The sequence below is a fragment of the Gymnodraco acuticeps genome, unplaced genomic scaffold, assembly GCF_902827175.1.
Source record: "Gymnodraco acuticeps unplaced genomic scaffold, fGymAcu1.1, whole genome shotgun sequence".
Taxonomy (NCBI): Eukaryota; Metazoa; Chordata; class Actinopteri; order Perciformes; family Bathydraconidae; genus Gymnodraco; species Gymnodraco acuticeps.
The window spans coordinates 574,757-646,845 of NW_022992247.1; the positions used below are offsets into that span (position 1 = coordinate 574,757).

The 72,089-nt window shown below is 43.5% G+C and overlaps 2 protein-coding genes and 1 pseudogene across 3 annotated transcripts; 2 read left to right on the forward strand and 1 right to left on the reverse strand.

Moving 5' to 3' along the window:
- Positions 1-21,773: 21,773 nt before the first annotated feature.
- cnpy1 (canopy FGF signaling regulator 1) lies at positions 21,774-50,346 on the forward strand. 2 transcript variants are annotated; one of them, XR_004568098.1, is made up of 7 exons: positions 21,774-21,927; positions 25,424-25,526; positions 27,430-27,545; positions 38,662-38,874; positions 38,943-39,016; positions 39,294-39,390; positions 50,174-50,346. XR_004568098.1 is itself a non-coding variant. In XM_034206374.1 (6 exons), exons 2-6 carry the CDS (start codon positions 25,433-25,435, stop codon positions 50,212-50,214), a joined length of 561 nt encoding a protein of 186 aa, XP_034062265.1. In that variant the 5' UTR covers positions 21,776-21,927; positions 25,424-25,432; the 3' UTR covers positions 50,215-50,346. The 2 variants fall into 2 exon arrangements, 1 of the variants encoding a protein (XP_034062265.1); XM_034206374.1 differs by lacking the exon at positions 38,943-39,016 and having other exon boundaries at positions 21,776-21,927.
- On the forward strand, positions 28,323-38,645 carry LOC117539992 (treacle protein-like). Its single transcript, XM_034206373.1, has 2 exons — positions 28,323-31,754; positions 32,019-38,645. Exons 1-2 carry the CDS (start codon positions 30,227-30,229, stop codon positions 33,803-33,805), a joined length of 3,315 nt encoding a protein of 1,104 aa, XP_034062264.1. The 5' UTR covers positions 28,323-30,226; the 3' UTR covers positions 33,806-38,645.
- A 13,022-nt stretch (positions 50,347-63,368) lies between the features above and the next one.
- LOC117539991 lies at positions 63,369-68,016 on the reverse strand (annotated as a pseudogene).
- Positions 68,017-72,089: the final 4,073 nt, after the last annotated feature.

Below are 72,089 nucleotides of genomic sequence, written 5' to 3' on the forward strand. Positions count from 1 at the left end.
ATGGTAGAAGGAAACCCTGGAGTGTGTGAAGTACAAAGCTGGCACCGGATCAAACCTGACAGGCAATCTTTAACGCTGTGAAGCCTAAATTACAGCCCTGCTACTGAACGTCAAGGTTAATTCCCTCAGCAAGTGTAATGAGATGATTCCACATGACATCTCAGATTGGTTCTTTGGAGCCCTGCCCACTGAGAAGCCCCCTCCTACACAGGCTTTAAAACAGACACGAAAAGGAAACTGGCAGGGCGACATTAAGCAGGAAAATTACTTTTTTTTGTAAAAATCCTTGCTGCTCTGTGTTCTTGTGCTATTAATTATTATGATGGTGATTAAAAATAGACATTGACAAAATGTAAGTACAAAAAGCTCCTTTACATACACAGCAAGCCAACTGTCGTGTATCTGTGGCAGCCAATCTGCCTTCCCTGCCTCCCCCCCCTCATCAGTTGAAGTGCCCCCCTTACACCTAACCATCCCCCTAAAACCATCTAAATACCCCCCCCCCCCCCCCCCCCCCCCATCACCCTGTGTCTTTTGTGTTCCATGCCATCAGCAGATAACATCACAGGCAGTCGGCTCCTGATTACAGTGATCAAATCATACCAAAGATATTTCTCTTATTCTCTTTATTTTGGTGCTTTTCAAAATGCAGGTGGAGTTACACTGAAATATGTGTTAGACTGTGTTCATTTTACCCCTCTAGATCAAATATAAACAATCTTATCTAATCTAATTTGTTTAGTAAAGCATTGAAATACCTGAAAGGAGTATATTTTTTCACGCCCCAATGCTGGACTTCCAGTTGAGCAAAGTACAGATGCCCCACATGGATTTATTCCTCCGTTATACGTCATGGCTTAACCTTGGGTGCTTATGTAACGGAGTTAAAAATGTGTAGACATAATTATTAGTTATAAATGACGATGTATAATAGGTTGTGAATTTTATATTTATGAGATTGTTTCCTTTTGATGTTATATTTCTGGTGGGAACACTTTCCCGTTGCACATCTTTTTCCATTTCCTGTATGTCATTTCCGCTTTCCCCTCACATTGAAGTGAGTGCTGCGGAGGGTAAACTGTGCTGGAAGAGGTGTTACAAATCATTGCGGTTTTGTGTGATGGACCGGCTGTTTGGGTTGATGGAAGTGATGTGTGTTATTTTGGGTACATTGTTGACCCGTTTTTGTTGGGTTTCCACCGTAGGAAATTGTATTTTTTTAGTGATATCTGTGGTGTGGTTTTGGCGGGAATTAGACGCGATCTGCGTCATGTTAACCCTTCCTTTCTTTGCTTTTGTAAAGATGTGCAGCGTGGATTCAAGGAGAATATTGTTTTTGTTCTCAGGTATGTTTGTGTTTGTATTTTTGTGTGATTACTTAATAAGCTTTTCTTGTTCATTTAAGAATTTCTTAATCTATAAATAAGGTAGTATGTATGAATAGATACTAAAGTGACATTGAAGTGAGTGCTGCAGAGGATGTGCAGCGTGGATTCAAGGAGAATATTGTTTTTGTTCTCAGTCCTCAGAATAAATGCCAGAAAACACCCCAGATGCTTCGCTGTCAACAGGTCGCTTACAGTTGTGACCCGTTACACTTACAACAAGGAATATCTGTCACAGTCTGCTCCCTCACTTACCTATTTTCTGCATTAGCATTTCTCAGCCACCTTAGTCACCTGGTAGTCACACCCTGTTTCTCTCTCACTCTGTTGCACCCTTCAGCTCCACAAGTATATAGGGCCCCCTTCATTCTCACCTCAGTGCCAGATCGTACTTCGCAGTATGCTAGTCTTTCCCGCATTACCTCCCTGATTGCTGTCCCGATTCCGACCTTGCCTGTCCTTGACCAGCCTGCTTCGCCTGTTTTCTGACCCTGCCTGTCCCTGGTTTATTCTGCCACGCCTGCTCCCTGACCCTGCCTGTACCTGCGTCTCCCGTCTTGCCTATTCCTGAAACCCTCGCTTGTCCCCGATCAGCCCTTTGCCTATGTCTGCCGGTTTATCTCATACCAGAACTTTTCAAGTGAAACAATTTATAATAAAGCTGCTTACCGACTTTCCATGGTTTCCCGTGTGTTGCATTTGGGTTCTCAGCTCATTCGTGACAGAACGATCTGGCCAGAAATGGACCAAGCAAACACCGGGTCTCCACGTTTTTTGACAGACCTTGACAGAGGCAGTCGCAATTTTTACAGGCTCCCACTACCTGTTAGCATCTGTTAGCATATGTATCTAGCTCTCCTGCTTACCAACATTTAGCCATCCCTGCTTATTCAACATCTTGACGCAGTTTGGCATTGGTGCATGGGACAGTAATTGCCCTAAACCTTTCACACTCAAGAATGCCATCAAAACACCCTGAGTATGATGCGCTACTTCAAAGAGCTAATAAACAGATAACAGACCTTAAGGAGGATATCCGACAGCTTTCTGACAAGCTGAAAGAAAATGAGTCTCTCGTGTCCGGTCTCATGGAGGGAGCATCGGTGCAGTCTAAACATCTTGCCTCGTTCAGTGCAACTATCCATGACACAGTTCTGTGGGATCCCTCCACCTGTCCGCGGCCTTCCGACTGCTCGACACCTGGCCATCAGCAGTCGTGGTCTGAAGTGGTGCGCAAGAACTTTTTGAATGGCGTAACTTCACCGCCTCGCCTGGGCCTTCGGAACCGCTTCGCGGCCCTGTCCGACAATCCGGTCCATCCAGTTGATGCCCCCACGGCACTGACCCGCCCAGATGATCCGGCCCGTCCAGCTGGTGCTCCCGCGACGCTGGCCCGTCCAGACGATCTGGCCCGTCCAGCTGATGCTCCTGTGGCACCGACCCGTCCAGATGATCCGGCCCGTCCAGCTGATGCTCCCGTGGCACCGGCCCGTCCAGCTGATGCTCCCGTGGCACCGACCCGTCCAGATCTGCACCCTGCCGCTTCTGCAACTTCTGCGCCGGCAGCCGACAGCATTTGTGCTGCTTCCCAGGCCACTGTGGAGTCAACTCGGCGTCCCTGATTCCGTCCGGCGACCACCTCTTCACGTCGTAGACTCCTCAAAGAGGCCGTGCTGAGACACTCGGGAAGTTTTTCGGGGCCCTGAGCCGGCAAGAAAATCCTCTCCGAGCCCAGCTGTTTTCTGCTTGGTCACCACATCCTCAATCACCGGCATCTTCCTCACCCCCTTTTCGCCCCAACCACATTAATAATCGGGGATTCCATAATCAGAAACATCTGATTTTTCAACGCGGCCACGCGCTGCCTCCCTGAAGCCACCGCCCCGGTTATCCTGGAGAAACTCCTGGGGCTGCTGCACTCACTCCCATCCTCTGTCATCGTCTAATCATCCATGTGGGGTCTAACGATACAGCCCGCCAGCAGTCGGAGCTGACAAAAAAGGATTTTAAGAAACTTTTTATTCTTTTACGGAGCTGTGAAAAGTCGGTTTTTATCTCAGGTACGATCCCAACGCTAGGCCGTGGAGCAGGGCGTTTCACTAGGATCCTCAGCCTCCACACCTGGCTCCAATCCGCCTGCAGAGCTGACAATTTTGGTTTTATTGACAATTTCAATCTATTTTGGGACAGACCCGCCCTCTTCGGCACTGATGGAATCCACCCGAGCAGGCTTGGTAGCCGCATGCTAGCGGCTAACATGCATCACGCTGTTCAGACGTCTCCCTGACTTTTCCAGCGCCACGTTGACACACCCCCCTCTCCGGCGGTGTCATCCAAGGCCACTGTTTCCACGCCTGCCGTATCGCTCTCTGGCGCCACCCAACGACCAGAGGCTTCTATACCAGTGCAGCGTCCTATTAGTGTTGTGGCCTGCTTACACAGGCTGGCGACTCGGACTGAGAACAGAGGATCCAAGGGCATCCGTCTGAATGTATGTAATGTATCACATTTTGTAGTGATTCCACGTGCTCCACGTTCTGTCGTTAACATTCAGAGTGGTGGTATATCAAACACACTCAAACTGGCTTTATTAAATGTCAGGTCTTTAGCAGGTAAATCATTTTTAATCAACGATTTTATCACCAAGCACAACCTGGATTTTATGTTTTTAACTGAAACTTGGTTAGACCAAAACAACAGCACAGCTGTTCTTATAGAATCAACCCCTCCCAACTTTAATTCTATGAGTCAGGCAAGACTACATAAGAAAGGGGGTGGAGTAGCTATTTTGTTTAATGATTTATTTCAATGCAAGCAGACTATGTATGGAAACTTTGCTTCTTTTGAATATGTGGCCCTTCAGTTGAAATGCTCCTCTCGAGCTCTTTTCCTAAACATCTACAGACCACCCAAATACTGTGCAAGCTTTTTTGATGATTTTACCAATTTGTTGTCTATAGTGTGTATTGACTTTGACCGTTTAATAATTGTTGGCATCATTTTAATATCCATGTTGATAACCCTGAGGACAGAGGGGCTAAAGAACTGTTTTGTGTTATCGACAATTTTGGACTGACTCAGCATGTCAAGGGTCCGACGCACAATAAGGGGCACACCCTGGACTTAATTGTATCAAAGGGTCTGAACATCGCTAAGCTTGTGGTGACTGATGTAACGCTCTCCGACCATTCCTGCGTTTTCTTTGAGAGCTCTATTACCGTCCATACAACTGTTTAGAAAGAGGTAACCATTAGACGTCACTTAACTGAAAATGCAGAGGAAATGTTTGCCCAGATTTTTACTCCCTCAATTGCCCATGCTAACTTCTCAGTAAATGAGCTAGTTGATCATTTTAATTCTAAAATAACAAATGTCATGGATGCCATTGCTCCCATTAAAACAAAGGAAGTATCTAGCAAGAAAAAATCTCCATGGAGAAAAGCCATGACTGTGAGAACAGCAAAAACTGAGTGCAGAAAAGCTGAACGCAGGTGGAGAAAAACAAATCTCCAAGTTTACTTCGAAATATATAAAGAGAAACTCTGCGTCTATAATCAGGAAATAAAAAAGAAACGACAGTCTTTCTTTTCTGACATCATTACCAAAAATAAAAACAACTCACGTGCTTTATTTGCTACCGTCGACAGATTAACAAACCCCCCAGTGTCAGTAGCTTCAGAATTTTTATCCACCAGGGGCCTGCAATGATTTTGCCTCCTTCTTCACTGACAAAATCATGCAATTAGACAGACAGTCAGTGCCTCTGCATCAGGTACAGCCAATGTTTTGTCCCTGTGTCCAACTAAAGCCAATTCAGACATCATGTCACAATTCCGTCTGATAAATGCTAAAGACCTGGAAGACATTATTCAACATCTGAAATCCTCCTCCTGTAGACTCGATATTATTCCGACAGGATTTTTCAAAACAGTTTTTCCCTGTATGGCCTTTGATATACTACACATAGTAAACAACTCTCTTCAATCAGGTGTATTTCCACAGGCCCTGAAAACTGCAGTAATTAAACCGCTCCTAAAAAAGCATAACTTGGACACAACCATAATGAATAATTACAGGCCAATATCAAAGCTTCCTTTTTTAAGCAAATTGATTGAAAAAGTTGTTTTTCAACAGTTGAGTAATTTCATGTTTTTAAATTACGGTTTTGATGTGTTTCAGTCAGGCTTTAGACCTAACCACAGCACTGAAACTGCTCTTGTTAAGGTCTTAAATGACATTCATTTAAACACAGACAGTGGCAGAATATCAGTTTTAGTATTATTAGATCTCAGCGCTGCCTTTGACACTGTTGACCACAACATATTGCTAGACCGTCTAGAAAACTGGGTGGGAGTTTCAGGAACAGCTCTAAATTGGTTTAGTACCTACTTAAAGGACAGAAAAAACTTTGTCTCAATAGGCAACTACACATCAACTTTGACAAATATGTTATGCGGGGTTCCTCAAGGCTCCATCTTAGGACCTTTGCTTTTTAATATTTATATGCTAACTCTGGCTGAAATTATTAAAAAGAGCGATCTAAGTTATCACATCTATGCAGACGACACCCAGATTTATTTTAAAATCACACCAGGAGACTGTTCTCCGATTAGAACACTGAGCAAGTGCATTGAGCACATCACTGACTGGATGACTCAGAACTTTCTCCAACTGAACAAACAAAAAACTGAGATCATTGGAGCAAAGAAGGACTGATTAAAAGTAATCGCAGAGCTTCAGTCAGCAGACTACAAAACCACTAATAAAGCCAGAAATCTAGGTGTAGTGATGGACTCAGACCTGCATTTCAACAGCCACATTACAACAGTCATTAGGTCTGCTTATTATCACCTGAAGAATATATCGAGGATTAAAAAACTAATGTCACAACAGGACTTATGAAGCCTTCTGTAAAAGCCTTCATAATATTGATAGGAATATAACTGGAAGGTTTGGTGTATCTACGTGCTACTGAAGTTGACATTTCGGACTCAGAGTAGGAGAAAAAACTCATTTTGAGAAAACGACCTTTAAAGATTGCAGGAGTGGGAGTCAGCCGGGCCCTCCCGAATCCACCGTTACATCTGGGACCCAGGAGATGGCACCATTGGAGGAGACAACCTACCGCGCCGGCAGTGGACCACTCTGAACCATCTACGAACTGGGGTCGGTCGCTTTAAAACATTGATGAAGACGTGGGGCTTGGCGGACAGTGCGGCATGCGAGTGCGGTGACCCTGAGCAGACCGCTGTCCATATAATCACCATCTGCCCCTTATATAGACCACCCTCGGAAGCCGGCCTCTTCGACCTAGGACCAGAGATGCGGGCATGGCTACACGACACCGAGTTGGACCTCTAACGTTACACGAAAGAAGAAAGATTGCAGTGAGGCGCAAGCTAAACCCTCCTGTTCTTTGGATGATAGCTTGCGTATCGACGCACTCCGTGAAGGTATTTCATGTTCGGGGTCATTTATTTTTTGTATAACCTTGGTTCGTGCAAGTGACAATTGTTGTCGTCTTCTCTGTGAACGTTTTTTTCGCCGTTCTTTTGCCATTTTGCCATTTCAATTTCTAGCGGAAAGCTAACCAGAAAGTGTTTTAGCACACCACGTGACGCATCTGAACAAATCACGTTGTCAGAAATTGACACCAGCCAATGAGATTTCGTTTCTTGGTTTAAGACCCCTTTGTGCTTTCACGATTGGTTACTGATACAAAGGAAATGACCATATTTGGATCCGATGAGATTGTGCAGGAGAGACACAGCTTTCCAACGATATCTCTGTTGACATGGTGCACACAGCGGTCGCGGTACTTTATGTTACGTTAGAATGCTAACTTTTGGTGAATTTAGGAGAAATCTACAGACGCAAATTACATTACATTACATTACATTGCATTTAGCTGACGCTTTTATCCAAAGCGACTTACAATAAGTGCGTTCGACCAACAAAATACAACTTGAAGAAAACAGAATCATATAAGTACATCAGGCTTCATAGAGCAAAAACATTTCAAGTGCTACTCAACTGGCTTTAGATAAGCCAGTCCTTTATTAGTATAAAAGTGCTTCGTTAATAGTTATATCGCTCGAAGTGGAGTCGAAAGAGATGAGTTTTTAGTTTGCGCCGGAAGATATGCAAGCTATCTGCCGTCCTGATGTCAATGGGGAGCTCATTCCACCATCCTGGAGCCAGGACAGCAAACCCACGTGTTTTCGCCGATGGGAACTTGGGTCCCCCTCGCAGCGAGGGCGCAGCGAGTCGTTGGCTGATGCAGAGCGTAGTGCACGCGCTGGGGTGTACGGTTTAAACCATGTCCTGGATGTACGAAGGGCCAGATCCATTCGCAGCATGGTAAGCAAGTACCAGTGTCTTGAAGTGGATTCTAGCAGTTACCGGAAGCCAGTGAAGGGAGCGGAGGAGCGGAGTAGTGTGGGAAAATTTAGGAAGGTTGAAGACCAGACGAGCCGCTGCATTCTGGATGAGCTGCAGAGGTCGGATGGCACATGCAGGTAGACCAGCCAGGAGGGAGTTGCAGTAGTCTAGGCGTGAGATGACGAGAGCCTGGACCAGAACCTGAGTCGCTTTCTGTGTCAGCTGGGGACATATCTTCCTGATGTTGTAAAGCGTGTATCTGCAGCAACGGGTTGTAGCAGCGATGTTTGCAGTGAAGGACAGGTTGTTATCTAGGGTCACACCCAGATTCCTTGCAGTCTGAGTCGGGGAAACAACTGAGGTGCCGATGTTGATTGTTAGGTCAAGAGTGGGACAATCTTTTCCAGGAAGGAAGAGCAGCTCAGTCTTGTCAAGGTTGAGCTTGAGGTGATGAGCAGACATCCACTGAGAGATGTCAGCTAGACAAGCAGAGATGCGTGCGACGACCTGGGTCTCTGAGCGGGGAAAGGACAGAATTAATTGGGTGTCGTCAGCGTAGCAGTGGTATGAAAAACCATGCGGGATAATGACTGATCCGAGCGAGTTTGTGTACAGGGAGAAGAGGAGGGGACCAAGAACAGAGCCCTGAGGGACCCCTGTAGTTAATTGACAAGGGTCGGACTCAGACCCTCTCCAAGTCACCCTGTAGGTACGGTCTTTCAGGTATGAGGTGAGGAGGGAAAGTGCAGAGCCTGAAACTCCAAGTTTTTGGAGAGTGCGAAGGAGGATCTGATGATTCACCGTGTCGAATGCAGCATACAGGTCCAACAGGATGATGACAGAGGAGACGGATGCAGTTTTGGCAGTGTGCACTTCCGTGACAGCAATGAGAGCAGTTTCTGTGGAGTGACCTGCTTTGAAACCAGACTGGTGCGGATCCAGAAGGTTGTTCTGATTGAGATAACAGGAGAGTTGTTTAAAGACAGCGCGTTCAAGTGATTTAGACAGGAACGGGAGGAGAGAGACAGGCCTGTAGTTTATAACATCAGACGGGTTGAGAGTGGGTTTCTTTAGGAGAGGGTTTACTCTTGCCTCCTTGAGACTGTTTGGAAAGTGACCAGAAGTTAGAGAAGTGTTGATGAAGTGGGTGAGAAACGGTAGAATATCAGGAGCGATAGTCTGAAGGAGGTTTGAAGGGATAGGGTCCAGAGGACAGGTGGTAGGGCGGGCAGAGGTAATGAGGGTAAGAACCTTGTCAAATAGACAAACTATAGTAAAATAAACACTTAAATGTGTATTTTGTACGTTTTCCTTCCAAAAGCCTGAAAGAAAACATGTTATAGAATCAAAATAGCACAAAATCTCAAAATTGACCAGTACTTGAAAAACGATGTTTTTGCCTGCCGTGTCACGCCTTAATACGACCTATAATTACGTTTTAAAGTATTCGGCCTCTAGTGCTCCCGTTGAATGCAAACGTTACAGAGGAACATTTATTCACAAATAACCCTCTCTGTAAAATCATAAATTGTAGGATAGTTTGGCCATTAAAATGCTTTTTGATTAGATTTCTAGCGAGAAGTGTATATTGTACTTTTAGAATCCACGTCCAGTCGATATGTAGGATCTATAGTTTGATAGATATTACAAAGATTATTTGAGGTTCAAACTACACATAATCCTGGATGTTTTAGCCGCAATGCATGTTGGGATATGGTATTTATGTGATATGAAATCGGAAAACTTTTTTTTTTTTAAATAAAAATACTTTATTCCGAGTGTTCTTGCTTTTCTCACATAACGCAGTGGTTCTCAAACTTTTTCTGTCATTCCCCACTTTGAACAAGTGGGCCTTTTCAAGCCCCACCTGTTCCTCATCGCTCCAATAAAATGGTAGGCCAAGCTTAAAATTGTCAAATGTATCGTTCTATAACAGGGGTCTCCAACCTTTTTTAGGATGAGGGCTACTTTCAAAAAATAAAACAAGTCGTGAGCTACTTTTACTCCTCTTTTTGTTTTTTTGCAGTGCATATATTTAGCACATTTTAACATTATTATATGCTACCTTTAACCTTTGAGTGCTGTTTGGGTCTGTGGGACCCGTTTTCAGTGTTTACTAAAATAAAATGTATGCAATTTAATTATTTTAATCTGCTATATTTGGTGGTGGACGTCACATCCTCTAGGGTCCGGGGGCATGCACCCCAAGGAAGATTTTTTTTAAATGTTGAAGTTAAATGCATCAATCTGGTGCACTTTGAGCTAGGGCTGCTCAATTTATCGTATTTTAATCGCAATTACGATTTTGGCTTGCAACGATTATGAAAACAACATAATCGAAATAAAACTATTTTATTTTATTTTTTTAAATAGGTTTTTCAGTTGAATTATACTTAAAGTTCAGGGTAATCAGCTGTTAAAAAAATACTTTAAAAATTATTTTCTTCAATAAATTGATGTTTTTCAAAGTAAATGGTTGATCGTTTTTAATAATCGTGATATCAATTATTGACCCAAATAATCGAGATTATGATTTTTGCCATAATCGAGCAGCCCTACTTTGAGCCCAACATGAATTTATGGATACAGCTCTCAACACTCAGATGAAAGGGAGCTGTATACTTTTCAATAATCCAAACATCTTTAGAATATGATCACAACAAATCATTTAAACTTGTTTATTCTTATCTTATGTTACCTAGTTAGCATTCTTTCTTTTTATTTATGCATATTTGACTAATCCCTCCCATTTTAAACGTTTTACTGTCCTATAGTACATATTGGAATGATTTCTTACTTTATTTTGTACAACTTTATTAAATAGATAAGGTGTGCTCTCTCTTTTTCTCTCTCTCTCCTCTCTCTCTCTCCGCTCTCTCTCCTCCCACTCTCTCTCTCTCTCATCTCTCTCTCCTCGTCTCTCTCTCTCGTCTCCTCTCTCGCTCCTCACTCCCTGGTCGGCCTCATCTCTCTCTCCTCGTCACTCTCTCTCTCTTCAAGGGTCCTCTCTTCGCTCTCTCTATCGGTCGCGGCTCTCGATCTCCTCTCCCTCGAGTCTCGGGCCTCTCTGTCGGGCTTCGAGTCGGCTCTTCTCATCTCTCCTCTCTCTGCTACTCGTCTCCAGACTTCTCTCTGACCTCGTTCTCGTCTCCTACAGTCTCTTCTGTTCTCTCTCTCTCTCTCTCTTCCCGACTGCAACGCTGTTATGTGTGTCTGTGAGAGCATTTAACGTGTGTATGAGAGATTTTTTACCAGTGGCGAGCCTGTCTCTGAGGGCCTAAGATATTCTACAAAATAATATTTAAAAACATTAAAACAAATTATATTTTTCTTTATATATTTTTTTAAAATATGTTTTTAGTAATATTTGTCATTAGTTTTACCAAAAATAACTTGATTAAATTGTATTTAAAATAACATTTCCAAATAAATCCTTTGAATCTGCCTATTCAGTTTCTGTTGGAATGTGAAGGGTTAAATGAAAGAAGCTCGTCTCTGCGAGGTGAAGACAGGAGCTGATTGGACGTCCAGCTGTGAATTCACAGAGAGCCAGCTATAGTAACTGAACGAGAGAGTAATGTCAAATGACAGTACAATTGACCAATCATATCTTCCCTCTAAATGGGTGGGCTTTATTATCGCGGACTTTATGACAAGTTCTGCCCGCTGTGAAACGTTTCTTGTTTCCATAGCAACAACAACTGTCAACAGCGTAAACTCGCCTTCAAAATAAAAGCATGCCAAATTACACTTAAGACATACAACTGCAACGAAAGTAACAAACACAATGCAATATCCTTTTCAATTTCAAAGAACACAAATTGGGTTATTTACAGGTGTTGTTTTGTGTGGTAGAGGGTCGCTGTCATTGATGCGTTTTACACCCCGGGCCGTTGTTTTGATATTCCACCAGTATGAAAAAAATAAAAATAAAAATAATTTAAATTTTCTTTTTTTTTGTTGAAATTTTGTATTTCGTGACCCACCTATCACATCTCTGCACCCCACCAGTGGGGCGCGCCCCACACTTTGAGAAACGCTGACATAACGGCATTGTAATACACGGTTCGGCTGCATTAAATATTACACATCTGCCGTAGTTCTTTATTTATGGAGCCCTGATGAGAAGACTTCTGGACAAACTGGAAGAAATGCCGCCAAAACTAGTAATTAAACAACATCTTTTCACATTTATTTTCACACAATACGTCTCCTTGCAGTATCAACACTAATTTGGCTGACTTTTATATATTTGATCCAATTGGTAGGTTATATTTACACCATAACGGTGCACAGCTGATAGAAAGGGACTTCCATCCATCCATCTTCTCCCGCTTATCCGTGGTCGGGTCGCGGGGGTAGCAGTTCCAGCAGAGAGCCCCAAACTTTATTTTCCCTGGCCACATCAACCAGCTCTGACTGGGGGATCCCAAGGCGCTCCCAGGCCAGCGAAGAGATATAATCCCTCCACCTGGTCCTAGGTCTACCCCTTGGTCTCTTCCCCAGCTGGACGTACCTGGAACACCTCCCTAGGGAGGCGCCCAGGTGGCATCCTAACTAGGTGCCCGAACCACCTCAACTGGCTCCTTTCGACGCGAAGGAGGAGCGGTTCAACTCCGAGTCCCTCCCGGATGACCGAACTTCTCACCTTATCCCTAAGGGAGACAGCAGCCACCCTGCGGAGAAAACCCATCTCGGCCGCTTGTATCCGAAATCTCGTTCTTTCGGTCATGACCGATCCTTCATGACCATAAGTGAGGGTAGGAACGAAAATGGCCCGGAAGACAGAGAGCTTTGCCTTCTGGCTCAGCTCCCTTTTCGTCACAACGGTGCGGTAAAGCGACTGCAGTACCGCTCCGATTCTCCGGCCCATCTCACGCTCCATTGTTCCCTCACTCGAGAACAAGACCCCGAGATACTTGAACTCCTTCACTTGGGGTAAGGACTCATTCCCTACTTGGAGTGGACAGTCCATCGGTTTCCTGCTGAGAACCATGGCCTCAGATTTGGAGGTGCTGATCCTCATCCCAGCCGCTTCACACTCGGTTGTGAACCGATCCAGTGAGTGCTGAAGGTCGCAGACCGATGAAGCCATTAGAACCACATCATCTGCAAAAAGCAGTGGTGCAATCCTTAGTCCACCGAACTGCAGACCCCCTCCCCCACGACTACGCCTCGAAATCCGATCCATGTATATTACAAACAGGATTGGTGACAAAGCGCAGCCCTGGCTGAGGCCAACTCTCACCGGAAATGGGTCCGACTTACTGCCGAGGACCCGGACACAGCTCTCGCTTTGGGAGTACAAAGATTGGATTGCCCTGAGTATAGACCCCCTCACCACATACTCCTGCAGCACCTCCCACAGTAACTCCCTGGGAATTCGGTCATACGCCTTCTCCAAGTCTACAAAACACATGTAGACCGGATAAGCGTACTCCCAGGCCCCCTCCAGGATCCTTGCGAGAGTAAAAAGCTGATCCGTCGTTCCACGACCAGGACGGAATCCGCATTGTTCCTCCTCAATCTGAGGTTCGACAATCTGCCTGACCCTCCTTTCGAGTACCTTAGAGTAAACTTTCCCGGGGAGGCTGAGTAGTGTGATGCCTCTGTAATTGGCACACACCCTCTGATCTCCCTTTTTGAAAAGGCGAACCACCACCCCGGTCTGCCACTCCTTCGGTACTGTTTCCGACTTCCACGCAACGTTGATGAGACGTGTAAACCATGACAGTCCCTCAACACCCAGAGCCTTCAGCATTTCTGGGCGGATCTCATCCACCCCCGGGGCTTTGCCACTGTTTAGTTGTTTGACGACCTCCGTGACCTCCCCCCGGGAGATTGGTGTTGATCCCCCGTCGTACTCCAGCTCTGCCTCTAACATAGTGGGCGGTGTTGTCAGGTTCAGGAGTTCCTCAAAGTGTTCCTTCCAACGCCCTAACACTCCATCAGTTGAGGTCAACAACGTCCCATCCTTACTGTACACAGCTTGGATGGTTCCCTGCTTCCCTCTCCTGAGGTGTCGGACAGTTTTCCAGAACAACTTTGGTGCCACCCGAAAGTCCTTTTCCATGTCTTCTCCGAACTTCTCCCACACCCGCTGCTTTGCCTCGGCCACGGCTGAGGCTGCTGCCCTTCTGGCCTGTCAGTACCTTGCAACTGCCTTGGGAGTCCCCCGGGATAACAAATCCCTGAAGAAAGGGACTTGTAGTTTTTAAAGATATTACTGTTTTTCTGAACTACCTTTCCAACTCCTCATGCAGTTGACTGTTACAGGTCTATACAGGTTCATGGTACAATGCATAAGCTTCACATCGAGAGACTGAAACTGTATGTTCCTTTACTGTTCTGTTTTAATTTCACAATAAAGTTAATAGTAATATTATGTTTTATATTATTATGTTTATTAACTAGACCAGAGGTTCCCAACCTTTTTTCCAAAGAGCCCACCCAAATGACCCCGTGTGTGTGTGTGTGTGTGGGGGGGGGGGGGGCAACACTGGTAATTCAAGTTTAAAAGGCTACAACTACTGTCACAAACTGGATGAATCTGAAGTATTTTGTTAAAGGAGGATGAAAGCGTAATTAAGGAGCACTATTGGAGTGACTTTGATGGTTATTGGACTCAGGATGAATTCATTTGGATTCCTGCTGTATGAAGAAATGAAAGGACGGCGCAAGTGGAAACAATTCACAAAGGGATTACTGTTTAAAACACATGCTCAAAGTAAGCCGGATTTTGCCGATGTGTTTATGTGGATTCAAAAGTCGTGAATAATCTACACAATGGAGGAGACCGATCTGATCGGAGCAACTGTGACAAATAATCCAACTGAAACCGGCATGGACAATGACTATGTTTAAAAAATGCGCTTATGCAGACAACGCATAAGCGCATTTTTGCGACAAGCCTGGTTTGGACACTTTACGCGCAGAAGAAACATTTCTATTAAAGAAAAAATTATACATTTCTGTCTTTTTATAGCTACTAACTTGAATTTTTATTAAAATTAATTAATCAATTATTTTGTATATTTTATTGTAATGTAGAGACAAGGTTTTTAGCGACAATCATGCATTGCGTTACAATTATATGTAAAAAATAAATAAATAAAAACAAGTCTAAATGTGATATTTGGCCTCAAATCATCTGAGGTCTGGCACACCCCCTGCGATCTTTGCCGACCCCCCCAAGGGGGGCGCGCCCCCCAGGTTGGGAACCAGTGAACTACACCACTGGTTTTTTAACCCGCACCGCCTAGTGGTTAAAGCACTTTATTGAATTTAGTTGTTGAATAAGTTATATTTGATGAAAACATTTAAATATTAAGAGTAGCCTACATACTAAATAGGGGTCAATGATAGAAATATAGAATAGAAAATATCAAGAAGATACTGTAGTGATCTCTACAATAAAACAGTTTAGTGCAGGACGTCCAAAGATATTAACAGGAGGATGTGCAAAACAGACAAACTAATAAGGCTGAATTTTACTCAGGTGTAACTCAAGTCTGAGTTAAGGGTTGTTTATATTTCACATCATTAATCAGAATCTGCAAAGTAACAACAATAAATGTAGTGGAGTACAAATACCAGGTTAACCTCTGAATTGTAGTGGAGTAGAACAAAGTAGTACATGCTGCTGTAACAAAAACATTTCCCAACTTGGGATCAATAAAGTATCTTATCTTATCTTATCTTAAAATGATCGATACTGCCATATTTGCAAAATGTGCCTCTGAACCTTGACAAGTGCATGTTTCAGGCTTATCAATTAACAACAGGAGGGGTCACAGACATAAGACCAGCTGTTAAATAAAACTCTTCTGACCTGAACTGTCATGTGGTTATATATTAATGCTGCCCATTATGGACACCAATGTGTTTCGTATCCCCTAAACCTCCAGGGATGTATACAGTTTAATACTGGCAACTTCTAATTGTGGGAAACATGTTGCGAAACACACAATAGCCAGCATGTGTAGTTCTGGGGGGGGGGGTCTGGGCTGGACTCATCCAAGTCCAGTTTTGGATAGTCTGCCGTGGTTACATTCCATTTCAAAGAGCTGTTGACGCTCGGCATAACCTTGTCGCACTGCCACTCCAACATCCAATCACAGGGCTTGATGACTAATACACAATTTAAACCAATCACTATTGTGTAATTAGGATAAACTGATGTTTTTTAGTGGATGAGTAATGCAGATATCACTGTGTAATTATTTGACAGTGAGGGGAATACTTCTGGTTTTATTATGAAAATGTCGAGACCGGAAAAACTGTATATACAGTATACAGTACACGTTCTCCTGGCGAGACCTCAAATCATCTTCGTAATATCTATATAGATCCTACACATCCACTGGACGTAGATTATAAAAGTACAATATACACTTCTCGCTAGAAATCTAATAAAAAAGCATTTTAATGGCCAAACTATTCCACAATTTAGGATTTACCAGAGAGGGTTATTTGTGAATAAACGACCCTCCGGAGCGTTTGCAATCAACGGGAGCATGTTGTTTCTTACATGACTACTAGAGGTGCTACACTTTAAAACGTGACTCTGGGTCGTATTTAGCTGCTGAACAATCGACCTATATGGTCGTTTTTTGTAGGAGGACAGGCTGCCACAACACCCTCATCAGTTCCGCCACTGGCCTTTCCCCTTTCCAGTGTGCTTACGGTTTTCAGCCCCCATTGTTCTCTGCTTTAGAGAAAGAGGTCACCTGTCCGTCTGTCCAGGCCTTCATCAGGCGCTGTCGGAGGACCTGGAAGCAGGCCCGATCGACCCTGCTTCAGTCTGCTAACTGGTACGCCACGTCAGCAAACCATCGACGCACCAAGGCACCTGTGTACCAGGTAGGCCAGAAGGTGTGGCTTTCCACTCAGAACATTCCCCTTCGGGTGGAGTCCAAGAAATTAGCGCCCAGGTTTATTGGACCCTTCGAGATTCTCAGGGTTATTAATCCTCCAGCGGTCCAACTGAGTTTGCCCTGGAACATGAAGATCCATCCCACCTTCCACGTCTCTAGGATTAAACCTGTCCGAAAGAGTCCTATGATTTGATATATGATATTTCTTAGATGTCAGGAGTGGAGTGCACCAGCTGGGCGTAAAAAAGTAGGTCCTAACTCTCAGTGTCCTTTCTTCAACAAACAAACAAAGGGGAAGACACAATTATCTTGTCACAGAGGCACCTGATTACACACCTGTGAGCAGTGCTTGAATTGGAATAAAAAAGGTGCCCGTAGAGTTTTAAAGGAGTCTCACCTTGATTCTGGCGCATTGCTTATCGTTTTATAGATCTATTCTCATCCACCATCTTTGTTTGTGACGTAAAGAGTGTAAGAGTCACGTTTCTGACTGTTGCCTGTCAGTTACGTTGCCCATGGGCGCGGGAAGGGGGGTGCTGAGGGCGCTGCAGCACCCCCTAGCGGCGGGCAGGGGGTGCGGAGCTCCCCTGTCTGAATTATTATTTGACGGTTATTGCTGCTCCCGCTGTGCATAATCTGTGTAATATGTAGCCAATAAATTCCACATTGTTGGCTACAATTCTGTAGCCCCGGACAATTCTACCTCAATAATATAATACATTAACCTCATCATGAGGTTAATGTATTATATTATTGAGCTAAAGGACTCTCTGAGTGTTTAGATAGTTGACTTTAGTCTAAGTTATCTCAGTGGGTCTCAAACGGTTTGGTCACAAATTATTCAAAAGATTATTTCCGCGGCACACCTTCACTTCACCTACACCTTCATATGATCATTATCGTTATAAAAAAAATAAGAGAATAAAGGAAAAACAGGTATGAAATACTATATGGCAGTAAAACAAGAATACAGTTTAAAAGGGAGTGTTTTGTAAAATATCCATAAAGAAAAAGTAAATCTGTTTACAGTTCTGTTTCATCTGGGTGTTGAGAGATGTATCCATAGATCTCTTACTGTTGCTCTCAAAGTGCACCAGATTGATGCTTTTGACTTCAATATTTAAAAAAAATCTTCCCGGGGTAGCATCCCCCCGGACCCCCCTAGAGGAGGTGAGGTCCCTCCTAGAGGAGGTGAGGTCCGCGCCCCATTCGTAAAAAATAGCACTTTACCCCTGCCTATATGCCGTGAGCTGATTATCGAGCCTTCATTGTAACAGTCGCGGGTGTACTGTGTGTTTGCGTGTGGGGAGTGCTTTTGTGCGTGCTCTATAGTGCCCGTAATAGTGTTCACTGGAGTCCAGCACCTCAGCACCCCCACTCAAAATACCTTCCCGCGCCTCTGCCGTTGTCTGTCAGTTCCGTTGCTATGGTTCCGTTGTTATGTGTACTGAAACGAGAGCCGGTTTAATTCCACGCGCGAAAATAAAAATTGGAATACATTATTTTAGTGTCTTAAAAGTAGACTGAGGTATGAAGGGTTAACGTTACATCTTAGAATAATTTGTAGTCATGTTCTGTATACATTCTAACATATAAGGGTATACTTAGTGTGGTTACTCCATGTTTACTAGCTATAACATTAACGTTACATCACTCTTTTTCACTTCTTACTCAGTCAGCCAGAGTGCAGATATCACCATTAGATTCACAAACCTGAAACATCCATTTCTTCACTGCTGGTGATGACATTGTTGTCAGCTGCTGATACTGCTGCAGCTTGTGGCGCCTGCTTCGATGACAATAACTTTCTAATATCCATAACTGTATAGGCTATTAGCTTAAAACTTGTCAGGCACTAGGAAGGATCACTTCTTCTTCAGGGCAGGGAAGGTTATGCAGTACGCAGGCTAATGTCCCGCAGCGGCTACCTCTCTGGTGGACTGCACATTACTCCCGAGACATTAGAAGTTTTTCAATACTCAAATTTCCCCTCCTCGACTCCTATCCTCGACTCCTATCCTCGAGACTTGGTCCTGCCCACAGGAGATGTGAGCGGAGGAGCCAAGGAGGGGAACCGAGGAGAGAGGAGGGGAAGCAGCAGGCGGTTAGAGAAATGAGAACTGCTCTCCTCTGAGCGGTCATTTTAAAGAGACGTTCATTAATGATGACAGGAGGCACAGCAGCCCTCTGTCTGATGGACAGATGTGTTCATGATGACTTATATATTTACTTTGATTCATTCACAGTGCGGTATAATGAGACAATAACAGGCTACAGATGCGGACACACAGACACATATATTTATATAAATATATACAATTTCAGAATCAAACAAGTATGAGAGCACTCTCATAATAACGTAACACAATCAGAGACTGGATATATCCCCCCCCCCCCCCCCTCTCTCTGGTTGCTGAAATGGGGAATTGAAATTACGGGCCAAAAGTTGTATTTACAAGTATTAAAAGTAAGCAGAGGACACTAAACCAACTGAGACCTGTCTGTCCGCCGAATCTACGCACTGTACAACACACACTCCTACACACTGTACCACACACACACACCTACACACTGTACAACACACACACCTACTGCTCCTAAAGCATAATCAGGCTACAGCCGTTGTGTATTTTATTATGTGAAGCACTAAATGGTCTTAGAAAAATATCGACTCTTTGTTTGTAGATATCTACTAAACTACAGCATACAAATACAGAGAGTAATGTTGAGTGATATATATTTTACACACTGCTCTGCTTTCTGGACGGAGCTCACAGCTGTTCTCACTGTAAACATCGCGTCGCGATGAAAGCCGTTACGGCCCCTACACACGGCGGCGTGCGTTGCCGCTTCAACGCTTCTGCCCATTCACTTTGAATGGGGTGATGTCACGATTCGCCGAACTGCATTCTGGGAGCAAAGCGTAGCTTCTCTCGCGGTGCTCGCTGCAAAAGTAGAGCAATGTTCTACTTTTGACGTCTCGACGGACGCGTCAGCCAACCGAATCATATGCCAGTACAAGCTTGTGTGCTTGTGTGTCTGGGGCGGGAGATTCATGTGATTGGTTGTTGGTCGAGTTTCAGCCCCCCCCCCCCGCCGGCAAGCGACAACGCACGCCGCCGTGTGTAGGGGCCGTTACTAAAATAATATCCAGGGGATGCATGCAGAGCTGTCATTGGCTGAGATAAGTCCGGCCGTGCGTAACGCCTCCACTGTTCCCGGAAATGCATCCGCGGAGGAGCCGTGGAGGAACCATCAGTGTCTCCTCGGTTAGAGCTCCTCCAGAGAGCCTCCTCGATGCTCGGTCCTCGAAGTGCATTTAGAGAAATGAGATGTCCTTCAACATGGCACGCTGAAATTCATTTCCGGGTCACTACCTGACTGAGGAGTCGAGGAGTCGAGGAGGGGAAATTAGAGTATTGAGAAACCTCTATTGAGTGTGTGTGTGTGAGGAAGTCCGCGGATTGGTCAATTTGGACCAATCCACGGACTTAACGTAACGGCTCCGCAGACGTAACATAACGGCTCCACGGATTGTCCATTTGGATATGGGCACGACACTGTACCCAGGAAGAAAAAAAGAAATGTCCAACGAGGCGTTCTGGGGCAGCATATACAGGTCTTCTCTGTGTTAGAGTTGTACTCCCTACAGGGTGTACTTTGAGGGTTTTGACTCTGCAGACCGTTTATATGCATAAAGACCTTCATAACACAAGGGGATGGGTGATAACCGGAAAAGCATGACATGGGACCTTTAAGACTTGATCCTATTTCACATCATTCATCCAGATCTGTAAAGTAACTACAGATAAATACATGTAGGGGAGTAAAAGTACACCATGTACCTCTGAATTGTAGTGGAGTATAAGTAAGGATAACATGGAAATACTCAAGTAAATTACAAGTATCTCAAGATTATACTTAAATACAGTTTGTGATTCAATGTACTTACTTCCCACCTCTGCAGCTTAGATTTGTCTGGCTTCACACGGCTACTTCTCTCACCACTACTACAAGTCACGCTGAACTGAGGACATTTTCATCTACCTGTGCTATGGAGACCTTGATGTTATAGAGGACATGAGGAAAATCAGGTCAGAGCCCCTGTGAAGAGACCACCTGCTTCCCCACTCAGGTAGGAGGAGACAGTGTGTTGCCTCAGCAGAGACGGGAGCTCCTGATTGGAAGTTGCCTACTACTTGATAGTTAACCCTACTTCATTTCAGCATTCAATTATTAAGTGTAAACTATTACACTTGTCATTGCATATTTTGTTTGTCTGACCATATCAGGTAAAAAGGTTGGTGTTTGAGACATATGGTATTTCCATTTCCATTGGTGGAAGAAGTATTTAGATTCTTTACTTGAGTACATTGTTTTTCAAAATACTTCATTATAAGTCCTGCATTCAAAATCTAACTTAATTAAAGTACAAAAGTATTATCAGCAACATGTATTTAAAGTAGAAAAAGTAAAAGTACTCATTTGGCAGAAAAATTGCCTTTATGTGTGTATATAATTATATTTATATATCTGACATTTCTAGACAAAATTGTTGCATTATGTAGCATGTTATTGTTCTCGATAAACAAAGTTCTGGTTTCTCTTATTTTTAGAGATGCATTTTGTTAAAAGTAGCTTCAGCTTTTAAATATATGCAATTACATTATTATACATTATTATTATTATTACATTATTATATGATTGTATTGTACTTAAGTACAGTACTTGAGTAATTTACTTCGTTACTTCCCACCACTTCCTTTAGCTGTAACCTGTTTTCTTGTATTTGTGGCCGCAGCTGTGATTGGTCTGTGCTCTTCGAGTCTTGAATATGATTGGTTCAGCAGACGGTTGACGGGTGAACGTGGCTCAACCACAGGCCAGCACGTGAAGCTTCACCGTCATGCGTCAAGTCAGTAGGAACCAGGCGGAGCGAGTGAGGAATTCAGCGAACTGCGCTTTCAAAATAAAAGCAGGAAAGGGCTTGAATGAAGTAGACACAGTAGTGAAAGATGCCATTTTAGAAACATAAATGTTATTCACTGTGTATTACTTCCTACATGTTAATTGTTTACTCAATCCCCGTGTTTTACGCAGATATAGTAAAGTGTTGTTCAACGAGAATTTTACTTTGAAAGTTTTGACCGGAGATGTACAACTTGTAGTGTATTTGAATGTAAACTGCGATTGCTGATCATAGATGAAATATTAACATGTACAGGGTAAAGTAGTGACAGCTCGGCGGTCATCAGTCAGAGAGCCCGCTGTGGAGCTCCTGTCAGGTAAGACATGTCGCTGCCGTCCGATGAACTATATATACTATGAACTATATTGTTAAATGTCGCTATGCAGTGTGCACAGCGACATTTAACAATATAGTTCATGTTTGCTCATCTGTGATTTAATAACGCAATGCTCAGAACTGCACTTAAAATTGCAAATGCAAGTAATATGTCGGTAATGTCCCAGTCGATCCGTAATGAATTCCTAAACAACACAATAAAGAAGAACATGACGCAGGTGCTCACAGGTGGGCAGCAGGCTGATCACCTGTCTGTCGCTGTTTGGTATTTAGGCTGCCTCTGTTAGGTAAGGGAAGGGGAGAGCCTAAAGATGGCTTCCTTAATGTAGTGGAGTAAATTATAAAGTGAAAATACTCAGGTAAAGTACAAGTACCTCAAAATGTACTTGTACTTGAGTACAGTAGGCTACTTAACTAAATGTACTTAGTTACTATCCCTTGCAGCCTATGCCTAGTATATGGCAGACTGAGACAATAATTCAGGCAGGGAGTTTGAATCCATCCCAGTGAAACCAGTTTGCACGGCACAAAGCACCAGACTAGCTGATGTAACGGGTAGGCCTACCAGTCTGGTTAATGATTTGTTCATCTGGTAGGAAAGTTATCCAGATTACAAAGTATTGGGATGTGTGTCTGACCAACAACTATACTCATTCTGAAAACTGAGGTTTTCAAGGTATGTGTGAACTCTTAAAAACTAACTAGTAATATCATTATAATAGCACTTACAAAACTTACACAAACCAGCTAGCCTAGAGACACAAAGTTCAAACAAGTATATTTTATTCAAGCATCAAACAAGTGTCAGAAGCTGCACACAGATAGCTATAGGACATCAGTGGCTGTTCATGATGCCCAGGCCTTGTATCAGTATCTTTTTAATACTCACATAAAACCGTTTTGCCTCTGACAAATATTACAATATGTGTTATATTACAATATAAACATAACTTTTCAAATATCCAAACCTTTCAATGACTCAGTGTCATTTTCAATTTCCATTCCGATGTGATCTTGCTGTAGAACCCTGAAAAACAGCTACACCTGCACTGTCACGTTTTTAGTTTTTGTCTGTCTAGTCCAAGCGGCAAACTCTGGGGAAGAGCCGGGACGCCAATACGGAAGTGCCACACACTGCAGTTCATCTAGTGGCCAGTAGGAGCAGGCTGCAGAAGGGAGCAATTTCCATAGACCCCCATGTTAAAATGCCCAACTTTACAGCAGAAATAAACATGTTTACATCGTGGTTCAAAAAAACATATTCTCTGTATAGTTAGATTCCCCCTTCATGACTACTGTGTGGGGGGTGAATGTTTTCTCAACTCATCTGTTTAATTAATATTAAGCCTTAAATCTTTTGCATAAATTAGGGCGTGGTCACTTTGATGGACATGTACATGCCTCACTGTCAGCTAACAGCAACTTGTCCACTCTGCTAGGCTACAACCATAGAGGCTACAACGTTAGTTAGTTGTAGTTACTGTACTTGACCCTTTAGCCGTGTTCGTGGTGATTGTGCCTTTTAGGGAATATTGTTACAAATACCAGACAATTAAAATGTTGTGCTGTGCGCTTGAATGTACTAACAGAACTTCCAAGTAGTCTAAAATTATAATATTATACATGTTAACCCCGTTCCTATAGGTGTTTGTGTGCTTGGTAGCATAGCTTGCTACTTATTAGCCAGCTAAGGATGTAACCCTTTATACATACATAGACATTTTAGTTTATGATTCAGCCTTGGGTAAGAATGTTATAGTCTATGGCTATGACGTCCATAATGCTAAACGGGAGCAAATGTTAATAGGGGACCCGATTATCCCAGTGGTGGCCGCCGGAGCTAACGGAGCCGCAGGGGGCTAGCTCCAGCCGACGTCCCGGAGCTAGCCCACTGCGGCTCCGTTAGGTCCGGGCGGTGGAGTCCGTCTTTTCTCAACGTGTGAATGACAAGCATTAAGAATAACAAAATATAGCTAATTCTCTTGCAGATTGTCTCATTTGATTATGAATGTAACGTTTATATAGGGGAACTACACTGTTAGCAGTAACTTGGTACGCATGTATTTCATGTTAGCTTAGCTTCTTAGCCTGAGCTAGCTCTGTTTACTTCCAGTTCGGAGGCAGCAGGTCCCGCCTCGGCTCCGTCTCTTTGCCCTTATTTGGAGCAGGCGGGATTAGACTCTGACGTTACAGTCGAGCCGTCAGTGGCCGACTCCGCCTACTAAGGGCTTCTCGGCAACTCTGCAGAATCCTATGGGTGACGTCACGGACACTACGTCCATTTATATATACAGTCTATGGTCTAGTCATGATTTTATTTTGAAATTCTGTTCTCCCTGTCTCTTGTCTTCCTTCCGGTGTTTGCCCTCCTGTGTCTGATTGTCTGATTGTGTTCACCAGTTGCCCTTGTGTTTCTGCCTCCCCTGCCCTTTCCTGTTTCCATGTTTACCACTGTCGGTTCTTGTCTGGATGCTCATGCTATGGATTTATGGATGTTAGGTTTTTTCTTGTTTGTGTATCGTCTACAGCTTTTTTGGTAAATAAAGCTCGCCTTTGGTTATTTGACCTTTTTGTCTTTTAAAAACTGCATCTGGGTCCTGCCTTACCTCAAATCCTGACATGCACTCACTAAACACACATTATGCTGCACGATTATGGCCAAAATAATCACAATTATTTTGAACAAAATTGATATCATGATTACGTTTTGTTTTTTTAAATAAACAGAGCTCTGCTTGTGTTATGCTGCAATTCTGCCAATGTAACATTTATGGCTACAACTTATTAGGAAAAACTAACAATGCAATAATACATTTTCTGCAATATCTGCTGGAATATGCAAAATCACTTGACTAATTACAGAAATCAACCTAAGTTTTTCAATTTAAAGTTAAAGGATCAAATCTGGTGCACTTTGAGACCAACATTAAGAGGGTATAGAATCATGTGCTCTTGTGAACAATTTAACATAACCCTGATTATTTGTAATTCTTAAATATATAACATTGCATGCCAAAACCATGTTAAAATGTATAAATGTATCAAAAATGTATAAACTTTATAAAAACGCTTAGAACACTGTTGTAATTGTTTGTAAAACTGTTTTGTAATAATTAAACGGGGAAGGTTTCATGCAGATCTGAAGCATGAAGTGATCTAACTGTGACTTGCATAACATGTCTCTTGGAAAAGGGCCCAACATGGCCCCTCTGTTAATGAGTGGGTGCATCGTTCCCAAAAAATAACTAGCACTCTTTTGTCAAAGTAGTAAGATTAATAAGAAGTATAGAAACAAATATAGGCTAATGAATGAATGCCCAGCACTTTATGAGTTGATAATTCAGTTGAATGGAAAATGCAATTGTATCACTTGTTTGGTTTATTAAATGACCTTGATACGTATGTATGTTACCTTGGTTTCCTGATGATGTGCTCCTGTCTAATCACACTGCTAATATAACTGTCTGTCCTGCTAGGTTTGTAATATGGCCTCATGGATTATTCATGTGACTATGATGGTGCTCTCTGTGTTCATCAGTAGCAGCCAGGGGAAGAGGGACCAGCAGCTCTACTGCTCCGGTGAGTCACTCATCCCTAAAGTACTGAAGATGCTGCTGTTGGTCAAAAACATTTGAATTCAATCCCGTGATTTGAAGGGTAACAGAAGTGTCTGTCCCTCCGCATTTACTGCCTTCTGCTGTTACTTAGTATTAATAAAGGAGGTTAACTTGTCAAATAAAAACAATTGGGAAGTAAGGAGAATAAGTGTACGGCTGGACCAGGGCTGCTGGACCTCAGGTCTCTTCTTCATCATTTCCTCGCTCCTCAGTCCTCTCTCTCTCAACGGAAGCAGATTTGTGTGCGCCATCTTAAGGAGCGTCCCATGGCGCTTATTTGTGCCAGAGGAGCAAAGAGCGATAACGAAGGAACCACCAGACCATTCTTCAGGGAAATCTTCAGGCACTCGCCCCGCCCCCTTTCTGTGTATCGCTCACTGATTGGAGGCTGCAGTGCATCACTGATCAGATGCTTCTTAACAGCAGAGTGAAGATAATACATTAAACTCAGTGGAATCACTCCTCAATTTATAGTGTTTTGTTTCATTAATATATCATCTAGTTAAAAATATGTGATATATCTGAACAACAAATTGGACAAAAAACATTTTATTCATTTATTGGAAAAATGTGTCATGATGTCCAATTAATTTCTATTATGAACACAATAAAATAAAAAGAGAGATTGAATGTCTGTCAGCAGGAACAGCTTTTTTTATTTACTGTCATTTCCATTCAGTCACAGCTGAGACATGAATGACGGGATTTTGCTCAGTTTAAAAGCTAAGTGCCATTACTTAATGTTGATTGTTATGCCTACAACCATAGCGTTACGATAATGCAACATCTGTTCACATTTATTAAACCCACAATATTTATGCAGAGCTGGCTGCTGTCAGACGATCGGCTGTGCAGCGTCATCACAAACGGACGTCGCTTCACGTGACGCTCCGAGGAAAGGACGACCCATTGCTCTTAAAACTAATTTCCTTGCTTCTTCTCACTTCTCGTGGTTTCCTTGCGTCTTAGTCCCTCCCACCATGGATGCATGGAGAGTCGCAAGAGGAAAATAAGAGTGAGGGAAGCAGGGATGCAGGTTAAGAGAAGTGAGACGCAGCTCAGATTGTAGTGATACACCAGCCAGTGATACATCCAGCCTGCTGCAGTCGCTCCTGTTGATTCGTACTATTTTCACCTTTAAGCTTTCTTATTTGAGCTTACTTGTTATTTAGTAACTTATTAAGCTGTTCCCTCTAAAAGTCATTGTGAAGAGAGATCTGTTTGGGGTTAATATTACGCTAAAGCTGGCTAGCCGTACGTTAAATAAAACTGGGTGTGGTTGGCATTGGGATATATATTTTTAAAATCCTCTGGAGCAGAGAGAGGAGCTGTGGATTATTGTTATTGATTAATGCATCTGTTTCTTAGGGTCAAAAACACTAAACTCACAACTTAAAATGAAAACGTTTATGTAATAAAAGAGCACATGTTCAATGTGAAAAGTGACAGTAGATATAGATTAGTTGCAATTTGGTGCTATAAATATGAATTTAAAAAAAATGTATATCATAAATAATAATAAAAAATGTGAACACCTTGAATTTCAGGGGGGGCATGGGGCTCAGTTGGTGGGGCGCCACGCCCCTCCAAGACAATGGTAGGGGAAACACTGCACTTTACTTGTTGTCAGAAACTCATGAGATGTATGAGTGCTTTGGACACACATAGGGTTGCAGTGTCAGACGTCTTTGTCCTAAACAGCTTAAACATGTTAGTCAGTATCATTTATTAACAGTAACATTTAGAACCCTTCAGTCAACACAAATGACCCTTGAACTTTCTATTTAAAGAACCTACTAAACAAAATTCAATTCATGACAATAAGCAGTTTGTTGCCATCACTGAGGTTTACCTTTGTTTCCCAGCATGCAAGGCCATTGCTGACGAACTGAACTACTCGATCAGCCAGATTGACCCAAAGAAAACCATCAACGTTGGCGGCTTTAGACTCAACCCTGACGGAACCATGAAAGACAAAAAGGTAAAGTAAACTGATGTGTCCCCCCCTGTCCTACAGCTCTCGGTACATACACAGTGGAGAGCCGCCAGGGCCCTCTAGCCCCTCTCTGAGGGCCTAAGATATTCTACAAAATAATATTTAAAAACATTAAAAAAATATATATTTATTTTAATATTTTTTTAAAATATTTAAAAATATATATTTTTCATTAGTTTTACCAAACATAACTTGATTTAATTGTATTTAAAATAACATTTCCAAAGAAATAAATCCTTCGAATCTGCCCATTCAGTTTCTGTTTGAATGTGAAGGGTTAAATGAAAGAAGCCCCTTTAGCCGTCTCTGCGAGTTACTGTGAAGACAGGAGCTGATTGGTGGTCCTGCTGTAAATTCACAGAGGGCCAGCTATAGTAACTGAACGAGAGTAATGTCAAATGACAGTACAATTGACCTATCATATCTTCCCTCTAAATGGGTGGCTTTTATTATCGCGGACTTTGACAAGTTCCGCCCGCTGTGAAGCTTTTCTTGTTTCCATAGCAACAACAACTTCCTGTCAACAGCGTAAATTCGCCTTCAAAATAAAAGCATGCCAAATTACACTTAAGACATACAACTGCAACGAAAGTAACAAACACAATGCAACATCCTTTTCAATTTCAAAGAACACAAATTGGGTTATTTACAGGTGTTGTTTTGTGGTAGAGGGTTGCTTTCATTGATGCGTTTTGCACCCCGGGCCGTTGTTTTGATATTCCGCTGAAGTATACGCTGTGACGTAATAACTCTTTTTTTTTTTTTTTTTTTTTCTCTCGAGGGAAGGGGTGGGGGTCAGAGGGCCTATGTATAAAAGTCATGGCTCGCCACTGCATACACATGATGTCAGAAGGATCAGCTGTTAGTATTTGATTATTTTGTTATTCTTGACATCAGTTATTCAATAAGGTAATATCAAAGAGTATCCTCTATCTCCAGTATTTGGTTATTATAATTATCCATACTTTCACAATAGTTATACAATGTTTTGGTCAAATACTCAATTCTTATTGGTCTGTTGCCTGTTCTTAATTAATAAACGTACTACCTAGTGTTAGCCTTATACTCTGAATATGTCATTGACAACACACAGTTCAGTCCTTTTCGCCATATCTTCAGAACGGATGGCGACTTTCCCAAAAGGTTTGTGAGTTACACTGCCTCTCTGAACGTTGTATTATAATAATAGATTTATTTTGTTAGCGCTTTTACAGGTGCTCAAAGACGCTTTACACATATAGTGAAAAGAAAAGTAAAGAACAAATAAAGTATGAGTGTGTACCATTCACCTCACATCCTGTACAACAGGCTGACACCGACCGGCCGGCCGGTCAGTTGTTATTACAAATCTTGAGTTGGGCACAATGACTGTACAACAGGTTAGTATTGTTACTATAAAGTGCTATAGGGCTGGGCGACATATCGAATAAACTCGATGCATTGCGGCTTATTCTACATACGATGTATGAAATTACTATATGACGTCTGGTGTTTTTTTAAGCTGCCGACATGAATCAGACCTCTCGGTCTCTGCCATAGTTCTCTCTCCCTCTCACAAACACAAAAATTACAAAAATGTTTTGTATTGAGTTCTACATGAAAGCTCACACCTTGCTGGTCAGTGGTGTCAGTGCTTTAAATGCTACCTATTTGTCAGTGTGTTGGCATCATTTCTTTTTTCCAACAAGGGTTATGTAGGCATTTTATTAGTAGTAAAGGCAGCTTGTTTCTCGCTTGGATCTACTCTTAGGATTCCAAGGCTTTATTGTCATTTGCAAAGTAGTTACAGTTTAGATAAGTCAACAATGCAACATCAATATACGTATATAAGACACAAAACAATACAATTAATTTGAAGAACCATTAAATAGTGCAAGAAGTAATACAGACCAAAGTTATTGCTTGTCACTGGCATACAATTATAAATGAATAATCAAGTATAAAGGTGACACTAGAGTTGATTTCACCTCAGAGTTCATTGCTCTCTGGTGTGGCTGTGTGTGTGATGCTTTGTGAACACAGTGAGATTATGGATCCTATTGTTCCTGGGATAATGAGGTCATATCCCACTAGACCCTGGACGTCCTCCTCTGCCCAGGGACCAGGCTATCTTGAGGTGTCCAGCTCTCATATTGATTTGGTGGATTTGAATCACTGACAGCTGCACTGATCGAGTGTGCAGATAATGCTGAGAGGAAAACATCTGTAGGTCGAGTCCTTCCATGATACAGCGTGTCTTCATGTTGTTTTCTGTGAAATGAATCGGTTCACACATTATATTTTATTTAAAGAGACCTCAATACAGAGTATAATATTTATGTATGCACCACGACACCAAGTCAAATTCCTTGTACGTGTAAACTGGTAATAAACCGGTTTCTGATTTTGAATATGCTGTAGTTGAAGGAGCATTCCAATGGAGGACCAGTATTTATGTTCAATGATCTTTAAACCTCAAACTATCTTAATTTTAAGGCCCTTTATGAAAGTCAACACTCTTTTATAAAAAACAACCTAGATTTTAACGTGCATGTTAGCTTCTATAAAGCTAATGTCACTGAGGCAAAGAGAATACACTGCCACACCACCAGCCTCATCTATACTGTATCAGTCCACTCAGCAGTCCACCCATTTCTTCCATTATTATCATTATTAGTGGTGTAATAATGATAATAATAATATATCTTATTTATAGAGTGCTTTTTAGGGAATTCAGAGGCAGTGCAGCAGGCCCTAAGTTAGACAGTGCAGCAGGCCCTAAGTTAGACAGAGCAACAGGCCCTAAGTTAGACAGTGCAGCAGGCCCTAAGTTAGACAGTGCAGCAGGCCCTAAGTTAGACAGTGCAGCAGGCCCCAAGTTAGACAGTGCAGCAGGCCCCAAGTTAGACAGTGCAGCAGGCCCTAAGTTAGGCAGAGCAACAGGCCCTAAGTTAGGCAGAGCAACAGGCCCTAAGTTAGGCAGAGCAACAGGCCCTAAGTTAGGCAGAGCAACATGCCCTAAGTTAGACAGTGCAGCAGGCCCTAAGTTAGACAGTGCAGCAGGCCCTAAGTTAGGCAGAGCAACAGGCCCCAAGTTAGACAGTGCAGCAGGCCCTAAGTTAGGCAGAGCAACAGGCCCTAAGTTAGGCAGAGCAACAGGCCCTAAGTTAGACAGTGCAGCAGGCCCTAAGTTAGGCAGAGCAACAGGCCCTAAGTTAGACAGTGCAACAGGCCCTAAGTTAGGCAGTGCAGCAGGCCCTAAGTTAGACAGTGCAACAGGCCCTAAGTTAGACATTGCAGCAGGCCCTAAGTTAGACAGTACAGCAGGCCCTAAGTTAGGCAGTGCAGCAGGCCCTAAGTTAGGCAGTGCAGCAGGCCCTAAGTTAGGCAGTGCAGCAGGCCCTAAGTTAGACAGTGCAGCAGGCCCTAAGTTAGACAGTGCAGCAAGCCCTAAGTTAGACAGTGCAGCAGGCCCTAAGTTAGGCAGTGCAGCAGGCCCTAAGTTAGGCAGTGCAGCAGGCCCTAAGTTAGAAAGTGCAGCAGGCCCTAAGTTAGGCAGAGCAACAGGCCCTAAGTTAGACAGTGCAGCAGGCCCTAAGTTAGGCAGTGCATTAGGCCCTAAGTTAGACAGTGCAGCAGGCCCTAAGTTAGGCAGAGCAGCAAGCACTAAGTTAGACAGTGCAACAGGCCCTAAGTTAGACAGTGCAGCAGGCCCCAAGTTAGACAGTACAGCAGGCCCTAAGTTAGGCAGTGCATTAGGCCCTAAGTTAGACAGTACAGCAGGCCCTAAGTTAGACAGTAGAGCAGGCCCTAAGTTAGGCAGTGCAGCAGGCCCTAAGTTAGACAGTGCAGCAGGCCCTAAGTTAGGCAGTGCAGCAAGCCCTAAGTTAGACAGTGCAGCAGGCCCTAAGTTAGGCAGTGCAGCAGGCCCTAAGTTAGGCAGTGCAGCAGGCCCTAAGTTAGACAGTGCAGCAGGCCCTAAGTTAGGCAGTGCAGCAAGCCCTAAGTTAGACAGTGCAGCAGGCCCTAAGTTAGGCAGTGCAGCAGGCCCTAAGTTAGGCAGTGCAGCAGGCCCTAAGTTAGAAAGTGCAGCAGGCCCTAAGTTAGGCAGAGCAACAGGCCCTAAGTTAGACAGTGCAGCAGGCCCTAAGTTAGGCAGTGCATTAGGCCCTAAGTTAGACAGTGCAACAGGCCCTAAGTTAGACAGTGCAGCAGGCCCTAAGTTAGGCAGAGCAACAGTCCCTAAGTTAGACAGTGCAAGAGGCCCTAAGTTAGGCAGAGCAACAGGCCCTAAGTTAGGCAGAGCAACAGGCCCTAAGTTAGACATTGCAACAGTTCCTAAGTTAGACAGTGCAGCAGGCCCTAAGTTAGACAGTGCAACAGGCCCTAAGTTAGGCAGTGCAGCAGGCCCTAAGTTAGACAGTGCAGCAGGCCCTAAGTTAGGCAGTGCAGCAAGCCCTAAGTTAGACAGTGCAGCAGGCCCCAAGTTAGACAGTACAGCAGGCCCCAAGTTAGACACTGCAGCAGGCCCTAAGTTAGACAGTGCAGCAGGCCCCAAGTTAGACAGTGCAGCAGGCCCCAAGTTAGACAGTGCAGCAGGCGCTAAGTTAGGCAGAGCAACAGGCCCTAAGTTAGACAGTGCAACAGGCCCTAAGTTAGACAGTGTAGCAGGCCCTAAGTTAGACATTGCAGCAGGCCCTAAGTTAGACAGTACAGCAGGCCCTAAGTTAGGCAGTGCATTAGGCCCTAAGTTAGACAGTACAGCAGGCCCTAAGTTAGACATTAGAGCAGGCCCTAAGTTAGGCAGTGCAGCAGGCCCTAAGTTAGACAGTGCAGCAGGCCCTAAGTTAGGCAGTGCAGCAAGCCCTAAGTTAGACAGTGCAGCAGGCCCTAAGTTAGGCAGTGCAGCAGGCCCTAAGTTAGGCAGTGCAGCAGGCCCTAAGTTAGAAAGTGCAGCAGGCCCTAAGTTAGGCAGAGCAACAGGCCCTAAGTTAGACAGTGCAGCAGGCCCTAAGTTAGGCAGTGCATTAGGCCCTAAGTTAGACAGTGCAGCAGGCCCTAAGTTAGGCAGAGCAGCAAGCACTAAGTTAGACAGTGCAACAGGCCCTAAGTTAGACAGTGCAGCAGGCCCCAAGTTAGACAGTGCAGCAGGCCCCAAGTTAGACAGTGCAGCAGGCCCTAAGTTAGACAGTGCAGCAGGCCCCAAGTTAGACAGTGCAGCAGGCCCCAAGTTAGACAGCGCAGCAGGCCCCAAGTTAGGCAGAGCAACAGGCCCTAAGTTAGGCAGAGCAACAGGCCCTAAGTTAGGCAGAGCAACAGGCCCTAAGTTAGGCAGAGCAACAGGCCCTAAGTTAGACAGTGCAGCAGGCCCCAAGTTAGACAGTGCAGCAGGCCCTAAGTTAGGCAGAGCAACAGGCCCTAAGTTAGGCAGAGCAACAGGCCCTAAGTTAGGCAGTGCAGCAGGCCCTAAGTTAGGCAGTGCAACAGGCCCTAAGTTAGGCAGAGCAACAGGCCCTAAGTTAGACAGTGCAACAGGCCCTAAGTTAGGCAGAGCAACAGGCCCTAAGTTAGGCAGAGCAACAGGCCCTAAGTTAGGCAGAGCAACAGTTCCTAAGTTAGACAGTGCAGCAGGCCCTAAGTTAGACAGTGCAGCAGGCCCTAAGTTAGACAGTGCAACAGGCCCTAAGTTAGGCAGTGCAGCAGGCCCTAAGTTAGACAGTGCAGCAGGCTCTAAGTTAGGCAGATCAACAGGCCCTAAGTTAGGCAGAGCAACAGTTCCTAAGTTAGACAGTGCAGCAGGCCCTAAGTTAGACAGTGCAGCAGGCCCTAAGTTAGGCAGTGCAACAGGCCCTAAGTTAGGCAGAGCAGCAGGCCCTAAGTTAGACAATGCAGCAGGCCCTAAGTTAGGCAGAGCAACAGGCCCTAAGTTAGGCAGCGCAACAGGCCCTAAGTTAGGCAGCGCAACAGGCCTTAAGTTAGGCAGAGCAGCAGGCCCTAAGTTAGACAGTGCAGCAGGCCCTAAGTTAGACAGTGCAGCAGGCCCTAAGTTAGGCAGTGCAGCAGGCCCTAAGTTAGGCAGAGCAGCAGGCCCTAAGTTAGACAGAGCAGCAGGCCCTAAGTTAGGCAGTGCAGCAGGCCCTAAGTTAGACAGTGCAGCAGGCCCTAAGTTAGACAGAGCAGCAGGCCCTAAGTTAGGCAGCACAACAAGGCACTCGAAGGTCATTTACAGAAACACAAGAAGCATTAAGGAAAAAGGAACATCATGAAATGACATTAAGCGTCTTTGTGTTTCTTGAAAAGTGCTATAAATTGAATGAATTTAAAATTATTATTATTATTATACATTTCAGACATTAATTAAAAAGCCAAAAATGTACATATTAAAAGGTACAACAGTGCAGTGTGAGATATGAATAGCTCTTTGATTTAATAAAAGGCAACGGCAGAAAGAAAAGTCTACAGCCTGGATTTAAAAGCAGTGAGAGTAGCAGCAGAACTGCTGTTTTCTGCTAGTTTGTTCCAGATATTTGGAGCATTATAACTAGAGCTGTCGACGATCACTATGATATCAGTGCGCGTTAACGCTAACAATTAATCTGGAAACCTTAACGCGTATAACAAATGTAATCTAATTAATCACATCACCAAGTTTGACCCAAAGTTGCTCCAGTGCGGATATTGAACATGAATCACATGGCCCTAAAATGGCAAAGACAGGGGAAGAATCAGCAACTGGTTAAGCAGAGGAAAGCCTTGGTGCAGGAACAGAACGCGGGCCCCTCCCTGAGGACCTGGCAGCTGGATGGCATGATGTAGCCCCAACCCACTCACTGCACTAAAGGTATAGCCTCTCTAGAGCAACCATTTGAATACTTCTAGAATTGTCCATGGTTGTGCAACTTGACACCCAAACTTATGTTTTCTTTATATTTGATCCTAAAGACCCTGGTGTATTTGACCAACTGTGGATGAAGCAGCTCTTCTTGTGACGACAGTTTGGGTTGTGGTCACGCTATAGTAACCAGGAACAGATAGTCTTCCGGAGATGACTTCTCCTCTGCCCTTAGCTAACACGAAACCTCCACCTGTTGCATTGTTTGCTCAATCAAATGTTACTGAGCCACAGAAGAAGCCAAACCTTGATCCCATGCCCTCCGACTCCCTCCTTTCAGCAGCTTTTGACCTAGTGTGAATCGGAGAGGGAGGGATGTCACAGCTTAGATGCCATCAGTGAGGAGGATTTGCAGGTTTTAAGTCTCTGCTCTTTGGCCTCCTCACAGTAGGACTTCCTGGGGGCATGGGGCTGGTCCTTTGCACAAAAGTTAAACCTGCCTGCTGCAACAATGACGCATTTAAGGCCTCCAAAGACATTGAACTTAGTTGGAGCAGTGAGCTGATCTCATAGTGACCGATGGGAAGTCATGCATTGAGAATGAGAGGATGCACAATGACACGCTGACATAGTGACACATATGTGACTGAGTGAGGTGACATGCAGTTAACTGATTTTATTTTTTTATAATTGAGAGCGCTTTCGCGTTTAATCTGCCCAAAGGTTGTTAAAGGAATAGTTCAACAGAGAAACAGAGACACATGAAATGCCTCAAATCCTTTTTGTTAAATCCAACACAAATGTATAAAAACAACAGTTTGCGGTTTTATGAGGGCTCATGTATATTTACTGGGGGAAATGTGAACCAGTGTACACCTTCCAAAGAAATCTACCTTACTGGAACACTCTAAAGCTCAATAATACATTTCATATTTGATTAATCTGAAGAAAAGTATGTATGGTGAGGGGGGTGCTTCCCTACACCTGATTTTAATGACGATTTAGGGCAAGAGCCAGGGCCACTGTTAGCTAAACAAACATGAAATGACCAGCTAGTGCTAGCTAGTTTAATTAGTAAAGTGCATCCATACTTAACCTTAATCTGGTTGCTAATTTGGCTAGCAAAAAAACAGGCTTGTTTGTGATGTACTTCAGTGAAAAAATAAACAGCTGAATTCTTTGTGTCTTTGAATACAATTTAACGCTCAATTCAGCTGATTTGTTTTTAGAGATTATAGTGCGGGTAAATATTTTTCCTTGCACTCTTTAAAAAAAGTTTCACATATTTTCCGTATCACAGAGCCCGGCTAGCAGTTTTCCACTGCTTCTGGTCTTAATGCTAAGCTAACCACACCCTGGATTTACATTGATCTTCTCATTGGAATAATGAATAAAAACTAAAATATTATTTCCCAAAATGTTCCCCCTTGCTTTGAAGAAATGTGACAGCTGATGTAGCTATACTGTATCCTCTTCAGAATTAACCATCTTTAGATTAGGATGAATGCTTTTATAAGGATGCATTTCATTTACATTCAGAAGTGCCAGCTAATTACACATCTCTCAATATGTCTTTTTTGTCATAATGAAGTGATATTATTATCATCAAACCATTATCATTTAATATTAACTAATCTTATGGTCAAAATGACATTTCAGCTTCTCCTTCCACTCGCAGCTTTGATGACAATTTCATTATTATTATTAATATATGGGTCTTCATTTGCCCATAAAACCAGGACAATGAAATTGAAAGGCCCCTGTCCACAGCAAGCAATAATGGCTCCTTGTCCAATGGGAATTGAATGGAGGATAGCATCCCTGAGAAGCCTATTCTCTGAACCAACCGGTCTCTCCCCCCCCCCACCCCCGCCCCCCAGCCCCATTCTTCAAACAACACTGTGACTGACAGCTCCCTTTCACAAGACTCCGACTGGCAAGGAAGGGCTTTAATTCCAAACCATTTGGTAGCATGGCATGATAAAGACGGGACCGACGTGTTTTATTGTCCGTTGGGGCGAGTTTTTTTTTTTTTTTTTTTTCATGTGATTTAATTTGTGTTTGGATTTTCGACTCTGTATTTATCAATTTCATATATAAAAAAAGTCACATTTCAGCAGTTATGTGATGGCCCTCAGTCATAACACAACGTTTGTGTTCGCGTAATGTCGGATTTCAGATAATGGGAAAATAAGCCGTGATTTCACCTGCTTATTAAGCTGTAACCGTACATTTACCTGACAGCTGTAGTACTCAATTTAGTTTTGTTAAAATGTTTTTGGTTGAACAAAAAAAAACCTCTATATAAAATAGTCCACATTAGCTTAATTTGGCTAATTTAGCTTTAGCCATGCCAACTGCAACATACAGATGATACTTAAATAATACATATTATAATTACCATATAATATAAAAATACAAAAAAACAATTTTATCCACCACACATTGATACTCTTTAGTTACTGGGGATAGTAATCATTAGCAACTAGGAAGGACAAAATCACATGATATCATTATTTTATCGCCAGTGCGATCATTCATTTCATAATGATAAGCAAAAACTTGAATAGTCAGAACATCATTTGTACTGGAGTATTTAATTTACAGGGGTAGACGTCATATTCACAAGAGGTATACATGTTTTATTCATAATAAATTAAAAACTAATTGAAGAAGACAAACAATGCTTTCTCTTTCCTTGTATTTGTTTAAATATTTAATCTGGCACTTTCGCTAATATCCAAACCTTCACAAAATGTGTAGGCTGTACTAGTTTAACAATAGCAACCTAAAAAATGCAAAATGAAGGAATTGATAATGGCCCCAAAGTCATTTCCACGACCAATTTTCTTTTAAAATAGGAAACTGGACACCTTTGTTTTTTGGGCTGTTGGTTGAACAATACAAAACATTTTGCAAATGTTTTAGAGCAAATCATAAAGTCATGAGCATCAGTAGGTAATCAAAAAGACAGCTCCACAAATGTTATAAGTGAGAGCCAACGACTCATTTCCCTCTCTCTGTGGATGTCAGCACTGGTGTCAAAGTCATCACAAACACATTTTGATTGATAGGTGAACCTCATCGTCATTGGCCTTCCTGACCTACATCCCTCGCTGCTCGCCCTCCGACCTTTGGCCCCGTGCTGTAACACACCAACCCACTTCCTCCTCAGCACAACAGTGTTGTCAAGCTCATGGATCTCCAGCTGAAAGAGGCAGAAGTTAAAGAGGGGGGCGGGCCTTAAAGACCACGCAGGGATTAGTCAGCGGCTCCACTGGTTTCCACCATCAACCACATATTTGAGGAGAGGAAGAGGCAAACAGATGGTGGAGAGGCGCTTTGTGACTTTGTGACATCCTGTGTGTGTGCGTGCGTGCGTCTAATGTAACCAGTAGGCTCTGGGATCACTGCCAATTCCTAAAAAGCACAAAAGGGTTCAGGGAAGAATACATCTACTTTGTTACAAAATGCCCTCCAACCAACCCCCTCTTCCTCCTTGTGCCACACCCCCACACCCACCTTGCCACCTTTAGACCAAGAACACAAGGATGATTCCCACCTTTGATGGTTGGAGGGTGGAGGGGGCTCCGGGGGCCAGCAGAAGCAGAGGAGCTGTTTACCCTGCACTTGGCTTCTGTTCAGTCCTCCACTCACCCCACCCTCCTCAGGAAAACCAACTCCCTTTGGATTTTTCCAGCCCATTCGGAGGTGTAAAGATAACACCCCACCCACCCACCCTTTCACCCTTTTCACCTCCCTATCCTTGCCCCTTCATCCCCAGGGCGTCACCCCCTGTCACCCGCTCTCCTTCAGGGGTGGGGGGAGTGCTGCGCTGCACCTGTCCTGACCCGTCTAGACACCAGCGCCTGGCTTTGTCTCTTCACCGGGGGACAGGAAGAGGACGGGGAGACTGGGTGGAGAGGTTGGGAGGGTATGCGCAGGTTAAAAGTCAGAGTTGGAGGGTGAGGTTTGTTAGTGAGTATGGAGGAGACACTGCAGAAACAAGGGGCCGCCCTGCTGACCCCAGGGGCCCTGCGATGTAGCAGACACTAACATCATGGTTGCCATGGCAGTGACACATGTGCTTAGTTTAATGTTCTTTGTGTTTACCATACATGGAGCTTAGTGTACAAATGTTAATGTTTCACTTGGTGCAGGAAACTCTGGGTAAATATGAGGGAAGCCATTTGGTTGATCCAGAGAGGAAGCATCAGCTCAACTCTCTCTCTCTCTCTCTCTCTCTCTCTCTCTCTCTCTCTCTCTCTCTCTCTCTCCCCTGGGGGCCAGGTACCCCTCGCCCGCTCAGAGACTCACCTCAGTGAGCTCCTGGAGGAGGTGTGCAACAGCATGAACGACTACGCCCTCCATGTTGACCCCGACACCCAGCACAAGCAGTACAGGAGGTTTGCTCCCAGGAGCGGCGGGGCCCCTGGGGATTTCCCCGACTTTAACCACTTCCAGTTTGGCGGCCCAGACGCATCCAACGCTCTGAAGTTCGCAGTGAGTGCAAACATACAGAATGAAAATTGTGTGTATGTGTGTGTTCTAAGTTATTGCTATACTTTCAGATTGGATTGCTGCGAGGAAACATTTGCAGCACTGTCCAATCAAAAGCGAGTGTGTAGAGGATTGCACAAAAAAAGTAGGACTAACCCAAACATTTAACAGATAAAACAGATGTTTAAAAATCATGTTTGTTTCTACTACTGGAATGCTGAGGATTACGACGCACCCTGTAGATGTGGTTATTGCAAACAGACTGAATTGAATGTTTAAAAGCCAAGCTAATTTAAAAAGTCAGGGATCCTCGTCAGCTAGTTTCAAAATGGCGGCAAATGTTTTGTCTGGGGTTCAGGATCCAACATTTATTCAGCTTCTACCTAATCTCGTGTGTGGTCTCTGCTTTGTGTTTCTCTCAGTGTGAGACGCTGGTGGATGATCTGGAGGATGAGATCATCTTGTTGTTCAGACGGGACACGGAGCATGTGAGCGAGGAGTTGTGCAGCAGAGTCTCAGGTACAGCGCTCCATCCTATCACACAGCACACACACTCCCACTCTGTGACGGAGTGGTCTCACTCTTAGCTGAAGGAGGCTCCTTCCCCCAGCTGGGGGAGTGCATACGGGGAGAAGCTTCTGCAAGAACCCCCCTCTCTGACAGAAACAAAACAGGAACTGTCCCAACTTTTCCTAACCAGTTTAGAATCAATAAACGGGGTCAGGCAGGGAAGCTGGTTTAGTCAGGACACATGCAGACTTCCTGTTAGAGGGTTTGATAACTTCCTGTTGGAGGGTTTAATAAGTTCCTGTTGGAGGGTTTATTAACTTCCTGTTGGAGGGTTTAATAACTTCCTGTTGGAGGGTTTAATGACTTCGTGTTGGAGGGTTTACTAGCATCCTGTTGGAGGGTTTCATAACTTCCTGTTGGCGGGTTTCATAACTTCCTTTTGGAGTGTTTAATAACAACTTCCTGTTGAAGGGTTTAATAACTTCCTTTTGGAGGGTTTAATAACTTCCTGTTGGAGGGTTTAATAACTTTATGTTGGAGGGTTTAATAACTTCCTGTTGGATGGTTTGATATCTTCCTGGATGAGGGTTTAATGATTAATAACTTCCTGTTGGAGGGTTTAATATTTTCCTGGATGAGGGTTTAATAACTTTGTGTTGGAGGGTTTAACCTGTTAAGCCCCAAGCCTGTTTTTCAGGTCTCAGGCTCGAAAATGACATTCCCAGAACAAATGACTATATCTTCACTTCTAAAAGGGGTAAATGAATAATCTTTTTTCTCAAAGCAATGATAAACCTGTGAGTTGGATGTAGAAGAGTCAGAATCAATATAGAATTTTTTTATTTTAAAGTAAATTCAGATTGAACATGGTAAAAGAAAATTAATTATAGTGTCCGTCCAAAAAAAAAACATTACTTATAGTGAAAACCACACTTGAATGATGGGATCGGAGACTAAGGGCACGTTCACACCTGCCTTGTATAGTCCGGTTGAATCGAACCCTGGTGCGTTTAGCCGCTTGGTGCGGTTCGTTTGGGTCGGTGTGAACGCAGTCCGAGACCTCTGAAGTGAACTAAACAACCGGACTCTGGTCCGCTAAAATAGGTGGTCTCGGAGCGCTTGCTTGTGAACTCTGGAGCGGTTCATTGCTGGTGTGAACGCAGTCCGCACCAAAACATAGGAAGCGTAGTATTTACGTGTCACAAGAATGCGGATGTCTTCAAAATCTTTAGCGAAAGAGTCTTTCAAGACATCCGCGGTTGTTTAGTTAAAGAGTGAAGCAGAATGAAGTGTTGAACAGTGTCGTGTAAAGTAAAAATTCTCCGTCAGCTACATAAAAGTAAGAACACCTGTCGTCGGTGAAACGCCCCTCCTTACTGCAGAACATCTCTGATTATGTTATAATGTTTTTTAATGGACGTTGTCTGATTATATAATCATATGCGCGGACCGTTAGTGTCTGTTGATCTCCAGATTAACAGCAGCATGAGAATAACCTGCCGAAAGTGCCGATGCTCCATGGCGGAGGCTCCGGTAAAAATTGCCGTTTTTACCCCCTTAATGTCTGACCAATGGTTGAACAGCATTTCCGTGCACATGACTTGTGTTTAAAGTTTATAGTCCGTTTGAGTTTTGCCCGTGTGAACGCAAACCGAACCTTCTCAAAAATGAAACAATGTAACAAACTGTCATCTGGTGCGCACCAGAAAACGGACTATTAGGTGTGAATGCACCCTAAAAGCTTTAGGAATCCAAACTATAACATATAAGTACCCTGTATCAAGATTGATGCAAAACAAGTGACATTTGACCTTTTTAGAGAGGTTTAGAAGAAGAAAAACCCGCTTCTGGGGTCATTTGGGTGCATTATCCATATCTCTGTCCCCCCTCGGTCGATTTTGATGATTGACACCTCTTTTGAACCGAGAGGAAGTTCCTAAAATCCATCTAAACATTACCCATTGGTGAATGAGTGATGAGTAGCCAGAATGCCCAAAACCGAAAGATGTCATACACTCTCGTAGCAGCTAATAAGAAATCTCCATTATTGACATAAATATGAAGATGGGTTATCAGTAATCATTTCAAAGTGACACAGACACATTGGATTAACCTTCAGCAGTGTTTTATGCGTTGTAATGACATTGAACGCAACTTTTGATCAGAAAACAGCAAAGGTAAGACTCATTTTCCGTTTTGGTCCCGTAAAGCTACGTTGTGTGTTGTCTGGGTTTGCTTCCCCTGCCGCGAGTTTTGGTCGCTCAGTGATGATACTTATACCCCTAGAATATGTACTCCTTCCTCGCTTGACCTCAAAAGGTCAAATAGTCAACTCCAACACGAGTGAATGGAGGTTCATCTGGAGAAACTGTCTTGAGGTAAATCTGCCATTTGCTGCATTTCTGGAGCTCCGACAAACAATACATTTTGACAGGGTTTTCCTTATAGCCACACTAGCACCAGGAATCCAGTATCTTTGTCGCAGGCTAGATAGCATGTGGTTACGACCACTGTGTCCCACATCTTGGTGTACTTGCCGTAGAATAATGTCAGAAATGTGAAGATCTTTTGCCAATATAACAGGATGTTTAGATTCTTCAGGCATTGCTGCTCTACTGAGACGTCCTCCCACTCTCAGAACACCATCTTCAAGTACTGGGTTGAGCTTGTAGATGTGACTAGTCCTTTTCACACCTTCTCCCTTTTGCAAGCCTCTGATTTCATCAGGAAACCTTTTTCTTTGACAAAAGCAGATAATTTCTTTCTCAGCTTTTCGGAGGTCCTCAATAGAAAGAAAACCAGAGACCACCTGAGCCTTGATAGTCTGCATTTCCTTTTTCATCTCTCGGTCTTGTTGTTCCTTATTCAAGCCAGACTGAGCAAGAGTCGGACTCAATTGAGCAAGAGTCAGACTCAATTGTTTACTTTGGGACTGAACTGCTCCCGATGGTCCTCTGCACACTTTCTAAGGGCAAAACTAGCACAACTTGGCGACGATGTAGCTCCAAACAGATGTGCAACCATTCTGTGCTCTTCTAAGTTCTGATGATGATCTCCATTTGGCCACCAGAGAAACCTCAACAGATCTGAATCATCAGCTGGTACTCGAACCTGATGAAACATGGCTTCAATGTCTGCCATGAGTACAACAGGTTCCTTTTTGAATCTTGTCATGACTCCAACCAGTGTGCTGGTAAGATCTGGTCCCTGTAGGAGCTGCGCATTCAGCGATGTTCCCTGGAATGTAGCTGCACAGTCAAATACGACCCTGATCTTTTTCTTCTTTGGGTGGTATACACCATGGTGTGGTATATACCATACCCTGCCGTCACTGCGTTCCAGATCCACAACTGGCACTTTCTCTACATAGCCCTTTGAAAGGATGTCATTCATGAAAGCGGTGTAATCAGCATGAAATGAAACATCTTTATCAAACCTTCTCTTGAGGCTCAGTGTACGTTGTTCTGCTACTCTCCTGTTGTTTGGCATACTAACATCCCTTTTCCTTAAAGGTAAGCCAATACAGTAATGGCCATCCATCAACTTAGCAGACTTTGTGACATACTCCATAAAGTGACAGTCCTCTCTTAATGGTCCCATCTGCTCACCCTGACTGCATTCAGGGAAATCAGCCTTTAGCTGCTGTTTCCACAGATCTTCAAGGTTTGCAACAGATATCCTATTGACAGTTGGCTGTCTACAAGTAATTTCACTACGCCTGTCTCCTCTGAGAGGTCCATTGATAGTCCAACCCAGCATAGTTTTGACTGCATATGGGCCCCCGTCTACACTCCGTAACATTAACATTAGTCCCAATCAAGAGGTTCACATCTGAATCAATCTCAGTAATCATTACATGTTTCAGGTGAGGCCATCTCTGAAGGTCTTTCTGCCGAGGAATGTTGCCTCGATGAACTGGCATAGTTTTCTGGGTGTAGGTGTCAGGCAGCTCACAATAATGACTGCTGTCTAATCCAGCCACATGCAGGTCAGAAACAATGTGACTTCCAACTATTTTCTCCTGACCCATTGTCCGAAGGAGAATGTCTGTTCTTCTTCCCCTGAGATTCAGTTTGTTCATCAGCCGCTCAGTGCAGAATGATGCTGAGCTCCCAGGATCCAGGAAGGCATATGTTATGAATGTTTCATGTCCGTTCTTAGACTTTACTTGAATAGGCACTATGTAGAGAGTACAATCTGGCTCACCGGCCCCTGTAAGACCACTGGACTGAACGGAGATCAGAGCACTGCTTATAGCTTTTCCTTTAGCTTGCATTGTGTCCGTTTATTTCTCTTTCTGATAGATATGAAGTATGCTTGGGTGCTTCAGACTGCATACTTTGCACGAGAGGCGTTTCCTACAGTCTTTACTCATGTGCCCAATACACAAGCATCCAAAACACACACCATGTTCCCTTAAGATAGCTATTTTCTCACTATGAGCCTTTCTTTCCAGTTGAAAACACAGATCCAGTATACGTCCACCTCCACAAAACAGGCAAAGACTTGTACCTAGTGAGCCTCTCTCCTTCATTCTTATTCCAGGTTCCACTTTCTTTTCCGCTGTCATAATAGTAGTAGCAAAGCTGCTTCCCCTCATCCTTGAACGAGGTTCAAACTTAGCTTTCCTCACATATTTTTTGGCTGCTGGTGGAGTATCCTGTATATCTCCAAACAGTGAATCGCTCACAATATCCACCTGTCTTTCAATTAAGTTAACAATATCCATGAATGTAGCTCTCCGGCCCTGCCTTTTCTGCAAGTCATAGGCCAGGGTTCTCCATTTGTCCCTATATTTGTAGGGCAACTTTTTTATGATGGCTAGCATATTGCTAGGCATGTTCAACTCACACATGTATTCAAACTCTTCCATGACGTTGCAGCATCCTCTCAGAAAGAGACCGTAAGCTTGCAGAGCTCGCACATCTTCTACTCTTATTGGCTGCCATGAAAGAGCCTTTTCCATGTAAGCTGAAACAATTTTCTGTGCATTACCAAAATGCTCCTGTAGCAAAGCCTTTGCTTTGGCATATCCTCTGTCATGGGCCATATGCTGACAGCTTCTGACAAGCTCCAAAGGCTGCCCCCTGGTGTACTGTTCGAGAAAATACAGGCAGTCTTTAGGGTTGTGAGTCTTCTCCTCAATGCTGTGCTCAAAAGCTCTTATGAATGCTTGATATTGAAACGGAGAGACATCAAAAATCTGAATTTCTCTTTTAGGCAGAAAAGAAAGAGACTGTTGCTGAACCAACATGGATGTTATTTCATTTTGTCTTTCTAAGACATTAATTAAAGGATTCTGAGCACTGCTGCTTGGTGCCAGTGCTGCTGGGTGATTGCTTTGGTGCTGTAACTGTTGATGTGATTGTGATGAACTTTGATGTATACTGGCCTCTGAGCTTCTTGTGGCTTGATGTTGCAGATGTCCATATTCTGCTTTCTCTGTGCGAAAACTGTACGTCAGACTGGCCACCTGTAGGCCTGTTTGTGTCAGGCTCAAATGTTTTTGCTCCAACACTGAGTGTGGCTTCCTTTCGTCCCCTTTCCAAATAAGAATGCATGCCATTGGGACTCACAGATGTGTTACTTGCTGCACGAGACCTTCCAAAGCGTCTTAGCACATTCATTTTAGCCATTGATGCGGCTATTTCCATTTCCAGTTGCTCCCTCTTTTTCCTGAGCTCTTCCTTCTTTTTCCTGAGCTCTTCCTTCTTTTTCCTGAGCTCTTCCTTCTTTTTCCTGAGCTCTTCCTTCTTTTTCCTGAGCTCTTCCTTCTTTTTCCTGAGCTCTTCCTTCTTTTTCCTGAGCTCTTCCTTCTTTTTCCTGAGCTCTTCCTTCTTTTTCCTGAGCTCTTCCTCTTGTTCATCCAATGCATGCTTGTCTTTTAATAACATTTGTCGTGCCATGAGAGCGGCCATGTCAGCCTCAGCTTTGATGCATGATGATGTAGTTGAAACACTGGACCTGGTTCCAGCAGAGCTCCGCTTGCAAGACCCAATGCTTCCTATGTTTGAAACACTGTCGCTTGGTTTTATTTCATCTTGTGCTTCAGAAGTTTCAAAAATGTTCCCAGTGTTTTGAAACATGAGACATACTTTGCTGGTGTTCATCAGATATCTCAATTGAGGGAACATGTGCGATGGTGCTGCTTGGTTGTCTCCCAGTTTCAGAAAGCCATTGCTTGACATCGTCGATAAATCCATTATTGTATTTCAGTGTCTTGGCAAACCATACATTTTGTTTTTCCTGTTCGTCTGCAGGAAGAAGAGGAATTACAGACTTGTGTAACAGGGTGGTTTCTTTAACCAGTGGAATTAAATGCTCAAATTGAGTCTGTATTTGTGAGGCGTTGTCATCCCTTTGCATGAGATCCTTCACTGTTTTAATCACACTTTTCATTTTGTGAACCTTTTGATTGACGTTCCTTTTGAAGCTTTTCCATTTTATTTGAGTATCGACTCTCTCTTTTGTTCATCCATTTTTGCCACATTGACATCTGAATTTGATCCACTTATTGACATATCCCTTTTAATGTTTTAATGAATGAACAACAAATGTTCCAATCCACACAGCCAAACGCTCAATAAATCACTGCTGCCGACAATAAACAACCTCTAGCGGCACAAAACAACACACGCAAGCAACAAGTAAGTCCCCAATGGACACGCAGCAGTAACTTATTCACACTGTGTTCTATCAAACATTTACACAGCATGAATGAAGAAGTTACATACCGCTCGCTCCTGATGCTGTGTGGATTGTCCGTCAGTCTTTATCCTCCCGGCACGTACGCTGAAGTTTCCTTAAGCCGCTCTCCAATACAGCGGCGATCACGGCGTTTCAATGTTTCCTTTTAACTCCACAGTGTCACAGATCGATCCTAGGAATCTCCGTATATATCCTCGATTTCCGTAGATCCACGCTGTGGTACAAGTCTTTTTGTTGACTTAATATTGCGGCAGTAATATCCAAACAAAGTGCCGCGAGGGACTAAACGAGAGAAAAAACACTGGACGCGCAAAAACTCGGTCTTTCCAAAAGTATGCGTTTAACCTTTTATTTCCAAGACAAACATTCCATATCCATATGCGTAGGCCTATATTCCTTTTATGCGTGCGGTCAACAACAATTGTCCTTCTGCAGCTCACTCCCCCTCCATCTATCACAAAGTGCGCAGGTAAAAGCAACCGGATATAGCCGCAAACGTCACCACACAAATTCAATGACACTTTGGAGGGTTTTAATAACTTCCTGTTGGAGGGTTTAATAACTTCCTCTTGGAGGGTTTAATAACTTCCTGTTGAAAGGTTTAATAACTTCCTGTTGAAAGGTTTAATAACTTCTTGTTGAAATGTTTAATAACTTCCTGTTGAAAGATTTAATAACTTCCTGTTGAAGGGTTTAATAACTTCCTGTTGAAGGGTTTAATAACTTCCTGTTGGAGGGTTTAATAACTTCCTGTTGAAAGGTTTAATAACTTCCTGTTGAAAGGTTTAATAACTTCCTGTTGAAAGGTTTAATAACTTCCTGTTGAAAGATTTAATAACTTCCTGTTGAAGGGTTTAATAACTTCCTGTTGAAGGGTTTAATAACTTCCTGTTGGAGAGTTTAATAACTTATTTTGGAGGGTTTAATAACTTCCGGTTGAAAGGTTTAATAACTTCCGGTTGAAAGGTTTAATAACTTCCTTTTGGAGGGTTTAATAACTTCCGGTTGGAGGGTTTAATAACTTCCTGTTGAAAGGTTTAATAACTTCCGGTTAGAGGGTTTAATAACTTCCTGTTGGAGGGTTTAATAACTTCCGGTTGGAGGGTTTAATAACTTCTGGTTGGAGGATTTAATAACTCCCTGTTGAAGGGTTTAATAACTTCCTTTTGGAGGGTTTAATAACTTCCGGTTGGAGGGTTTAATAACTTCCGGTTGGAGGGTTTAATAACTTCTGGTTGGAGGGTTTAATAACTTCCGGTTGGAGGGTTTAATAACTTCCTGGATGAGGGTTTAATAACTTCCCTTTGGAGGGTTTAATAACTTCCTTTTGAAAGGTTTAATAACTTCCTGTTGGAGGGTTTAATAACTTCCTGTTGGAGGGTTTAATAACTTCCGGTTGGAGGGTTTAATAACTTACTTTTGGAGGGTTTAATTACTTCCTGTTGAAAGGTTTAATAACTTCCGGTTGGAGGGTTTAATAACTTCCTGTTGGAGGGTTTAATAACTTCCTGGATGAGGGTTTAATAACTTCCTGGATGAGGGTTTAATAACTTCCTGTTGGAGGGTTTAATAACTTCCTGTTGGAGGGTTTAATAACTTCCTGTTGGAGGGTTTAATAACTTCCTGTTGGAGGGTTTAATAACTTCCTGTTGGAGGGTTTAATAACTTCTTTTTGGAGGGTTTAATAACTTCCTGTTGAAGGGTTTATTAACTTCCTGTTGGAGGGTTTATTAACTTCCTGTTGGACGGTTTATTAACTTCCTTTTTGAGGGTTTAATAACTTCCTGTTGGAGGGTTTATTAACTTCCTGTTAGAGGGTTTCATAACTTCCTGTTGGAGGGTTTCATAACTTCCTGTTGTAGTGTTTAATAACTTCCTGTTGAAAGATTTAATAACTTCCTGTTGAAGGGTTTAATAACTTCCTGTTGAAGGGTTTAATAACTTCCTGTTGAAGGGTTTAATAACTTCCTGTTGAAGGGTTTAATAACTTCCTGTTGGAGGGTTTAATAACTTATTTTGGAGGGTTTAATAACTTCCTGTTGAAAGGTTTAATAACTTCCTGTTGAAAGGTTTAATAACTTCCTGTTGAAAGATTTAATAACTTCCTGTTGAAGGGTTTAATAACTTCCTGTTGAAGGGTTTAATAACTTCCTGTTGGAGGGTTTAATAACTTCTTTTGGAGGGTTTAATAACTTCCGGTTGAAAGGTTTAATAACTTCCGGTTGAAAGGTTTAATAACTTCCTTTTGGAGGGTTTAATAACTTCCTTTTGGAGGGTTTAATAACTTCCTGTTGAAAGGTTTAATAACTTCCGGTTGGAGGGTTTAATAACTTCCGGTTGGAGGGTTTAATAACTTCCTGTTGAAAGGTTTAATAACTTCCGGTTGGAGGGTTTAATAACTTCTGGTTGGAGGGTTTAATAACTTCCTTTTGGAGCGTTTAATAACTTCCGGTTGGAGGGTTTAATAACTTCCGGTTGGAGGGTTTAATAACTCCCTGTTGAAGCGTTTAATAACTTCCTTTTGGAGGGTTTAATAACTTCCGGTTGGAGGGTTTAATAACTTCCGGTTGGAGGGTTTAATAACTTCTGGTTGGAGGGTTTAATAATTTCCGGTTGGAGGGTTTAATAACTTCCTGGATGAGGGTTTAATAACTTCCTTTTGGAGGGTTTAATAACTTCCTGTTGAAAGGTTTAATAACTTCCTGTTGGAGGGTTTAATAACTTCCTGTTGGAGGGTTTAATAACTTCCGGTTGGAGGGTTTAATAACTTACTTTTGGAGGGTTTAATTACTTCCTGTTGAAAGGTTTAATAACTTCCGGTTGGAGGGTTTAATAACTTCCTGTTGAAGGGTTTAATAACTTCCTGTTGGAGGGTTTAATAACTTCCTGTTGGAGGGTTTAATAACTTCCTGGATGAGGGTTTAATAACTTCCTGGATGAGGGTTTAATAACTTCCTGGATGAGGGTTTAATAACTTCCTGTTGGAGGGTTTAATAACTTCCTGTTGGAGGGTTTAATAACTTCCTGTTGGAGGGTTTAATAACTTCCTGTTGGAGGGTTTAATAACTTCCTGTTGGAGGGTTTAATAACTTCCTTTTGGAGGGTTTAATAACTTGCTGTTGAAGGGTTTATTAACTTCCTGTTGGAAGGTTTATTAACTTCCTGTTGGACGGTTTATTAACTTCCTTTTTGAGGGTTTAATAACTTCCTGTTGGAGGGTTTCATAACTTCCTGTTGTAGTGTTTAATAACTTCCTGTTGGAGGATTTATTAACTTCCTGTTGGACGGTTTATTAACTTCCTTTTTTAGGGTTTAATAACGTCCTGTTGGAGTGTTTAATAACTTCCTGGATGAGGGTTTAATAACTTCCTTTTGGAGTGTTTAATAACTTCCTGTTGGAGGGTTTAATAACTTCCTGTTGGAGGGTTTAATAACTTGGCAGCAGCACTCCCCTCACACAGGATAGCTCTATAATATTGCTTTGAAAAAGGTCATGGAGAATGAGCTGAATTAAAATAGTTGAAAAGTATTTGTAATATTAATAGCTTTGATAAATGACCCACATGCTTTGTTCAAAAAACATTTAACATTGGTCTTTTCGTTGCTTGTTTCTGATTTCAATATTTTCATTTAGTTGAATGCCTTCCCCTTTTCTACGGTATTCAAAAATGACCTTGCACAGTGGACTCCGGTGATTATTGAATCATTTGTATTGCTGATTCTTCCCTTTTGGGTTGGTTTCCATACTGAACACTCACTTCAGGGTGTTTCACACACACTCAGAGTGCAAGTCCCCTCTTTGTGTTTATGTCATAAATCAACATAGTACCACCTTTTCACTCATCTATTATTACTGTTGTCATTTATATTGGGAATTATGAGTATCAGAGAATTGCAACAACTGAAACTCTCTTCAGTTTCAGTTGTTGCACTTGGCTGTGGAGACATAGCTTTCTGTATGCTGTGTGCCTCTTTTGCAAAAGATTAAAGACCCAGGTGGACATCTCTTTGACTAGTTAATTCCAAGAATTTCCACCACACACTCGAGTCATTAACTATTTGTGTTTTTCTGATTTGATTTCAGACTACTGTAAAGACAGCAGTCACACTAACGAGGAATTGTAGAGTTTCAAAGGATGGAGGCGGGACCAGCTTTGTTGCAGAGATCACAACAAATCAAATAATATTTCAAATAATCTGTTTTTGACAAATTACTGACCTTTTGTAATAAATAAAAAAATCTAATGTTGAAATCCATTATGTGCATATTATTTTTTGTAAATAGTGTTGTCAGCAGCTGCTTAAATGGGAAATAAATGAATGATAGAATTAACCATCATATGTGCCATCCAATCTACACTATAATGACAAAAGTGTGTTTATCTCACATTCATTTGTGTTCTTTCTTTTGTTATAAATATAGTGATTTATTTGTCATGCTCTCTGAACAGTTCCGATGAGGTACATACAGGAACAGAGATTCAGTATTTAGATTATTTTCTTCAGTAAAAGTAGGAATACTACAGTGTACATTTTGTTTGTTATAAGTAACAATTCTGCATTCAAATAAAGTACCAAAAGTTAAAATACTCATTATGCAGAATGGCCCATTTAAGCACCATTAGATTAGATATGATAGTGTCAGATGTACTTTATTGATCACAATTTCAGATATTTTTTGTCATAGCAGCATTTCGATTACACATTAATTAATATAATATTAAATGTACATTTCATTAAATAGAAAATAAATAATTAATTATTGTGTATTTTAATTACTGATGCAATAATTGTCTCATCACTTGGTAAGTGTGTGGTTTATTTAAATGACTTTATGGGTAATTCTGCCGATAATAATACATGTTAATGTATATCTTTTGTATTAATAATATAAATCTGCAAAGTAACAAAATATGTTAAATAAATGTAGTGAACTAAAAAAGTACAATTTTTGCCTACAAAATGTGGTAGAGTTAAAGTATAAAGTACCATACTGTAATAAATACTACAAGTACCTTAATGTTTTACTTAAGTACAGTACTTGAAAAAATGTACTTGGTGACTTCCCATCACTGGGAACAAATGTATGAATCCAGAAGGTTCAGTCCGTGTATGATAACAGGTTTCAAGCTGTATACCGACTGGAGCACGTCCAACAACCCGGGGTCTGATGGTCAGCTGGTTGGTGATTGGCCACTGAAGCTTCTCTTAATATAATCAAATATTCCTAAATTTCTCGACGGCACAACTCCCACCACTGTGGGGGGGAGATGTCCAACTTCCTCTCTGTGGCTGCATGACTGGGTGATAACCATAGAGGTGAGAACCCAACAGAAGAGGCTTCTCAATTCTTAAATGTCCCCTCCTCGACTCCTATCCTCGAGACTTAGTCCCGCCCACAGGAGATGCGAGCGGAGGACTGAGGAGGGGAACCGAGAAGAGAGGAGGGGAAGTAGCAGGCAGTAGCCGTTTCTCAATCGCGAGGATGCTTGCTTGCTAGCGCATGTCTTCCGAGTCACTTCCTTCAGAAGCTAGGCATGAATCCTTCCTGGCATTCGGAAAACGAAGAGTGGAATAGGCTAGCAAGTGTGCAGGTGTGCGTCATATGAGAGGCCCCGCCTTACATTTTCCGCCACAGATTTGGGGAAATTGGTCCGTGCGCAAAGCATTGTGGGGATTTGAAGGACGTGAAGTCTACCCATGTGCAGCCTCGAAATTACCCCCAAACCAAGGACGCGGCCTCTGTGGAATTCCAAGTATGCTGGAGATTGGAACAGTCCTTCGGCGGCACTCGATGACGTAGTATCCTTGAAATATTGGCTTGGAAGCCAGTATCCTCGAGATTGAGAAACGGTTAGAGAAATGAGAACTCTCCTCTGAGCGGTCATTTTAAAGAGACGTCCATTAATGATGACAGGAGGCACAGCAGCCCTCTGTCTGATGGACAGATGTGTTCATGACGACTTATATGTTTACTTTGAATTCATTGAGAGTGCGGTATAATGAGACAATAACAGGCTACAGATGCGGACACACAAACACAAATATATTGATATAAATATATACAATTTAAGAGAGCACTCTCATAATAACGTAACACAATCAGAGACTGGATATATCCCCCCCTCTCTCTGGTCGCTGAAATGGGGAATTGATATTACGGGCACAAGCGGCCGAGATGGGTTTTCTCCGCAGGGTGGCTGGTGTCTCCCTTAGGGATAAGGTGAGAAGTTCGGTCATCAGGGAGGGACTCGGAGTTGAGCCGCTCCTCCTTCGCGTCGAAAGGAGCCAGTTGAGGTGGTTCGGGCACCTAGTTAGGATGCCACCTGGGCGCCTCCCTAGGGAGGTGTTCCAGGCACGTCCAGCTGGGAAGAGACCAAGGGGTAGACCTAGGACCAGGTGGAGGGATTATATCTCTTCGCTGGCCTGGGAGCGCCTTGGGATCCCCCAGTCAGAGCTGGTTGATGTCGCCAGGGAAAAGAAAGTTTGGGGCTCTCTGCTGGAACTGCTACCCCCGCGACCCGATCACGGATAAGCGGGAGAAGATGGATGGATGGATGGATGGATATTACGGGCCAAAAGTTTTATTTACAAGTATTAAAAGTAAGCAAAGGACACCAAACCAACTGAGACCCGTCTGTCCGCCGCATCTATACACTGTACCACACACACCTACACACTGTACAACACACACACCTACACACTGTACAACCACACACACACTTACACTATACCACGCACCTAGACACTGTACCACACACACCTACAGCTCCTAAAGCATAATCAGGCTACAACCGTTGTGTATTTTATTATGTGAAGCACTAAATGGTCTTAGAAAAATATCGACTCTTTGTTTGTAGATATCTACTAAACTACAGCAAATAAAGAGAGTAGGCCTGTTATACTGAGTGATATATATTATACACACTGCTCTGCTTTCTGCACGGACCTTACAGCTGTTCTCACTGTAAACATCGCGTTGCGATGAGAGCAGTTAATAAAATAATATCCAGGGGATGCATGCAGAGCTGTCATTGGCTGAGATAAGTCCGGCCGTGCGTCACGCCTCCACCGTTCCCGGAAATGCATCCGCGGAGGAACCATCAGGCCGTTTCTCAATCTCGAGAATACTGGCTTCCAAGCCAATAGTTCAAGGATGCTACGTCATCAAGTGGCGCGGCAGGACCGTTCCAATGTCCAGCATACTTGGAATTCCACCGAGGCCGCGTCCTTGGTTTGGGGGAAATTTCGAGGCTGCACATGGGTAGACTTCGCGTCCTTAAAATCCCCACAATGCTTTGCGCACGGACCAATTTCAAAAACCCTTGCGGAGAATGGCTGAACCGACGCAGCACACATTGAAATGTAAGTATGTAGTGGCGTAGAACATGTGTTGGTAAATATGTTACTTTGTTACATTTGTTTGTTATCACCAAAAATGTGTTCCGTGAAAGTAAAGCAAGTTCATAATTAGATAGACATCGTGAGGTATTTATTTTCGGTACAGTTTATGTTGAAACCGTTAGAGAGAGTGGCACACTTGTTAGCCTGTTCCATTCTTCTTCGTTTTCCGAAGCCGTGGCTTGGAAGCATACTTGCTTCGTTTCTGAAAGAAGTGACTTGGAAGTACGCGACTACCAAGCCAGCATCCTCGAGATTGAGAAACGGCCTCAGTGTATCCTCTGTTAGAGCTCCTCCAGAGAGCCTCCTCGACGCTCGATCCTCGGTGTGTATTTAGAGAAATTAGATGTCCTTCAAAATGGTGCGCTGAAATTAATTTCCGGGTCACTACCGGAGGACCGAGGAGTCGAGGAATTGAGGATGGGAAATGTTAGTATTGAGAAGCCTCTATAGAGTGACACGTCCTAAAACCCGGAAGTAAGCTGCGCATGGGTTCCTTCGAAAAAAAAGCGATGCAATTTCTCCATAGGATCTATCGACCATAAATCTATCGATTAGATTTATGATTAGAAAATTATAAAAGTAGGGTAGACATGTGGAGATTATTCGACTGAACAAAACGTGATCTGTCTCTTAAATGTGTGTCAAGCACAGACCTGATTTCCAGCTATTTTCCAAAATCCTATGGAGAAATTGCATTGCTTTTTTGTCGAAGGAACCCATGCTCAGCTTACTTCCGGGTTTTAGGACGCGTCACTATGGCACTCTATTTGCTCTGTTAATAAGAGTAAGTCCACTTTGGAGATACATACTTACTTTTTTGTCACGAAAAAAGTCATAGTGTAGCTCTTATAAACTACAGGCCATAGGAAATCATGTACCATACAGCTTTTGTCTTTATTCACCAACCAGGCAGCTTAGAGGTGCAGGAATGAGTCCTTTAACCTGAACACGAGTCAGCATTTTGCCACTTCCTGTTCACTCATTTGATCTGAATGTGTTTTTGGATGTTATCCTGAAAAAAGGTCTGTGGATAACACAAGTGTTGCTCTACGACATAAAATACGTCAGTAAATACCTTACTGGGCGAAGTTTGAAACTTCTATGTGTCTTAAAAACAAAGGTGGCTTAACACCATCACAGCAGACACATTAGCCGCCTTTAGCTTAGTGGTGAAGATGTGCGACCATGAGATCAGGAGGTAGTGTGGAATTAGAAAGAAGCCAGCCTTACCAAACCACAGTGGTCAACAAAGAGGGTAGGCTATTAACCAATACAAAAAACAGTCTGAAGGGGTCCCCACACTCCTTTTTCAGATTCTCTGAGAAGCTTTCATTTATAGATAATAACGCTGTTAACATTAGCAAACACAAACTCTAGCGTGAGTCTGAGCCATGTGCCACTGCAAGACAACTTTGTGCAGGTTGTGCATCTTCCAAAGCAAAAAACACAACCTCAACCTGAGATCAGCTGCCCCCCCCCCGCAGCAGGACGTCTACCTCCCTCCCTCCCTGCCGCTTTAGTTTCCTTTCTGCCCAGGGATTGAAGTCACAGTAGGATCCATACAAGCTCATTGTTTAGCTGCCTGTTTAGAAGTGTCTAGAAGCCCAGCTTCCACCCCTGACAGATCAAGGGTTACCAAGGTGCTGACTGCTAACAGCGTGACAGACAACCCTCACACCCGTTAAATGCTCATTTCCCACAGCCCATTGATGGACCACTGGGTCTTCAGTTTACTTAAGTAGAGCCACTCTGAGGGCATAGACAGTCTTATTGGCAGAGGGACCTAAATATGATATAGCGGAACTCTGAGTCTAGCTAAAGGGAAATTCCAATGTCATACAAACTGGGTCTGTTGTTGGTGGTTCTGTCTATCGTTCTTTCCTGCTGACATCTGGGGACACAGAAAGATGTATCACAGTTTAAAGAGCAACATCCAGTTCTAATGTTGATCTGCTGTTCTGACAGGTTCCCTGTGTTCCCATCGAGTGATTATAAGCTCTTTTTACCTGGAGATAAAGCCGTTTAGATTGGGATAAAGTGTTGGGTGTTTGTCTCGTCATCATTTGACTAGTTTTTAGTAATGTTATCGTGTACCCAGATACCTGCAAGTACTTTGGAGATGACACGGCTGTTGATTGCAGGTCTGTGAGTGAACTCCTTTTCCCCTGAATCAAAGTCCTGTCCACCACCCTGACCTCCATACCTCTGCCTTATGCCTCCTAAAGGACACTATGCCCTGCATTGTCAGTGAACATTGACCTAGGAAATAAATAATCAGGTGCACAATCGTTCAATACGGATCAAATCATTCTAATCTGGTTATTGATTGTTAGGAAGAGCAACATTTGTGAAGCATATTATACTATCAGTTACTTTAGGATCTGTACTGCATGAGCTCACAGTGTCTGGAGAACATGATGACCATATGAGGTATGACTATTTCCTCAACTCTTGTTTTTCATGAGAACCAACATTTACTTGCTGAATAGAAAACTTGGAAACAAAGTGTGATTTTGTATTCTTGTATCCTTCTCTTAGAGCATAAAGTTTGGTCACTGAGCTGCGGCATTAACTTGTATTCTAACAAGATTAAAATATATTTGTCCTGGAGATTAGCATAGTTAAGTCTCCCTTTTTTTGGCTTTTGGGGCGGCTGCAGCAGGCTTTGATCAGTGTTGCGCGGCGAGGCCCTGGCTTGGGCTGGCCATCCAGGGCCACAGTGTGAAATTGGTCTGATGTCATCCCCCATTCTCCACCTTCCCCAGCTTTTAGTGGCCGTAATTATATTTCCGCCACAGAGCCCCCGTCCCCTTCATTCCATATTCCAAGTTTTACTAGGAAGCATTTAGAGAACTATGGCTAAATTACTCAGTGGGGGGAAGGGGTGATGGACGGCCCGTCTTTTGTCTGACAGAGACACAGGGGACATCAATACTTTTTAATATGTACTTTTCTTTTCTCTGCTCCTCTGCCCTTTGCCTCTGCCTGTTGGAGGGATTAGTTTTATGACAAGGAGATGGAAGAACTTAGGGTAAATAAGATGGGAGTTTTTATGTTTTACCCATGATACTTTGCACAAAGCCAGGAAACAACAGCACATTTTGCTGGAATGTTTCCATGGACAGATTCAGCAACATTTGACCATGCTCACAGGCGGAAACCCTGTGTTCTCTAAAGTGAAGCCAACGCAATATTGCCTGACCCTGCATTCTCTCTAATGGCCAGCAGGGAGCAAATCCTGTGGTTGTAAAAATAAATCTGATTGTAGAGAAGTCTATGAGGAAAATAACCCTCCTCTTCACTTCGTCCATTTAGTAAACGATGGCCCCCTTCAGAGTGAAACAGATGATATTGTAATGAATGCTTTAGAGCTACCTGCTGCCCAGTTTTTGCGTTGTCCAAGTTCTCGTCTTACAACCCTAACCCTCTCACAGAGTTTTCATAGTTAATTGTGTTTGCTTGGGATTAGCTACAGCCTCTCATGACCTTGCTGGTTAACATGTTTTATAAAAACCAGTGTGTGATGTCATGGTGAGTCCATCCACTAGTTGTTTTATCTTTACGTTTCATTCTCTGTTACCGCAGTCTTTGGAGAAATACAGTTTATAAATGGAACTCCAAAATAAAAAAGTGCCTAGCTTAAGGTACTATATTTAGCCAGATTTGTTTTAATATATAATATTTGAATTTGATTTAAAAGATTTTAGACCTGTGCTGTTGGGATAGGCCGGCAGTCCCAGCAGTGTCTGATGATGATGATGCTTCTACTAAATGTTGCTGCTCCGTTTTGATGATGTTCCCCATGATGCTGCTTAAGCATTGAATTCCTTAAAAGAATGTACGATCAGCAAGTGATGATAAAAACCAAGAGTAGCAGTGATGAGTTAACATTACATTGCATTTAAGTTAAGATTTTTTCTTTTTCTTTCACAGATATACATGAGAGTAACAAATACGTCACTTCCGGGCAAAAGTATGGCTCCGCCCACTTTTTGGGGAAAACAAAGCTGTCATTTGAATGGCGGTCAATACAAATTCTGAAGTTTTTGCCAATCCGATCAGAAATGTAAGAAAACCGTGAATTTGTGGATCTTCAAAGAGCCCGATTACAATGGCCAGTCAGGCAAACAATTACATGAAATCATTGGAAATCGACGATCGGGCTCGATATATGGTTAAATATAGCAGTAGGCGATCGATTTTCATAGAGAGTAACATCTACGTCACTTTACGGCCCCGCCCACTTTTGGGGGAAACAACGCTGTCATTTGAACGGCGATCGAGCCTGAAGCCACAGAGCTCTTCCTTTACTGTCCTTTGTTCTTAGAGGAAGTACAGAAACACTGAACTCTGGATTTGTTTGAGTTGCAATGCAATGCAGGTCTCATGAGCGAGGCGGTAAATAATTTTAAGTGAGTAACAGCTGGCGGAATTACGGCCTCGCCTACTGATTTTAATGTAACCATATATCGAGACCGATTGTCGATTTCAAATGATTGAATGTAATTGTTTGCCTGACTGGCCATCGTAATCGGCCTCTTTGAAGATCCACAAATCCACGGTTTTCAAAAAATTCTGACCGGATTGGCAAAAACTTGTATTGACCGCCATCAAATGACAGCGTTGTTTTCCCCCAAAAGTGGGCGGGGCCGTAATTTTCGACCGGAACTGACTTAGGTGTTACTCTCATCTATACATGGATGTGGTTTACAGCCACAACAAAATACTATTTTGGAGAGAAGATTAAAAAACGATGAGTGTGTGACAACAGCGGCTTGTTATTCCCGAGCGAGTGTTTTCGTTCTGGAACTTTGTGAGGTGGTTTTTGAATTACTCTTTTTTCTCAGCATACAGCTTGATCAAATATTTTCAGATCTGTTTTCTGATGTCTTCAGCCCACCAGAGAGGAGACCAGAATCTTAGAGTGCTGCTGGTGTGAGCGTGTGTCCAGCACCATGCTTGGTGAGGTGAATTGTACATGCTATCGATGATTTACGTACAAAACACTATGTTTGTATTCATTTCATTTGATTGCTGGGCCAATGTATTTGTGCATGGCTTCTCTGTGGCCATATAGTGGTTACATTCCAATTTCTAATTTCATATTTTGTGTTGTGACTGTAGTAGTCTTGCCTGTTGGTTGTATTGTGACTTGATTTGGTTGTGTCAATTTGCTTGTTTGTTATATCTACTGTCTTGCTGTTTGTACCATATGTTAGGACCCTCTTGAAAACGAGATGTTTCATCTCAAGGGGTTATCCTGAATATCATTAATAAATCCATTTCAGTAAAAAAGGAATTGTGCCATGCATGAAGTGAGGCAGACAGTGAAGAATGGTTATCAATAATAAAATGTAATGCCATGATTAAAAGAACTAAAGGACGCCCTCTCATTTGGAGCTGGGCTTTGGAGTCCGTTTTTTGGCTGAAGTGTTGTCACCTGCTGCTTTTTGAATCAACGTCCAACACATGTTGACCTTCATCCAGGTTCTCTGGCGGTTATACAGACTGACAGCCTCACACTGTGCATATAAACCAAGCTCCCCCCCCCCCCCCCCCCCCCCTCTCTACTCCAGTCAACAGCAGCTCAGCTCATGGAGCCAGCGACCGTTGGGTGCTACTTCCACATACAAGCCAGTCAAGAAAGGAAATGCAGATGAGACCGCAGCCATTCACAGAGCCGCTGCAGTGCAGGAGTCACAGAACACAGATCTCCTATTGCTCTCCATCTTTTGATCTTTTTTCATTTTGAATTTTTCCCTACTTTTCTCCAAGTCATTACGAGGTTCAGGTAAACAATACACAGAAATGATTTCTGTGTAAAGGTCAATTTCACTGCTGGATCCTCTGTGTGTGTTTCGGGTTTGCAAATCATTTTGATTTGAACCGTTTTTAACTTCAGTGAGTGGGTTCTAGTCGTGTGTGTTTTTTGTTTCTTCTATTGTGTAGCAGACTTTGCTGCTTGGACTAACTGATCAGGTCAATGATGTGTATACTAGGGATGTAACGATACCAAAAACTCACGGTACGATAATATCGCAATAACAAGTCCACGGTACGGTATTTATCGCAATATTGAAAAATAAAAAACATTTATTTTGAAATGTATTTAGTTATCTGATTTGTACAGCATTTTAGTAGGATAGTAGTAGTAACAGACTGGAACAAGAACAACCAGTGTTTTTGTACCTACAGTACTACCAAACAAAGTAGGCATTTTCTTGTGCCACTGCATCTCACAAATAAACATTTAATAATCAGAGCCTGCAATCAAATAAATCAAGTTCACTTTAGTTTGTCAAGTAACTCAACTCAAAGCAGGGCCGGACTGGGACAATAAGTCAGGCCGGAATGATACACCCAGCCAGGCCACTACCAGTTTTCTTTGTGCCTTTTGTGCTGGATTTATTTGTCAATATTTACAGCGTTGTTTTTTTTTTAAATTTGGACTTAAATGCATCAATCTGGTGCACTTTGAGGGGGGACATAAAGAGGACTACACCCATATGAAACAGAACTGTATACATTTAAATAATCATAAAATCATAAAATCATGGCCATAACCAATAACATACCATATCCAATATGAAAAACACTGAAACTTGTTTATTTATTTATTTTTAGTTCATTTATAGTTGTGAGTGTGTCTGTGCTCCTGAACCAGCCTCTCCTGTCTCCCTCCTGCTCCTCTTTGAGGCAGCTGCAAAGACTAGTTTTAGCTCTCAACAAGTTGTAAAAGTGTATCTTACCTTTTTTCACCTAATTAACTTTTTTATTTTTTATTCATGCATATTTTACTAATCACTCCCCCCTCAAATGGAAATATGTGTTACTGTTTACATAAATGGTGACCAACCCGTTTGAGACCCACTGAGAACTTAGACTAAGTTAACTATCTAAACACTCAGAGAGTCCTTCACCTCACCTGAGCTGAGGTTACCTGACTCTCAGTCTCACCCTGCTCCCTGCCGCTGTGTGCACCCTGCTCCCTGCCGCTGTGTGCACCCTGCTCCCTGCCTCTGTGTGCGCCCTGCTCCCTGCCGCTGTGTGCACCCTGCTCCCTGCCTCTGTGTGCGCCCTGCTCCCTGCCGCTGTGTGCACCCTGCTCCCTGCCGCTGTGTGCACCCTGCTCCTGCCGCTGTGTGCACCCTGCTCCCTGCCTCTGTGTGCGCCCTGCTCCCTGCCGCTGTGTGGCAGCCCTGCTCCCTGCCGCTGTGGCACCCTGCTCCCTGCCGCTGTGTGCACCCTGCTTCCCTGCCTGCGCTGTGTGCACCCTGCTCCCTGCCGCTGTGTGCACCCTGCTCCCTGCCGCTGTGTGCACCCTGCTCCCTGCCGCTGTGTGCACCCTGCTCCCTGCCGCTGTGCACCCTGCTCCCTGCCGCTGTGTGCACCCTGCTCCCTGCCGCTGTGTGCACCCTGCTCCCTGCCGCTGTGCACCCTGCTCCCTGCCGCTGTGTGCCCCCTGCTCCCTGCCGCTGTGTGCACCCTGCACCCTGCTCCTGCCGCTGTGTGCACCCTGCTCCCTGCCGCTGTGTGCACCCTGCTCCCTGCCACTGTGTGCACCCTGCTCCCTGCCCGCTGTGTGCACCCTGCTCCCTGCCGCTGTGGCACCCTGCTCCTGCCGCTGTGCACCCTGCTTCCCTGCCGCTGTGCGCACCCTGCTCCCTGCCGCTGTGTGCACCCTGCTCCCCTGCCGCTGTGCACCCTGCTCCCTGCCGCTGTGTGCACCCTGCTCCCTGCCGCTGTTGTGCACCCTGCTCCCTGCCGCTGTGTGCACCCTGCTCCCTGCCGCTGTGCACCCTGCTCCCTGCCGCTGTGTGCACCCCGCTCCCTGCCGCTGTGTGCACCCTGCACCCTGCTCCCTGCCGCTGTGTGCACCCTGCTCCCTGCCGCTGTGTGCACCCTGCTCCCTGCCGCTGTGCACCATGCTCCCTGCCGCTGTGGTGCACCCTGCTCCTGCCGCTGTGCACCCTGCTCCCTGCCGCTGTGTGCCCCTCTGCCTCCTGCCGCTGTGTGCACCCTGCTCCCTGCCGCTGTGTGCACCCTGCTCCCTGCCGCTGTGTGCACCCTGCTCCCTGCCGCTGTGCACCCTGCTCCCTGCCGCTGTGCACCCTGCTCCCTGCCACTTTGCACCCTGCTCCCTGCCGCTGTGCACCCTGCTCCCTGCCGCTGTGTGCACCCTGCTCCCTGCCGCTGTGTGCACCCTGCTCCCTGCCGCTGTTGCACCCTGCTCCCTGCCGCTGTGTGCACCCTGCCACCCTGCTTGTCTCCCTGCCGCTGTGTGCACCCTGCTCCCTGCCGCTGTGGCACCCTGCTCCCCTGCCCTGTGCACCCTCTCCCTGCCGCGGTGTGCAACCCTGCTCCCTGCCGCTGTGCACCCTGCTCCCTGCCGCTGTGCACCCTGCTCCCTGCCTCTGTGCACCCTGCTCCCTGCCGCTGTGCACCCTGCTCCCTGCCGCTGTGCACCCTGCTCCCTGCCGCTGTGTGCACCCTGCTTCCCTCCGCGTGCACCCTGCTCCCTGCCGCTGTGTGCACCCTGCTCCCTGCCGCTGTGCACCCTGCTCCCTGCCGCTGTGTGCACCCTGCTCCCTGCCGCTGTGTGCACACTGCTCCCTGCCGCTGTGTGCACCCTGCACCCTGCTCCCTGCCGCTGTGTGCACCCTGCACCCTGCTCCCTGCCGCTGTGTGCACCCTGCTCCCTGCCGCTGTGTGCACACTGCTCCGTATTGGACGGGTTCAATGCAGAAGACTACATTTCACTATGTGAGTTTTTCCCATTTAATAATCAACCTGTTCTTGTCGTTTTGTCTCATTTGACAGCAATAGCCTACAATACTTGAAGATAATGGACAATTATATTTTCAGCCTTAATGTATAGTTCAGCTACTTTCTGGAATCTGGCTCTATTTTAGGGTTCAAAAACCTGGCAAAAACAGCAGCTAGGTCTGGAAGAAGTGTGTGTATCTGAGCATTCTACGTTCAAAGAACAGCAGCTAGGTCTGGAAGAAGTGTGTGTATCTGAGCATTCTACGTTCAGAACAGGGAGGGAGACGCAAACTAATTGTTCCAAAATGTGTCAAAAAATTATATCTAAATAAAAGAGATACATTGTCTGGTACATTTACTCAAGTATTCAACTTAATAACTAATTTGTCAAAACTTGTACTTTACTTGAGTATTTCCATGTTGTGCTACTTTGTACTCTTCTACTCATTTATTTTACTTTGTACAGCTCTACATTTATTTGATATTACCAGCTATGTTTCCATATAAAACACATGACATTATTATAGGATATAATGCAGTATGGCACCAACAGTATGTTTAAATGAACACACTACAACAAGTTTAATGCTCTTACATGTAATTGTAGCAATTAGAAGGAGGAATAACTTCATATTCTAAATTAATATCATTTTCAAAAGAGCCATGGTCTATAATGAGTAATTACTTTTGATACTTAAATTACATTTAGCTGGCAATACTTATACTTCTATGCAATATTTTGAATTCAGGAATTGTACTTGTAATTAAGTATTTTCAGACCAAAGTATTTCCACTTTTACTTAAGTAAAGGAGTATTCTTCCAACGATGGTTATATGACGGCTTGTATCTCCAAAGGTTTAGGAAGCCTGCAGTGCTTCAGTTATCACAGGCTTATTATCATTTATTTTGTACTAAAGATGATTCTACTTTCAATGAAATTGTGGGCTGCACTTATGGGCTATGATTGTTATGTTCTTATTGCACAGTGGCATTAAGCTAAAGAGCTCAGAGGTGAAGCCACCCTGCCATCCCAATCATTATGAAGCAGACTCATCTTCAATTTCTCCGTGTGTTCCAGAATATAATACAAAGAAATCTTCTGAAAATACACATTTGCATTGTTGTCTTTTATTGACCATCACAACATTATAATATAAATTATTGACAGAGGATCATATAAAGAGATCTTTAGCTGAGAGGAGAAAAACCACTAAATGTTCATTTATTTCTTCTCATGAAACCGTAGGCAGAAGCTCCTCCGAGTGGATGCAATAAGAGCCCTAGAACAGCAGAGAAATCAAACAGGGACATTCACAGCATCGTAAGACCACCATTTGGTTTGGATCTGCATCAAGGAGACCCGGCAAGGCCTACATGTAGCATTCACAAAAAGGCAGTAAAAAATAATTTATGCAAACACTCCAGCACCGTGAACGCGACTGAGAGGTTCACTGTATTATAAATAATAATAAAAAGGTCTTTGAATATTCGTAGAGAGGCTTCCTGGCGAAGCTGCAGCGGACAGTCTGTTTAAAGGCTTCAGGCGACAGGCAGAGAAACAAAGGTTCTGGACACATTTTATAAAAAGGGTTTATAGAAAAGAATATGAACGAATGTATTATCTTAAAGAAAAGCTTGTCGATCTCTCAAATCAGACATCAGACTGTTCAGTGTGGCTCTTTTTCCAGGTGTTCAGTTTTAACAGACAGCTTCTAAAAAGCACACCTTTTAATTTCAGATAACATTACATTCCTCAACGTTGCATGGCGCCATCTAACACACACGCACACACACACACACACACCACAACACACACACACCACGCACACACACACACACACACACACACACACACACACACACGCACCGGAGACATGTTACAGACTGAATAGAGAGTAAAGGAAACAGAGAAAGAGAAAACACAACACAGTCTCCATGCTGCAGGAGACACAATCTTTGGATTTCAGCATAAAGTTTTGATAATCAATACAAAAAGTTCCTTCACACCCACACACACGGACAGGCTTGCGCGTGACGGCGCGTCCATCCGCCTCTGTCGGCCTCGAGCTCGGGTTCTCAGCTCTTATTGGCTGACTTCTCGCTAACAGTTAATGTGACGTCAGGCCGTGTTTGGACCCCGAACAGACCCCGCCCCGCACCCCTTCATGTCAACATATTCCTGTTATAGATGGAAATACAATCAGTTTTCTGAGATAATGTGACCGGAATGTCACTCTAAAAAGAAACATCCGAGAGTAACAATATGAATAATTATGATCATACTTTTTTTAGTAGCCCGATCAAAATGATTTCAAAACGCATATGTTATCCCAAAAGTATATAACCTTGACTGCCTCACCTGGGACAGGTTATACTTCAGGGACAGGGTTTGATATCAGCAGCCGACAGGCCTCCCTTCCCTTCAGGGTTTGGTTTCAGACCAGACCCAGAGCCATTTACCGGCCAATAATGGCGGGATGGTGTTGTCAACAGTGCACCAGCAGCATGGCTCTTCTTTATTGGACGTTACATCGTAGAAATTGGTTTGTTTGTTTCGACTCTTGGCGCAACACGAACGCCACCACTTTGGAGTTTTGGACATTTTGGACACCGTCATTAATGAGCATCCCTTCACACACAACACACACAACACACACACACACACACACACAGGCATACACACACACACACACACACACACACACACAGTCTGGAGTGATTTTATTGCATGGTCCCCGGGTCTCCTCTAGTCGCTGTCCGACTTGTCCTCCTTGGCCCCGGCGTGGTTGTACAGTCCCTGCGCCATGAGGTGCAAGCGCCAGAGCGTTTTATTATCCGGTGGCTTTCTTGATTTTGGCCCGTTTGTTCTGGGAACCAGATCTTGATCTGGGACTCTTTGAGGCCCAGCTCCCCGGCCAGGGCCTGCCCGCCGCTGCTCCGTCAGGTACCGGTTCCCCTGGAAACTCCGTCTTCAGCCGCTGCAGCTGCTCCGCCGTGAAGGCCGTGCGGGGCCGCTTGTCCTCCGGGCTGGGGGTCAGGGCCTTCTTTGGTTTGCGGGATCTGGGCCCTTGAGGTGTAAAGTTCAGTTAATATTTTTCACATTTAAAAATCACAGGTGTTTTATTAAAGTGTGAGCTGGTCCCGTGAAAATAGAGTGCTCCATGAACGCGTCCCTGCACCACCCTGAGAGAAAGGCTCTCAGGAGGTGGAGAAACATGTTCAGTATTATTAAGTCCCTGCTATTAAACGAACTATTTGAATGTAGCATATATATTAGGCCTGCCTTTGTTTGGAACTGAATGGTGACTTTGGCTCATAAGGAACTACACGCTTTGGGGAAAATACTCGCTTTTGGGTCCGTGAATACTTAAGTGTAATTTAAATAAATAAAAAATCCACAGACACATTTAATCACAGCTGTAAGGGGGAATATGGTCTGTTATCATGTGGCTCAGGGAGGAGGGAGGACGTGCAGATGGGGGTGGGGTTAGGATGGAGGATGGGGAGTTAGGCGCCTCTTTCTCTCCCTGTTACCATAGGAACTCCATTTAAAAAAAAGTACTTTCCTAAAATTAGCCAAAACTCTTTTCATTACTAATATAATATTCTGATATTTCACGATAAAGGCAAAGCGGAAATAAAGAGAAGGAACATTCTGCCTGGGCCTCGGTGCGTAAAAGAAAGAAGACCTAGGCCTACATCTTTTACCATCCAACAGTAAGAGGTGAAACAACAGGGACACCAATGCTACATCTTTCATCATTTATCAAACCTTTCTCACTCATTCCCACCGTTATATTTGGTTGAATAGTCCTGCAGCTCCCTGCCTCTTTGTGGCCACTTCCATATGTCGGGCCTGGACCTCGATGGACTTTTTTTGAGTGTCCATACAACAACACAAACTATCATTCTCACGGTTTTCGCTTCGTTTTGGGCTTTTTCCTCCCGCCCCTCCAACAGATCGCAAATCCCCTTCCTCTGCTGGGTTTCTAGGTTTGAACATTATTAATCAGTTGCATCTAAATCACGACAAAGGAAAGTCCAAGTGCACCATGCGCACTCAGAACATAACCCTGCCAGATACAACATGATACAACATGATGTGTGTTAAAGCGGTCCGAGCCCCCCCCAGCGGCACAGAGACAGAGGACAGAGGACAGAGGACAGAGGACACCGCTTCACTTCGAGGATGTTCATAAAATAGAAACGCTATCAAAAATGACTTGTTTATTTCGTTGGCGGGTTAAAGGGCTTTGAAGTTTTATTCAGCATTTCACATCGAATCTCTCTGTCGGGACACACGGCCCTCACTTTTTAGACCCCGCCATTGTCAAAAGAAATATGCTAATGGTATATCAACAAAGAAGACTGATGAACAATGGCGTTAAACTTGGGTTTAGTTCGCTTCTCCATATTGTAACTTAACTTTCGACTTGTATTTAATTATAACTTCGTTTTCATGTCGCTTCCTGAAACATCAAGTCGTGTTGTGATTTTAAAGCAAACATTCCCATCCGAGACTTTCTCATTTGCGTTTAGAGTAGTTTGTTTTATTTAAATAGGCCTAGGTCTCGGCTCGGTTTTTTTATTATTGAAATGATTAAATAATAAGATGATTATAGTTAGGATGGTGCAATAAAAGATAAATCAATTGTTACAATTGGGGTTGGGGGTCGCAAAGCTCAGAGAATAAAATGTCATTCTCTTTCTCTAAGAAGTGCTATCCTCGAGAGCTTTGAACCCGGATAAAGATATCATGTAGCCTATCTCTGTTTTCAGTTGAACGGACCTTAAACATTCCTTTCATTTATTTCAGTTCTTCTAATTTAACGAAAAGTGGACCAGTGATATTTCCACCAACCTGCTGACGGGCGGTCTGAGTAGCGGGTACAATAAACCCAAGCCGGCCACAGCATCGGCTTGGATGCGGGGGCCGAGCTGGCCTCCCCCCGGCCCTCTATCGCCTCCTCCCCGGCTCTCAGCTCCGGCCTTTCGGCCACAGTGTCCGGGTCCTGCTGGTCGGATTCTCCCGTCTCGTCCTGCTCCTCCTCGCCTCCCGCTCCGCGCTGCGGCGCATTTCCAGTTCTCGACTTCCTCCCTGTCTGCTCCTCTCTGCGGAGGATCACTGCCAGACTGCCCCCCTCCCGGACCAGAGTCCCGTCCTTCCTCTTTCGTCCGAAGTCCGGTCTTAAGATGTTGTCTATATAGAAGTTGGTGACCCTGTGGGCCTGCTGGTGGACAGGTGGCTGCAGGAGGGGCAGGATGGCCCGGTTGGACTCCTGGCCGGAGTCCTGTGGGCGCTGCGGGTCTCTGCGAGCCTTTCCTTCCATAGTGATGGATCCGGATCCCCCTCAGCCTCTGCCTCTGGGCCCTCAACACAAAGTAACTCCTATGTGCTGTGGTCCGCTTCACTTTATTTTCGATGATTAATGATACCCTTTTTTGACCGGAACACCAAACCTTGGAGAACCTGGACTAGTTCCTTTTTTTGGCACAATACTTTCTTTTGTTTTTGCTGACGCGCCGCTTAGAATAAGGACAGAATAAAGGCATGCTCAGCTTCTAATAAAAAGCCTCATGCCAGGACTTGATGCCATATTTTTATTTACTTCAAAATCGTAAAAGTGGTGGAGAAAAAAAAGAATTTCTTTGCAGTCCCTGCACACTAGTTTTGATGCTTCTAGCAGGACTAAAGTGCTCTGATAAAGACGCCGCTCAAATACTTTCACTACGGAATTTGGTTTTCATTTCTGATTGGCTGATGAGGTTGTGATGACGTTGTACTACGGCTCTCCTAGACACGTGCCTCGGACCAATAGAGCTGCACAATTGGTGTCATGTGATCATACCGGAATTCCCTGGAGACGGAGAATAATGGTTTATGATGCATTCAGGTTACAGTGGAAATGTGTAGCCTAATTATTTAAACATTTAAAGGATTTTAGTGTTATGGTTAATGTAGCTCCTAACGGAAAACAGTGTTCAGCCCAGCTTTGAGTGATAGCCTATCAGCGTGTCTTATAAGATGGGTCCACACTGTCCTAGCAACACATCAGCTGCTGGGCGCCGGTGTTTGTGGGATGGACACCATTGCATTGGTAGCCTAAAAGAACCAGTTGTATTTTACAGATTGTATTTTACACTGTACATTATTTAACATTGTACATTCAGTTTTTATCTTATTCTCTTTTCAATGTAGGCTATATAGCTTATTTCTGTATTACGTGCACATTGTGTCACTTGCACTATTGTCTAACACTAGGCCTACTTCATTTCAAGTTGTCCTTGTTTGTTTTGAAGTCTTTAGTTTGTTGCATGTTGCACTGCAGGTCGATCCTGACATCACATTTGCACCTTGAACAATGAAGGCTTTGCTTCTTTCATTGAAATGCAGCTGAATAATATGACATGGAGCTGAACATGTGTAAAAGTCAAGTTGTACTGAGAACCTCTGAATTCATTCCTCTCATCTTTACAGCAGGTTCATGCTCTGCCTGCACTCCATCATTGGACCTGTGGACCAATAACCAGCCTGCTTCCAGGAGTGTTCAAGTCCATCTGGAGATCATAGAACCTGGGCCAAAGCACCATGCGTTGGTTATGGTGCAGTGTCCTGCAGACTGTGTGGGTTAGTCATTCTGTAGGGTGCTGATAACAGCCTGTCTGCTGGGGGGGGGGGGGGGGGGGCTCGGCTGGGGTATGTAGCCTCAGGCCAACGTATAGAACTGTGAGATGGGGTATTTTCCTCTTCTGGTTCATTTAAAATATAACAACAAGCCTGCTCCAACCCATGTGTTTGTTTGTTAGGTCAATGCAGTAGTGGAAAGTATGATACTTTATACTTTTACTCAATATATTTTGTAGGCAAATGTTGTACCTTTTACTCAATCACTTATTTACTTACCTTTACTGAATCAACAACTACATTATTATATAATATTATAGGTTAAACTACTATATAAAGTGAGACAAATAAATCCAACTAAAACCAAGTGCACCATTAAAGTGTTGATCACAACCATTTACATGGTGCTTAAATGGGCCATTCTGGAGAAAGTATATTTTGATGCTATAGCCATACCTTAACTTAATTACAATTATGAATGCAGGACTGTTCCTTGCAACTGAGTATTGTTACACTGCAGTATAATTATATAGATTATATAATAATAAACGATATAAAGTAAATAATCTGAGGACTTTCTATTCGTCGCGTGCAAGCATGGGCCAATAAATCATTTTGTCTTTGGATCAGGAGAACAGGATTTCGCTTCAGTTCGCTCACACCCGCGCGAAATGAGTCGCCCGCTCACACACACACACACACACACACACACACTCTTTTTAGGCTACATCGTTTAAAAACCCCTTCTGTTTCACGTTCGTATGCAGAAAAAAATATGACTGTATTAGTGGCGACTGAAGGTAATAAATGGGAAATAAAAACAATTATACTAATATGTATTATTCATATCGGACTCTGCTGCACGCTCGTGCAGGATTTCTCTCTGCGTTAAACAACAGCTGCGCATTCTGAGGACTGTAGCAACACTGAGCATGAGCTGATTGCATGCTGAATTCAAAATCATAATCTGCAAAGTAACCATTTACATAACGGGGTTGAAATGTTTTTTTAAAGTTAAGTCTCAAAATGTAAATAGTCAAAAATGACAATGCAGTTTAGAGTTGATGTTTTTAATGTTTTTATGAGGCCGAGAGAGTTCAGGAATAATGATCGCATGCATGAAGGAAGAATAATCATATAAGGAGAAATATGTCATATATTGATTCTGCCAAATGACCATAAAACCTCTGTTTCCTGACAGCGCGGTGTTGGGGGGCCTCACCGGGGTCTCTGCCGTTATTCACAATCTTTGAAATACTAGCACTGCAGGTGAATTTAGATGAGAGCTCAAATCAAATTGCTAAAGAAAGCTTAATGATTTATTTTGTAACCCTAATTGAAAGCCGCTGGCCATGGGGACTTCAATATATTTCACTCAACCTTCCTTTTAAAAAAAGAAGAAGAACGTATACATTTGTTCGATTAGTTGTAACAGATAACAACATGTGCTGTTGAAGAGCTCATTTAAAAAGTGTTCGTTCATTTGATTGAACCTTCAACAAAAAACAGAAACGCGGATGAAAATGTCACAAATGTGCCTAATTTCCAATTTAAACAAAGGACATACATCTAGCCTATGACAAAAACGAGATTAAGAAAACAAAATCCATCAAAACACTTAAGTAGTATTTTTCTTAATATTGCACTTCCAACTGTTACACAGAGAGTTCAGGAGGGACACAGTTATGAGTATTTATTACAGACATGCGGTACGCGTAACACATGAGGAACACAACGCCCGCTCTCTATATGCCGCTCTCTCTATATGCCGCTCTCTCTATGCCACTCTCTCTGCCGCTCTCTCTGCCGCTCTCTCTATGCCGCTCTCTATATGCCGCTCTCTCTATGCCGCTATCTATATGCCGCTCTCTCTATGCCGCTCTCTCTGCCGCTCTCTCTATGCCGCTCTCTCTATACCGCTCTCCAACCGGTCTCCTGTTCGATTTCCGTTTTTACCTATGTAGGCTACTATTAGTAGGCCTACGCAATCTTAATAGTAACGTATTGTTATTTAATGTATAAAATATTGCACATTATGTGGATTGGAAACGTAAGAGATATCAGAACCGTTATGGTTGATTGTATTCACTTAAAAGAGCGGTCTCTGTGCTAATCCTGACTGAAGGAGAATGATCTGAAAATATAGAAATCATTAATAATAGAGGAAGACGGAGAGCTGCGCTGCGTTCTGAGATTCTCCTGGTTCTCTCAATTGTTTGTGACGGGAACCGGAGTGTTGCCTTCACTGTCCGGCCGCGCTGCGTATTACAGCCGACTCTTAATCTAAGTCATGCAGCCTGTGAATACCTGAGGACTTTAAGGGATTTTTAGAAAGGTGTTGCACATAAACTGACGTTAATGATTTCAGTTTATGATTTCAGCTTTAATAAGTGTTATACGTGTTATAGTTTTGATAATGCTATAAATACTTCATGGTATACCCTTCCATTATTAAATTAATGGAAGGATGCAAGAGCATTAGAACCAGACAGTAAAGGAACACGTGCTGCTTCTGTCTGATCCTGTGTCGCTGAGAGAATCCTTTCAAATCACACCAGATTTGAACTTTCAATCTGACCCACAGATCAGTATTTAGTAAAAAAAAACAGTTCATCATGACTAACATGTCAGAGAATTTCTGAAGAACATAAGTGTACAGGCAGAAGGATGGAGAGAAATGTCAGATGAGTGGAAGACTTTACCTTTTAACGCTACAGTAGTGAGAACACAGGTCCTGACCTGCAGAGCCTCATCATCCTCGACATATCTCTAACAATTTCCATTTCCATATCACAGCCTGAATGTGCAGTGAGGGGGGGGGGGGGGGGGGGGGGGGGTGCAGGCTTTGTGCCTCTGAATGCTGCTGTCTCCACATTGTGTTGGTGCCCAGATGTGAGATGAGCCGAGAGACAAAGCTGAGGTCAGCTGGGACCATCAGCTTCCTGTCCGCTTTACAAAACCTCCCCGAGGGGAGGGGGGGGGGGGGGGGGGGGCGAGGGGGGCCCGGAGGTTATGGGACACTTCCTCTTCCACTCTGTCTGCCTGTGTATGCATGGAGGGAATTAGTGCGGGGACACACTCTGGCTCTATCGGCAAAGGGACATGAAGAAGCCGGCTGACCTGTGACCAGCAGATCATCCAGAGAAGATCATAGCTTAGATCAGCATATCCCAGAGCAGCAGAGCCCAGATCAGCAGAACCCAG

Bases quoted from the DNA above. Each gene is read 5' to 3' on its own strand.
- cnpy1 (XM_034206374.1), top strand. From the start codon at position 25,433: ATGGCCTCATGGATTATTCATGTGACTATGATGGTGCTCTCTGTGTTC. The intron at 25,527-27,429 runs GTGAGTCACTCA...TTTGTTTCCCAG, and splicing joins CCAGCAGCTCTACTGCTCCG to CATGCAAGGCCATTGCTGAC. The intron at 27,546-38,661 runs GTAAAGTAAACT...CCTGGGGGCCAG, and splicing joins GAACCATGAAAGACAAAAAG to GTACCCCTCGCCCGCTCAGA.
- LOC117539992 (XM_034206373.1), top strand. From the start codon at position 30,227: ATGATAATAATAATATATCTTATTTATAGAGTGCTTTTTAGGGAATTC. The intron at 31,755-32,018 runs GCCCTAAGTTAG...ACAGTGCAGCAG, and splicing joins TAAGTTAGACAGTGCAGCAG to GCCCCAAGTTAGACAGTACA.